The sequence below is a fragment of the Mytilus edulis genome, chromosome 1 (assembly GCF_963676685.1).
Source record: "Mytilus edulis chromosome 1, xbMytEdul2.2, whole genome shotgun sequence".
Taxonomy (NCBI): domain Eukaryota; kingdom Metazoa; phylum Mollusca; class Bivalvia; order Mytilida; family Mytilidae; genus Mytilus; species Mytilus edulis.
The window spans coordinates 113454215-113505092 of NC_092344.1; the positions used below are offsets into that span (position 1 = coordinate 113454215).

The 50878-nt window shown below is 31.0% G+C and overlaps 2 protein-coding genes across 5 annotated transcripts; one reads left to right on the forward strand and one right to left on the reverse strand.

The window, feature by feature from the left end:
- Positions 1-1273: 1273 nt before the first annotated feature.
- Positions 1274-8320, forward strand: LOC139520445 (cysteine-rich secretory protein LCCL domain-containing 2-like). The gene is made up of 6 exons (XM_071313055.1): positions 1274-1458; positions 1862-2101; positions 3329-3447; positions 4073-4173; positions 5717-5845; positions 8201-8320. The coding sequence occupies exons 1-6, from the start codon at positions 1285-1287 to the stop codon at positions 8203-8205; spliced, it is 768 nt and encodes a 255-aa protein (XP_071169156.1). The 5' UTR covers positions 1274-1284; the 3' UTR covers positions 8206-8320.
- Positions 8321-9343: 1023 nt separating this feature from the next.
- On the reverse strand, positions 9344-47247 carry LOC139500334 (uncharacterized). Of its 4 annotated transcripts, XM_071289078.1 has the most exons (32): positions 46417-47247; positions 45370-45464; positions 45023-45037; positions 42483-42599; positions 40995-41080; positions 40538-40593; positions 39531-39676; positions 38630-38641; positions 35181-35444; positions 34453-34809; positions 33872-33979; positions 32675-32704; positions 28787-28893; positions 27961-28161; positions 26993-27058; positions 26442-26550; positions 25421-25522; positions 24460-24538; positions 23732-23843; positions 23436-23491; positions 22676-22802; positions 21962-22071; positions 21658-21760; positions 19659-19809; positions 18787-18862; positions 18448-18514; positions 17790-17875; positions 16630-16756; positions 15991-16032; positions 14706-14768; positions 14107-14137; positions 9344-13120 (listed from the first exon to the last, which is right to left on the reverse strand). In XM_071289078.1, exons 1-32 carry the CDS (start codon positions 47076-47078, stop codon positions 12540-12542), a joined length of 4344 nt encoding a protein of 1447 aa, XP_071145179.1. In that variant the 5' UTR covers positions 47079-47247; the 3' UTR covers positions 9344-12539. The 4 variants fall into 4 exon arrangements, with proteins under 4 accessions (XP_071145179.1, XP_071145191.1, XP_071145184.1 ...); XM_071289090.1 differs by lacking the exon at positions 45023-45037; XM_071289083.1 differs by lacking the exon at positions 38630-38641.
- Between the last annotated feature and the right edge of the window lie 3631 nt (positions 47248-50878).

Here is a 50878-nt window from a genome sequence, read left to right on the forward strand (position 1 = left end):
TATTAAAACACATTATTTATACTGCTGGAATCAGAAATAACGAACAAAAATTTCCTTACTTTTAACTTCAGACCAAATAAAAGATTAAGCAATTTCACAAGATGAACAAAACATCAACGTCTACTCTGTGTAGTGTTTCTATTTGTATCAATCTGATGAGTCGAGCCTTTTTCAATTTATTTTTATAGTTCATTTTTATAGTTCGTTCTTATGTTGTAATGTTACACCACTGTCCCAGGTTAGGGGGAGGGTTTGGATGCCGCTAAAATGTTTAACCCCGCCACATTCTGAATGTATGTGCCTGTCGTCCCAAGTCAGGATTCCGTGGTTATCGTTTGTTGACGTGAAACATATTTGTTTTTCGTTCATTTTTTAATATAAATTAGGCTGTTAGTTTTCTCGGTTGCATCGTTTTACATTTGTCATTTTTGGGCCTTTTATAGCTGAAAATGCGGTATTGGCTTTGCTCATTGATGAAGGCCGTACGGTGACATATAGTTGTTAATTTCTGTGTAATTTGGTCTCTTGTGGAGAGTTGTCTCATTAGGAATTATACCACATCTTCTTTTTTATATTCATTATAGAATGCCTTGTATCTTGTCTTGCCTAGTATTAAAAAATATGCCTATTTATTTATATCAATAACTATATTGTTTTTGAATTGTCAAAGTTGCGCCACTGCAGGTAAGATATTTAACTTTCATTGAATAAAATCACTTTAAATATCTTATCCGACGGAAGAACAAAATGTGCAGACTTAAGTTGATGGGATAAATTTGAGACGACGTGTATAAATATATAAATGCATTTGCCACGAAAAGTCTTCGAAACGAGGTTTGCACGGTTCAATGGCAACATAAACAAAACATTCAAAGCTTTTGTTATGAATAATGCAGAAAGTGTCGGAACCTTATGTGCTCAAAACAAACAAGGAAACACAAATTTGCGGTTGGCAATGTTAATTGTGACAAGACCTTGGATAGTTTTTTCCCTGTTTACATGATTGGCTCTTGTTGTATAAATACTGACCAGGTTTTGATCCTTTCATTCATAAAGTTGAAGAAGTGAAGAAAAGGAAGCAAGTAATAAGTAATTCTTAGTAAGTAATTCTACTTGGATTTATATTGAAAATCATATGGGATATTAGAACATTTTCTAATTCTAAACAAGTTAAAATGAATCTGTAAAATACATAAAAAACAAATGTAATTGAATTTAAAACTTAACTTAAAAATCACTTTAATAAATTTTAAAATTTTATAATTTCAGGAAACCAATCAACGAATGATGTATTCGTTTTTTCTAACCACAATGTTATCACACCTATTCGTCGGCTTGTGTTTACTCTTCATTCAAGTCGCGGCTGTATTGGTGAATATAGACCGGTATAAAGGGGAAATCCAAAGGACTCATAATATGCTCAGATCATGGCAAAATGCTGCAGATATGAAATATATGGTAAGTTCTTCATTCAAATACTCATAATAATCAATTTAATCAGTTAAGATGTAAAAAGTACTGAAAATATGAATACAGTGAAGGTACATTTATTCGACTAGTAAATGTAATATGTTAATCTATAGGAATTAGTGGTATGAGACAAACTCGTCTCATGACAGAAAAAGCTACATGAATTAAATCTTCAATTTCGCAAGAAAGTGTAAACATGTTGCCTTACAATACTATAGTATTGTAAGGCAACATGTGTATCTTTTGATACTGTTTAATGTTCTTTTCAAAGCAATAAAGCAAGCGTAAAGTAAAATTACATAAATCTCATTCTAGACCTTGACCCAGTGAAGAGAATTCCGGGTAGTTAATTCATTTCTTAATTTCACATAACCTCATTATTTTATTTAAGTACTGGGATAGCGATTTGGAAGCTCGTGCCGGACAGTGGTCAGAAGGATGTAGGTTTGAACACCAGATGCGTGGTTATGGAGAAAATTTAGCTTTCATGTCTAGCACTGGTCCTGCACCTAGGCCTCGGGAAACAATTATGGACGGTATAAGGAATTGGTATAATGAGATCAGTTTGTGGCAGCGCAGAAGTCCACAACAGAGGCTACAATTTTGTGGTGCAGCTTGTCATTATACCCAGGTAATTGATAGGTTAAGGTAGCACAATAAAAAGATTTTTTTACATCCAATCACTAACCTTGAAAATGCTGTAACTTTCTTATGAATGCATACAAAATAATAAAAGAGGTATATTTAGATAGATAAAAGATTAATCTTTAAAATGAGTGAAATATTTGTATTGTGCAATCATTATGTTATCAATTATTATGTAATTAGTGGCAAAATCTCGGTCAGTTCACTTGAATGAATTTAGCTCTACCATTTCTTTAACTACAAATGTATATAGAAAATTTTAACGAAATCTTAATCAACACATCATGGGCTTCAAAAGGGTGTCTCAAATTGTCCCTATGGTATTCCATTCTCTCATAAATCTCTAATTAGTGTAAACAATCTAACCACATAAAAGAAGATAATGTTTAATTAGGTGTAAAATTTGTTCTATACATTCTATCTGAAATCTGAGACACACTCTTGTAGATGATGGTCATAGGAACAAGATATAATAAAATCAACCCTCTAGGAAAACCTATGCAGAAGCTAATTTCAATTGAAAGTGGAAATTTGGGGGAAAATATTTTAGACACAGTTAATATTATAATTGGTTACATAATTGTTGCATAATACTAACATTGCATTAACTTGAAAGAGTAATCTGTAAGCTATCCATAACTACCACTTTTATAAACTTTCAAGCATTATTAAGAAAGTAACAGCAGTTTAAAACTTGGGAGTTGGAGTTATAAAATCTTTGTATTGTGCTACCTTAAATACAATTGTAGATATGAAATCAATTCTTTCGTTTAATTTGTTGACGAGAAAACATATATTACTTGTAGTCTGCAAATGGTACATGTATAAAAAATGTTTGTCCGAAAAGACTTATATTCATGCTTATTATTATAAAGTACAATAGACGAACGTTTCGTCTATATAAGAGATTCTGACATCAAACTGGCAAAACAATAAACAAAATTATGGAAATTGATATTAGATATATCAAGCTTAAAAATAAGAACACCAAACGGGGAAACTTAGCTGTGTAGACGACTGATCGACACATAGGATATCTTGACTTAATGAGCAAATGAGTAGAAGTAGCGATTGGTTTAATCTGTGTATCGAAACTGCACTCACATGTTGTGTCATCAGAATCAAGAAGCCGTATCATCTACGAATAGTTTATATTTCATATTTGAGTGTGTAATATTACAATCATTTCATGTCATGCAACTCTTATTTTTAGTTGGTATGGTCACGAACGAGTCGACTAGGATGTACTCTGAGTTATTGTCCAGTGTTGGTGGACGATAGAGGATCGACCTATCGAAATGCCATGTACTTTGTCTGCTTTTATGACCCACAGTGAGTATAGGCTTTTCTGTTTGATTCTAACTGTGATGATATAAATTATATATAGGATAAACGTCAAGGAGACAGCAACCTATCACAATAAATATCGAAATAATCATTATGTATAAGAATTAACCATAAAGTCTTCATTGATTAATTACTCTTCGCTTAACCGAATCTAGACTAAAAAAGAAAACAACACAAAATAATTCATACTTTCGAAGAATAACGAACAAATTACATTGTGTAATTCAGATTATACAAAAATATGATTAACACAAAATTAAACATATGATAATGTGCATGTCCAATGATAGTAATCTCAATGTGTTTGTTTTAAGTCATCTATTAATGTTTTTGTGGACTTCAGTAACGATAATAGATCTTCAAGTTGTATTACAATGAGCATTGAACTAATGATAACTACTGGCGAGGCTCATTTACATGAGCTTGTGGCTATGTTAAAATGTTTTATACTATTTTCTGCTAAAATGTCGTTTTTTCTTCTTGTTTTTTCCCTCTCTTTTTCTAAAAATATGTTTTTTGTACTTTTGTTTACTGTAAGGACAGTATAGTTGACCTACAGTTGCTTTTTCTAGATCATTTAAGACATGTTGACTGTTATTCGTATTTTTAGAGGAAATATAGTGGGACAGCCTGTTTTCACTCCAGGTCCCCCATGCACCAGATGTCCGGGAGGCAGAGAACCTTGCAGAAACGGTTTATGTGCAGGACCAGGTAAATTTAAAGATAATAAATTGTGTGCAAATCAGGGTTTAAACAAAAGAAAAAATACTCAATACATTGCGTTACCCTTTGAAATTGACTGCTATATTTTCTAGATTAATTGAAGGATACTCTTTTAACTATTTTTCAATTCGTTTATATTTCCATTCTGTGAAAGTGCTTCTCAGAGATTAAGAGTATGGTATATATGCTCTAATATAGTGAAAATGTCTCTTCTAAAGTTTATCATTCTGTTTTCAACCTTCAAATGTATGTAGTAGGTCCGGTAAGGGGCGATTTTGGCCCCAAATTTCAGTTTCATCTAACGAGATATTTAGGACACTATTTAAACACTTAAGTGTCTATTTCAATTGATTCGATTAGTTTCTGTTAATGATTTTAACTGATTCAGTCATTAAAAACGCTCCGATTGAAGCTTAAATATGACAAATCTTTCAAATATGCCAAAAAACGTCACTTTTCAGATGGTTTTCGTCAAAAATGAAAGTGGCCGCATCCGTGTTCATCCTCAACCTTTATACATGTTATGTATTATCATCAAATACAATTTGCATTTCAATATTATGAATGAACACGAATGCGGCCACTTTCATTTAAGACGGAAACCGTCCAAAATTTAACTAAAATGCTATAATTGTGAAGATTTCAGTAATTTAGCATGACTTTATGATGCTAGTACACGATATATGTGCATTGTATTGTCAAAAACAGCACATATTTCTGTAGCAGAAGCATTCTACTTTCCAAAAAATAGCTAAAAGATTACATTTTCACAATTTTGCAAAACTGCTTAATTTTGGGGCCAAAAAGGGGTCTTACTGAACCTATCCTTTAAAGATGATGATATAAATTAAATGTAAAGATAAGTAGATGTGGTATGATTGCCACAATGATACAATTCCAAATAAGACCAAATGACCCGAGAATTAACAACTATATCTTACCGTTCGTCCTTCAACAATGAATAAAACCCTTACCGCATAATCAGCTATATATGCCTCAAAATGACAAACGTAAAACAATTTAAACAAAAAAAAAACTAACGAACTGATTTATGTACAAAATAGTAAACGAAGAAAAAAAATGATATACACCAACACACGACAATCACTGAGTTACACGCTTCTAACTTGGAACAGGCACTGATTGACACTCATACCACATCTTTTCATATCTACACACAGAATGTGGCGGGACTAAACTAGTTTAACGGCGCGCCAAACCTCCCTCTTTGGGACAGTGGTATAAGAGTACAATATAAGAACAAACTATAAAAACCAGTTCTTAAGACCTTAACTCATCATCATACAAGCAGAAATACATCTGACAAAACATAGAGTAGACGTTGCAGGGTACTTATATCTCTCCAGCTTTATGTATATTAAAAAAATCTTATTCTGTGTTATGTTACTTTTTCCTTTCATCTTCGGTTGATAATTATCTCATTGGCAATCACACCGCATCTTTTTAACCGGCTGTAGTATAGCGAGTCACTTCATGATTTTTTTTACAAATTCAGCATTTGTTATTACAGATATAGCGAGAAGATTTCGTAGAAGTGCTGCTATTACTGAATCTTGGATGTGCCAGTCACCAAAAGTAAAATGTTCATCGCCAAATGTTCCAGAAAAATGCCCAACAAAATGCTCATCAGAAAATGAAGGTATTTTTCAAACACATCGATACGTCACTCTACTTTTCTCGGATGACACTGACGATTGAATTAGAGAGATCTGATATGATTGATATTAATTAGTTTTGATAAGAATTTATCAAACTGAGTTTAGATCAAACTATAAGCAATTGTATGTCACTATAAAGCTTTCAACAATGAGCAAATCTCACACCGTATAGTCAACCATTAAAAAGTATTGAGATGTGAAACAGTTCGAATGATAAATCTCACGGCATGATCTATAACAACAACAACAAAAACAAAACACGACTGAAAAACAAAAATAGGTAACAGATGTAGAGATGAATCAACTGTTAAAACGTAAATAACTAGAGGCTCTCAAGAGCCTGTGTCGCTCACCTTGGTCTTTGTGCATATTAAACAATGGACACAGATAAATTCATGACAAAATTGAGTTTTGGCGATGGTGATGTGTTTGTAGATCTAACTTTACTGAACATTTTGATGCTACAACTATCTCTATCTATAATGAACTTGGCCCAGTCATTACAGTGGATATTATTTTCTAAAAATTTACAAAAATTTATGAAAATTGTTATAAAATTGACTACAAAGGGCAATAACTCCTTAAGGGGTCAGTTGACAATTTTGGTCATGTTGACTTACTTGTAGATCTTATTTTGCTGAACATTTGGCTGCTTACAGTTTGTCTCTATCTATAATAATATTCAAGATAATAACCAAAAACTGCAAAATTGTATTTAAAATTACTAATTTGGGGGCAGCAACCCAACAAGGGGTTGTCTGAATTGTCTGAAAATTTCCGGGCAGATAGATCTTGACCTGATAAACACTTTTACCCCATGTCAGATTTGCTCTAAATGCTTTGGTTTTTGAGTTATAAGCCAAACACTGAATTTTACCCCTATGTTCTATTTTAAGCTGTGGTGGCCATCTTGGTTGGTTGACCGGGTCAAGCCACACATTTTTTAAACTAAATACCCCAATGATGATTGTGGCCAAGTTTGGTTTAATTTGGCCCAGTGGTTTCAGAGTAGAAGATTTTTGTAATAGATTACTAAGATTTACGAAAAATGGTTAAAAATTGACTATAAAGGGCAATAACTCCTAAAGGGGTCAACTGACCATTTCAGTCATGTTGACTTATTTGTAAATCTTACTTTGCTGAACATTATTGCTGTTTACAGTTTATCTCTATCTATAATAATATTCAAAATAAATAACCAAAAACAGCAAAATTTCCTTAAAAATACCAATTCAGTGGCAGCAACCCACTAACAGGTTGTCCGATTCATCTGTAAATTTCAGGGCAGATAGATCTTGACCTGATAATCAATTATACTTCATGTCAGATTTGCTCTAAATGCTTTGGTTTTTGAGTTATAAGCCAAAACCTGAATTTTACCCCTATGTTCTATTTTTAGCTATGGCGGCCATCTTGGTTGGTTGGCCGGGTCACGCCACACTTTTTTTAAACTAGATACCCCAATTGTGATTATGGCCAAGTTTGGTTTAATTTGGCACAGTAGTTTCAGAGAAGAAGATTTTTGTAAAAGATTACTAAGATTTACGAAAAATGGTTAAAAATTGACTATAAAGGGCAATAACTCCTAAAGGGGTCAACTGACCTTTTCGGTCATGTTGACTTATTTGTAAATCTTACTTTACTGAACATTATTGCTGTTTACAGTTTATCTCTATCTATAATAATATTCAAGATAATAACCAAAAACAGCAAAATTTCCTTAAAATTACCAATTTAGGGGCAGTAACCCAACAACGGGTTGTCCGATTCATCTGAAAATTGCAGGGCAGATAGATCTTGACCTGATAAACAATTTTACCCCTGTCAGATTCGTCTAAATGCTTTGGTTTTTGAGTTATAAGCCAAAAACTGCATTTTACCCCTATGTTCTATTTTTAGCCATGGCGGCCATCTTGGTTGGTTGGCCGGGTCACGTCACACATTTTTTAAACTAGATAGCCCAATGATGATTGTGGCCAAGTTTGGTTTAATTTGGCCCAGTAGTTTCAGAGGAGAAGATTTTTGTAAAAGTTAACGACGACGGACGACGGACGACGACGGACGACGGACGACGACGGACGACGGACGACGACGGACGACGGACGCCGGACGACGGACGCAAAGTGATGGGAAAAGCTCACTTGGCCCTTCGGGCCAGGTGAGCTAAAAATGGAAATTGTTGGGACAGACACAGGAACATGTGAAAGGCACAACTAGCAGCAATTCATTTAAGATATCTACCTTCCAAATTGTATTCACAACCACTAAAAAAGAGCCACAATAAAAAGACTGACCTCTATATATATTGACAAATTATTTTTCACTCTTTTTTGCAGGTTGATGTAAATGAATGATACGGTTTTGTCCCAGTTTTGACGCTAATGCATAATTTATGGTTACTCTGTTATCCTTGTATATATGTACAAAATATGTATCTCTATTTATGTACAATCTAGATAATACAATAAATATGATATATATTTCGTTTTGTTTCGTGTAAGCAATGACCAAGTTCTTGATATGACAGATATATGTTTAGTTATACTCGATGTATATATAGTTTTTATATCACATGCTATCTCTGTGATTTAAAAAGAATCCCCCATCCAAGATTATATATTTATTCACAATATTTCAGGCACAAAGGTTTTTTTTTTAAAGATTTCATAGTAATTCTCTAACACACACTAGCATTGAATTTGAATTATTCCAAATACTTGCGATCGAAATGAGGGCATATTTCAATCAATCTATGCCGCTCAAGATGGCTGTTTAACTGTCAGACCGAGAACATGATAATACGAAATGAATATTAACCCTAATTTGTTTTAGATGGACAAGCTGTGCTGGATTTTAATGTGTTTAATCACAAAGATGATAGTCCGCAACAATACATGTCACCTTACCCGTACACATTAATACGCTTCCGAGGCGACCAGCCTGTTCTCTTACTCCTAAATTTCTCTTTTTTCAAAACAAGTATACTTAATATATTACCTTCTATATTCATCAACTGCTTCTTCAAACAAACATTTGGAATCACGATGGGCACCATTTGTTCGTCAAACGCTTTTAATTTTTCAAAAATTGTATGGTACTGATAAATATTTATTGAACGGTTGCAACTATAAATGAATCAAAGACTGTATTCAAATGACAGTATACATATTTTATGACCACTTTGCATCATTGTTTAACGCATTTGATTTATTATTGATATTTCCTCTCCCAGTAAAAGAGACAAGAGATGAAAGTAGTCAACACACATCTTTTTCCCCCTCTGAACAACTGAATTGATAAATTTACATAATGCTTAATAATATGTAACATTGTGTCACCATTGCTACACAGAGTTCAACACCATATACCACTCGTCCAACTAGGTTTTAAACAAGTATAGCTTTTGTAATTTGGGTAACGCCATAGAAAATTGAGTATGTATGAACACAAATATATTTGAAATAAAATAAACATCAAAATAAATAATGAAAGTAGTTTAATGGTAATAAAATTTGTAATGGTGACATGAAACAAAAGTAACAATAGTAAAATATAATTTATTATGATGATATTTCTTCATTGTACATACTGTAAAGTGTCGGAATGTTGGTTTTTCTAAAGGTAATTATAAAGTAGGAATGATAAGAAACCAAATGATTATTGATAAAGTCCGAGCTGTAAAGGTATTGTATCTATTACGTGTAAAATGGTTAGAACGCTCCATTCCGTCTCATACATTGAGTTTTTATTAATAATTTTTTTTTTAGATAAATGAATCCTACGCCTCGCGAACATATTGAGTTGAATAAGGAAGTATTGGAAACAGAATTATGTTTCAGTTACATCGTGTAATAATAACAATTAATTAGACAGGGTTTTAAACAAAATTCAGAAATTTGAATGATTTGATTTTGACAGTTTTTTTATCAGTTTATTTTATTTATTTCGAATCAATATGATTTAAGTACTGTAAACTATTTAATTTCATCTGACGAAAAACTTTCCACATTCCTATGAAATGGCTCAAACGGATTGATGAAATAATATCAAGGTATTGTTTTTATGAACCAATTCGTTTCGTGAATAAAATTTTGTAAATATTTAAGACTTTTACTTTTTTGTAGATATTGTAAAAAAAAATATCATTAAAACACAACAGTTAAATTTTATTTAAATGAGAGAAAAACTGAAATAACCATACAAAAATTGTATGTTAGAGAATAGATTCAATAAATAATGGCGTAAATATTCAGAAAAAAAAACCTCCCTCTTTTTATAGTATGGTTTCCACAAAAATCGGAACAATAACGTTTAAGCTCCCTTTTATATGCAAAATCATCATCATCATAATTCGACAACATCTGTTACGAAAATTCATATCACAACCGGGTTTACCGGCTAAAATATTAAATCATTTGTCGTTATGTTACATTAAAGATACATGTGTTTATTACAATGCATATCAACATATATACAAACAAGTAACGATACGACTTATAGATTACTTAGATAAAAAATAGAATTGCTAATATACGCTTCGACATCTTGTAGAATCTAAAGGTATTGAAAATAATCATTATGATTATCCAAAGAGCACTTAATTTGCTGAATTTTATTCAGTGCATAGTAAAATTATCTCGTTCATAAAAACTCCGCGAAGGTTTAAGAACGTTCATACCACCGGTTTGAACGGAATTCCTACCTTGTTTTATCATAGAAAAGGCACGTTAATATTTTAAATAAATTACAATTTTCTGTACAAAAAGTGCACCACATACACCGGATTTCTATTTCATCAGATCATAAAATTACCAAAAAAACGTAGATTATAAAGGCCATTGTATTGAGCAAACATATTTTATACTTCAAACTATACGACTGACCCTAAGCAGAAAATGGATTGGACGTTTTTTCTTCAAAGTGTCGATAAAGAAAGAAATAAAACAATCAGGAATTAAAGATTTTTACAATAAATTTTGAACTCTATTCTGTAAATCTCGTTTTGTCACAATTATGGATAATATATACTCGTAATTGTCTATAGATGGATTTCGTGAAAAAAGAAAACATTTGACTAGTTAAGATTATTGCATCGAACAATTTTCGAAAATGGAATGCAGTTATGATTGTCTTATTAAATTTGATCACAATTTTGACAACAAAAACTAGCAAGAAATAGTACATTTACAATACTAAATGAAATACAAAATAAATATGTCACTTTTTAATGAATACATGCTTGTATGAAAAAAACCCAACTGGAAGGCTTAAAAATCGTGCCTTAGTCTTCAACGAATTCATAAAGCTAAATTTTCAAAACAGTTTAAGACTCAATGCTTCTTAATATGTTCATCATACCTTTCTGGTGTACTACACGACCAATAAGATCTGGTTTTATATACATTACACTTCACTTTATAAGTTTGTCTTACATACATGTATAAGTATATTCTAATGAAGGCACACAACCGATCACAATTATTTCTATGATTCACCAAAAATGCTACGTCTATATCTAATTGTTAAAATATTATTCTGCATCTATCACTATTAGTTTGAAATAATTATCATACCATCACATTACCTCACATACTACCAGATATCATCACATACTAATAAAGATATAAAGATATATACCAGATTTAATCAAATACTATCAGATATCTGTTCAGGCAATCATATATTATCATATACTATTAGATATCATCACATACTATCAGATATCATCACTTACTATCAGATATCATCACATACTATCAAACACCACCATATACTATCAGATATCATTACATACTATCAGATATCATCACATACTCTCAAACACCATCACATACTATCAAACACCATCACATACAATCAGATATCATCATATACTATCAGATATAATCACATACTATCAAACACCATCACATACTATCAAACACCATCACATACTATCAAACAACATAACATACTATCAAATATCATAACATACAATCAGATATCATCACATACTATACAAATATAGCCTTTGTATGAGGTCGATACAAGGATATATTGATCCGAAAGAAGTATACTGACTGAATACGAAGTCCGAGGTCGATATACTTCTTTGGGTCGATAAATCCTGTATTGACCTCATACATGGGTTTTGTAACGACTTGCGTTAACCAACCAAAATCCTAGATATATACTCAGCCGGGGATAACATCATATACTACCAGATATTATAACATACTATCAGATATCATCACATACTATCATATATCAACACATACTATCAGATATCATCACATACTACAAGATATCATCACATACTAAAAGATATCATCACATACTATCTTTATCCTCACATACTATCATATATCATCACATACTATCAGATACCCGTTCATGCATTCCTATATCTTAACATACTATCAGATGCTAAAACATACTATCATATAACTTAACATACAATGAGATCATCAGATACTTTCAGATACCATCATATTACATAACATTCTATCATATAATACACTTCCTCGCATACTTTTAGATATCATCTAATTGCATCCCATACTATCATATAGCTTCACATTACCACATATTACACTATATTAAATACTATCAGCTTAAATCACATCCAATCATGTTACATCACATAGCATCACATACTATTAGATTACGTCATACATCACATACTATCAATATACATCACACACTATCAGATTCATTTTCTTCGCTTTTATCATCTGGTTTCTTTTCTTGAATTAACAAAGTTGTAGATTCACCAGATTCCGAAATAACTTTATTCGCTTTGGGGTCTATGTAATAACTATATTTTGGACGAACAATTCCATTAGATGGTGTCGATGATTGAATAAATACATCTTTACAAGCCCGTCGTTGAATAAGTTCTGGAAAAGGTTCCAAGCTTTCTGTCATAAAGGATCCATTTTGTAAAATAGGCGAATGAACATCTGCTACTGTAATGGCTATTTTACTAAACGATGACCTTTGACTGAATTGTTCAAGATCGCTATTTAAAAACCTTTCAGTTTCAGACCCAAAGATACCACTATCAGCAGCACCATTGTCTTGTGGCAAACTTCTGTTAGAACGTCGGTCTTGATTATAAGCAACTAAATTTACCCCAGTCTGAGAACTCCCTAAAAGGTCTGAAAGCTGTCTTTTGCGTTCATGGGTAAATTTCATACGATTTACTTGATCATAATGCATATTCGACTCATGTCTCTCAGGTATGAATTGTTCTGGGAGCTCGGGTTTCATATAACCTACAATTAAGATATATATATATATACAGTAAATTTGTTTTGCAGTAGTTTACTGATGTATCGGTTAATCGGAAAAATCATGGTAACAAAAAGTAGTTGCGGGAATTATATGTACTCCAAGAGATCGGGAATTATATGTACTCCAAGAGATCGGAAATTATATGTACTCCAAGAGATCGAAACCTGGTTCGCTAAACAGTATAAAAGTCTCGTGTAAATAAAAGTGATGTAACTGTAGAATTGTTACTTCTCTTAAATTTAATAATTATTATTGGAAGGAAATAACATACTGCTGTCGTTGTAAAGAACACTCCATTTTATTATTTGGACCATAGTAAACCTATCAAGCTATCAAGCATATAGAAGTTGATAATATTATAAACTAAACTGTATAAGAAATTATTGCATAGCAATATAATAATTCCCACAAAAAGTAACCAAAAGTTAGCGTGCAATAAATTCCAATATTGCACTAGTGCAATAAATCTTTAAAATTAATGACGTTATCAACGACAAAATCTTAGTTTAAACCAATTCTTACTTTTAAATATTATATTGCTATACAATAAAAGGGTTATTGCTTGAATATTGGGGAATATTGTCCCTCGTAAAACATATATTGCACTCGCAAGCTCGTGCAATATAAAATTCTACTCTGGACAATATTCCCCAATATTCATGCAATAACCCTATATTACTCAAATTATAGGCTACACGGAAGAGCAAAAACGTACAATAGCACATGCGAAGATACTAAAAGTATATCTTTAATATTGCATGGTTTAATACAAATAAAAAGTACATCTTTTCGAAAAATGGTAAATTTCACGTATTTTCTATTTCTATATGTTATATCGAATTATTATTGCTTTTGTCTGACTTATCGAATAATTAATTCTTTTGTCTGACTTATCGAATTATTATTGCTTTTGTCTGACTTATCGAATTATTATTTCTTTTGTCTGACCTTTCGAATTATAAATTACCTTTAAATGAGCTGCTGCTTTGGTTACGATTCTGAAAATCAAATAAAAACACTTTTGAATTTAATGTAAATACACTTATATTTCTTCAATGCTCGAGTATGTTTCTTGAGTCTGTTATATATACCATTTTATTTTTACCTTCCTCTGTTTATCGAAATTGAAATACAGACCATCCAAAATGTTTTTTTCTTATTCGGTATTAGTGTGCGTGGCGTGATCTACATCTAAAGAAGAATGCACACGGCTGACATATTAAATTGCACTCATATTGAGAGTTCGGTTCGATTTCATGGCTGTTACTTTTGAGATGAAAACTTAATTGCATACATATTTCTAACACATATATTTTTCCATCAATTCGTGACAATTACACCATTTCTTTTATAAAAATAAGGGTTACCGGAAAAGAAATTTTTTAAGTCATATTCAATATCCCACATTCAATTGATTTTTAACGCTAATATCATGAAAATCTAATATTTGAATAAAAATTGTTGTGAAACTGCCTTTTTTTCTCATTTAACCAGACAGTACCTCCCGCCTTTTGTTGTATATGGAATGTAGATCAATATCAAGTATCAGCCACACACGATACCTACCATTTGTTGCATTGGTGGTTTATTTTTAAACGGTGACAGCCTTCTCCAAAGAATTGTCATTATCTGAAGACAGATAAATATATTCGTTATTCAACTACTTAGTATATATTGCAATATTTTTCTTCTAAATTTTTGCAATAGACTACTTTTTATAAAAAAAAAAACTTTTGACAAGAAATAACAAGAAAAAACTGACAAAAACTATGCAAAGAATAACGACCACAGAAACTAGGACACACGCCTCTAATGATATAATACTTCTGGAGCACCTGAGATCACCCCTAAGTTTTGGTGGGGTTCGTGTTACTAAGTCTTTAGTTTTCTATGTTGTGTCTTGTGTACTATTATTTGTCGGTTTGATTTTTGTATTTTGTGGCCATGGCGTTGTCAGTTTATTTTCGATATATGAGTTTGACTGCCCCTCTTTTGCAACTAAAAAATATGTGTTGTCTTACCAGTGCGGTGATAATAAAATAATACGTTATGGTTTAAGGTAGATCATAAGTATATGTTTTTTGAGACAGAATTTTCTTGTAATTTGACAAAATGAAGATTTTCTTATGCTGTTTTCAAAAATATAATAAAAAGTATGGGTCACCGTGCTATTTTTCAAGCTATGAGTCATTGAAAATTGCCTAAATTTGGTTAGTTTGTTCATGAAAAAACACATAACAGTGCATAAAACAAATTCTATGAGATAGAATTTTGAAAAAAATTGTGAGAAGATAGGTTTTATAATATGTTTTAAGAAAATAAAAAGAAAACATGGTGTCTCCGAACTTGTTTTCTTGCCACAAGTAAAAATAAAAAATTTCCCTATTAGCCCAGTATAAATTTTGTGCTAAAAAAGTTATCTCCCCTTAAATGGCTCATTTGAAAAAAATGATTTTAAAAACCAAAAAGGTTGATATTTGTTAAGATATTTTGAATAATACAATAAATCAGCAAGTTTTCTTTATATAAATAAACAGTCTAACCATTAAATTGCAAATCTGTTTCCAAATTTGCTGATTTGGGCAAATAACTAGACCGATTTTGTACTGTGATTGTACAATCCAAGATGGCGGTATACCATGAATCTACCTTAAAGGACTCTATGAATCAAGTAACTGGTTACTTATGATTTATAATAAAAACTCACTAATAGTTATACATCAGGGACAAATATATTGACAATGAACTGTTTACACCGTTTCATAATTCGAGTAGATATGTACACTAGTTAAATATCGAAACATTTGTTTCATTAATATTAAATAACTTATTAAAGGTAGTAGTACCGTACCTCCTTATCAATAACGCATCGTGATATGAAAATAACCATCACCTACAAAGAAATTGAAAAAAAATGTTTTAAGAAACATCTCACTTATTTGTTTGATGTAATATATATATTTTCTATTAACATTTTACGTATACTTCCAATTCGGTTTTATATTGAATAAGTGATGTAAATAATGTGATCTCAAAAACATTATTTTCAATATATAAACTAAGACAATGCGCCATTGACACAATTTATCTGATAACGTGCAGGAATAAACAAGCATGTACCGAGAATATAAATGTTACAGCTTCCCATGTTGTTTAATTATTTCGAGATCGTCCAATAATGAATTTGCTAAAAAAAAATCAAATATAAGAGTATAATCTTTGTAACATTGGAATATTGATTTGAGAAGTAATTTCAATTATTGAATTAGAGTAAAGAAGAAATATGATGTATTTTTCAAGTTTTATTTATAGAAGCATATTAATTTTCCTCCTAAACTTGAATTTCTAGAGTAAGCTTAATTTATGTGCACAAAACAGTAAACATTCAAAATAGAACATACCAAACAACAACCAGAACTAAGTAATGAGATACCTAGATATACTTACCAATAAGATCACGAGAACTGAATATATGCCAAGATAAACTTACCAATAAGATGACGAGAATTGAATATGAGATTACGTATCCATCATGGTCACCTCTACCTATACCAGTACTGAGGTAACTCACAACATTTAGTAAAAGTAAAATTGAAATGGATTTCAGGCAAGTAACACTGAAATTCAGAAAAGGTAAAATTGAAAAAAGTGGTACATACATGTATACGCTACATGTAATGTTTCATCTCAGATTACAGAAATAAAGGAATCATAAATTCACTACAAATCTCTGTATCATTGAGAAAAAATATTTTAATGTTTCTCAAAAAACACCACTCTCCGCTCTCTTACTTACTTAGTAGTTATTAAAAGAAGATTTAATGTATCCATGATCACAGAAAGATAAAAAAAAACAAAACAAAAAAAACGACAACCCCGCAGAACGATCAAAACGGATTCGTAAAAATTGAAAGATTTATTTACAATCATTGCAATTTTGCAATAATATAGACTATAAAACATGTTTTTCTATACACGATACTACAATTGGTCACCATTATTTTAAAGATTGGCTCAACCATATTGTTCGGCATGAAGGTAATTGAAGCTACAAATTGTTTGATTTAGGTTGCGAAAAGGAAAATACAAGGCGATTCAGGTAGCAAATACATCAAGGTGAATTGACTATCGTTCAACTACATATTTGTCAACTTCTGTAAATTGATATTTCTACGAACAGTCAGTATTCTTTTTATTGTCACTGAATGTATTCCCCACAATGTGTTTGTGTTCATTTGAAGCAGAATTGACAAAAGATCTTTTTAAGGTCAAAACGAAATAACATTACTTCATAATTTTGCTCCTTTAAAATGACACAGCTGATTACTATTTTTTTTTATGTTACTTTCGGTTATATCGCTTATTACGCGTTCGGTACTTTGACGTTGATCGTTCCTAGTGAAGATGCATCTTGAAAAGCGCTTCGGACGATTTATCTTTATGAAGCGTTTTTTCTTCATTTATTTAATTTCTTTTTCACATTGGTAAACTGCTGCGGTCTCTTAATTAATATGAAATAATGAATAAAACATGAAAAATAATATTTCAAAAACACTTTTTGTTGAAGTATTCATCTAATCAAGTTTCCATCTTAAATCTTTCTGTACATATTTCAAATTGTTTTGAAAGTATGATTTAAAATTTTCTCACCAGAATGTTCGCTTTGACGTATATCTGGCTTCATCTTGGTGTCGTATGCATGAGTGCAAGGCAAATATCAGCATGAATAAAATGGCCTAAAATGAAGATAAACAGCACTGTTACACTAGATTTCATTTATTATAAACTGAACAAAATGAAGATAGTCGTTAGCGCCAAGAATATCATAGATTATGATTTTTAGTAACCCCTTATTTCTTAATATTTGTTTTTTAATTAACCTGATTGAAATACAATGTATTTTTAATGATAGAACGTCAAACATCGGTATTCAAACAAATCTCAATTACTTATAATAAAAAAGCTCGACAAATAACAAGTTTTCAAATATTGTAAGTGTTGGTAAAACACAATTACAGTGAAAACTACAATCACTGACGTAATAAAGATTAATTTATAAACAAACAGAACGAATTGAAAACAACTGACATATTCCTCATTTGGTACAGGAAATTTCCGAAGAGAATGTTGGGTTAGCTTAGTTTTATAGCTAGCATAATCTCAAATTTGTATGACAATTGCTTATATGTAGTTCCGTGATATTGAAATAATAGGTAAATACATAAGGGTTTTTTGACGATTATTTTGTTTGTACATTATTAATATCAAATGACAGACCTTACACCCACGCCAAGAACAATTTACTTACAATATCTAAGGCTACAATAGGAATGATGAATCCATAAAAATGCCACTGGTCACCTTCAATCCAGCATCTATTGAAAATATTAAACTATACAGTACATGTATAGAATAAAAGCAACATCAGTTTACGATACACTTTGTTTTTTTCTGTCTATGAATTATTATCAATATATATCTTTTTCACACTTATACTTTAAGATGGTATAAAAAATAATGTACGATTTAAAAGGTAAAAATGAAATGTTTAAAACTTTTTTTCCCAATCTAACTACCTTTAAACGTATTTTTACAGAGGAATCTTGCACTTCATAAATGCATTTTACATAATTATATGTAATCTTACACAAGTAAGCTGTTATCATTTGCTGGAAATATTTTTGATGCAACACCAAAGAAAATTGCCAGAATCACTGGTATCACTATAGAAAAAACAAAAACATATTCATTAGTTTAATATAAACCATGATTACAAATCCTTAATGTAGGACTGAACCCTGTCTTTGCTGATTTCAGTCTCTTTCATGGTGATGCTAGTAATGATTTTAATGTAAATAAATTCCGAAGATGAAGATCATCTATAAAAGCGAGTTTCTTTTGAACGTTGTCGGTTTTTCGCTGTGCATGTACTGTTTTATGTTATGGATGGATACCTTATATCCTTTGTTTCAAAATTCCATAGCTTTCGATCTTTGGATGTTAATCTGATGATCATAAGATGCTCACTTTTGTTCAAAGGATTTTACTCAATCGTGGTTAGTCTCTATCTGATTTTGAAAATGATGATAATTGCCGCATGTAGATCACCATACAATTTCCTTTTTTATTTTGTTTTAAAAATGTTTAGTCGTCGATATATTCTTATTTTTTTAGCGTATCTGCGTGAATCTATTTGGTTTTGTTTGTCCTTTTTATATTTGTTAACTTTTTTTTTGTTTTATCTTTTACTCATGGAAGCTAAATATATATTTTTTAATATCTTTTCATATAAATGATTTATTTAAAAAAAAAAGAGGTGAAAGAATCCAAAGGGACATTAAACATTAGTTGAAAATAAAATGACAACGCCATGGCTAAAATAGAAAAAAGACCAACAGAACACAAAACGCAACATAGAGTGTGTCTGATACGTTGATATCTTAATATTTGCCATTGTTGTCTAATTCAGTATATAAAATTTATGTAAATGAAAAACTACATGTAAAACAAAGAACTCACCCCAACCAATTAATAAATATTTATACCACTGCTTGCTAATCTGCTGCTTCCTTGCAGTGGAAATATAAATGTGCATAGATTCAGCAAACAAACATGAAAATGCTGCCAGAAAACAGAAATAAACAACTATTCTGCCCACAGAACACAATGCCTAAAACACAAATTGAAACTACTTTTTATGAACAATGTTTTTTTCTCATTAAACTAAAATGGTATTGTGTAAACTTACTTCAAGGTACCTTTTTAATTATTTTAAACACGGAAAAGAAATTTTGTGAAGAAATACATCAATAATTTGTTTCCAATCAGTAATTTCATAAATATTCAATATGACAATCCATTAATATGCTTTACTAACATCCAAATAATTTTGATTACTGGTAATTTTTTCTAATTTGCAATCAAAAAGTATCTTCTAATTTCATATTGAATAACCTGTAATTAACTTCAAACTAATGAATTTCATCGCGTAGTAAACAAGAATTTTGTTAACGTCTTGCATAATTTTTTTTTTTTGTAATTTATTTTTATTTCATCTGACAATACACCAAGTATATATTGTGATACATAATTATATAATTAATTCATAATACATATAATGATATTAAATTTTTCAATAACAGTCTAAAATTAAAAAGTTAGTTATGCTAATTGTTCTAAATTTTCTACTGGATCATACACATCCTTTATCACTCTGGATTAGAATATCTGAATATGCTGATAAGGTTAATGATTGCATCAGCCCTCTCCTATAGCCACATGCATCACTGCCTATACAGTGATGTAAAACATGAGAGGTACCAGGAGAGGCCACCAGAGATCATTAACAGATAACATATTGGACAATATGTTGGACAGAGTCACATAATAAATGTCAACCTAAGTCAAGGGGAGATAATTCAAATACAATCAAACAAAAACTAGTATATCAATATATATATATAACAATAGCAATAAACATAGATAGTACTTGTAAGATGCAAACAAATCACTGTCCAGTTGTGATGTGCATCAACATATTATTAATTCTACATGAACTATTATAAAGCCTTAAGTAAGTACATAAATAGAAAGATCTCTCCTCAAATGTGAACTAAGTTTTTAATTAATTCCTATTTACTATCAAATTTCTCTCTTGCTCTAGGGGATCTGTAAAAGGAGGTAGATATTTTTTCTATTTGGTAGGAATTTTTAATCATAGCTATGACACCTTTAAGAGTTGGTAATGAATTATTAAAGCGACATGTATAAATATAATATTTAACCAGAATAGTGAATAAGTTTAGGGAAATATCCCAAGACTCTGACCCAAGAACAATATTTTCCACATTAAAAATGAAAGTTAAATTATTTTCAACTAGAAAAAGTGCTGCAATTTCTAACCACAAATTTCTAACTAGCATACATTCCCATAATTTTGTTTATGAAAGCAGCTATTGCTTTCAGTTTTTATTTTAAGCACACACAATGTATCATTTGTTGAATTTATACATACATTTGTTTTCTTAAATATTCTTATTATTTCACTAAATAGCTAATGTAACTAAACATAAATACAATTAATGTTAATTTTCAGATTTTGTTAAGGTCATACTATTTCATCTACTTCATTATTCATTGCCTGTACTCAGTCAGGAATATGGCAGTTGTTGTCCATTCGTTTGACTTTTTTGTGCTTTTGATTTTGCCGGATGATTAGGGACTTTCCGTTTTGAATTTTACTTGGAGTTCAGAATTTTTGTGATTTAACTTTTTATAAATAATATGAATTCCGGGAAATCTGTTAAAACTTTTAAGTCTGTTATATGTGTAAAAAACATTAGAAAAAAATGTTCGATCTATGTGCAGGTATTTACTTGGAACACCCAAAGAAATCCTGGCGTTTTATAATTTTACAGTAAAGACTACATAGCCGTATGGGGCTACATAGTGTAAAAAGGCTACAAAGAAAAGTATCTACACATCAGCTGTCTGTATTCATACTATACATGTAACTTACTGTGTTGTGTACATTTTTAAGGCAAACCAGGAATGTTATACTTTGTAACAAAATTGACACCATAAAGCTGAAATGTATGGGATATTCATCACCAACCAACCATCTGCAAATACAAACAAAGAAGTGTGAATATTCCATTGTTTGTGAAAATTAAATTCATGTAAAACTTTTGTTCAAATCAAATAAAAAAAGTAAAATGTAGTACAGATTATGTATATTTTATGTAAAATATAAGAGGAAACAAATATATTAACAAAACGCAACATATTTTAACATTATACAATCAAAACCCCGATACACTTACTTTCTCTTCAGAATGTAAATAAAAACACCGATTCCAAGTACGACGATGTTAATTATACAGGCTATGATAATAGGTAGAGCAGGATTAGGTTCAGTGACAACTTTTGGTATCTGAAAATCAGAACAAAAAATAAGTGTAAAAAGTGAAAAAATATCTTTAAAATAGACAGGCAAATTGAAGAATAAAAACATTGTATAAGCTAAAACACAAAGTGTATTTGACGGTGAAAATATATATGAAATAAAGAAGTACTATTCTGACCTGTCAAAACTGCAGATTGATAAATATGGAAATAATTAAAAAAAAAACTGGAGTTTCAACTGCCTCACGCAATGTTGATATTCAGTTTTGTAAGAAAGCTTCTCAATTTTCAGTTTCTTTACATAGTCTTGACTTTTCTATGGGTTGGAATACGCATTCATAGTGACGGTAAACCAAGGAAAGATTTACGAACTCATGCAATTTATAAAAAGTTATTTCTTGAAACTATTGACATTTAAAAAAAAAAATGCCCATCTTAAATCTACAAAATGAAGGATAATTTGACCTTATCACATACAATTATATTGTATTAAGATATATTATTGTATATTGTATCAAGATATGTTATTTTATATTGTATTTAGATATATTATTGTATGTTGCATTAAGATCTATTATTGTACATTGTATTAAGTAATGTATTAAGGTATAAAATCAAAATAATACACTCACTTTGATATTAGTGGATATAGATACAACCATGAAATGACCTGGAAGTGAACATTTACAAACAGTCTGACTTTCATCTGTTCTTGAAACTGTACATTGATTTTTAGTCCAACGACCAAACTGGGGTTCTCTATAATTAAAAAGATAAGGATATATATATTTTTCTAACAAAGATGTTGATTATTTTTATTTTACAATCTGATTTATTATGTCTCAATGATTTCAAATGTATCACTCATGAGCAATAATTCATAAAAGAGCAGATTACCAATACAAAAGCAAGAGAAACAAAGCATGTTGTGTCGTCAATTGAAAAGCTGAACTATTAGACGCTTGTAAAAAAAACCAAATCTATATTACTAGTAGTAGAAAAAATGAAATATCATTTTCGAATCTTTTTTTTTATTATTCATTCTTATTATGTATTGACGTAATGCGCATCTGGTGTAGAAAATTGATACCGTTAATGTTATTACTACCACTGGGTTGATACCTCTGTTGGTGTACGATTAATCCACGGACGTATCCCCAACACAGTAGTCAGTACATCGGTACTAGCATGAACATACGTATATTGTGTTACTAAAATTTGTAGTATCAATTTTGGAAATAATCAGAAATTAAAGATTATGTCTTACGCCTGCACATATACTTGTTATTTTACTATTATAGTTCTGTGTTGTCGGTTCTACCAGTCTCAATGTTGGTAAAACGTTCTGGTACAAAAACAAAATAACAGCATTGCAAAGATATTAAAGCTTACCGTTGATCAAACTCCCATGAAACACAGACTGTTTGATTATATTTATTTGTGGATGACTGCAAAAAAAGAATATGGATATGTTATGAAAATAAAATGAATCACGTAAGGAAAACATCCGGAAAAATTTTTAATGTCATTTAAAGTTGACTAACGTTATATAATAGTAATAACTTGTATGCTTGAAAAATTAAGAGCATCACAATACATGCTTTTTTTAACATTAATATCTTGCTCAAAACAATAGTAACACACGAGGAAGACTTAATCTACCTGTCTATTTATCCAAGACTACTTACCTGAGTAGTATGTTTGATTGGAATGTAAGCGATGAGATTCTCTGGATGTAGACTGCTGCCTTGCATAAGGAATATCGAATGGACATCGGAGATAGGAGACAGGAACTTAATGCTGAAATATTTTAAAGTGATCACACTTTCAATGCTTTACAATTTAAACTTTATGTACTTGTCTAATTAAGATCAAAATAAACTATAAATTACAAAATACTTGGAGCTCGTTCGATTACCATTGCTTATAATAAAAAACTTTTTGTCGGTCTTATATCTGAGCATTGTACGTTAACTGAATATAAGTGTGCTACGATTTCCTATTATAACCAAAAGAACCACTAAGATATAAATATTGTTTTATAATAGCAAGTATCTGCTATTATTGATATCACATTCATCATTTGAACTGGAGCAAAGGTTTTACAAAAAGTAAGAACACAAACAAATATCTTATTTTAGTATAATATTTATGTACCTTTTGAGGCTGAATATTGTAAAAGGGTTTATTTTCGAAGCCCAATTGTAATCCAAAGCTTACAATATATATTCGGGTTCATGATTGACATGTATACTATATTTGGCACATTAATCTCATTCGGTTGGTGTCACATTTGTGTTTATATTGATATATCTATTGTGCTAAAATTTATATTGACAATAATTGAACATCCAAATGTTCTTATTCACAATAATTTTTTTTTAATCATATGTCAAGTTCAAAAGTATTCACAAACCTTGGGTTTTGTTCTTTTGCTGATAGCATAGACACAATAGCTTTGTTTTTAAATGAGAGAACCTGCAGTTTCTCCATGTCTGAAAACAAATTTTAATAAACTGATTATTTGTCTGCACTTTCTCAAACCTCTGAGTTGCAGATTGTGTTTATCACTTACAAAAACTAGTTTATAAAAGATCGAATTATTTATTGAAATACACATATTTTAGACAAATAGGTATGCACTACAAGGGTCTCGATGGTCATAGCGTAGAAAGAAAAAAAAACCTGACTATGATTATTTAGTAACAAATGCGACTTAAATAAAATAGACATTTTTTCCTATTTTGATCACAGAGACAACATGTAGAACCTATATTGAGAAACTAACATGTCTTATGCCACTACCCCCTTACATAAATTAAAATAGGTCAAAATAACCTGCTGATGAAGTTTCCTTTTTTATAACTTTCATGAATATTTTTTTTTTCTGTAATCATTTTGGAGAGGCTTGGTCTGATGAAAAGTATAAAGGGGATTTTCTGTCGAAAAGAATCAATATGTAATAGTCTCTATGCTTTCGCTCTATATTTTTTTAAAACCAATTTTCTACATAAGAAGATACCTGCACTAAGTTCATAATACGACAATTGTTATTCATTCTTTTGATGTTTTTGAGATTTTCATTTTGTCATTTGATTAGTGACTTTTCTTTTTGAATTTTCCTCTGAGTTCAGTGTTTTTGTGATTTTACTTTTTTTATTCTTATATTTGAAAAAAAACTTTGTTGGCAGAAAAAGATGTGCAGATTTCTGCCAATGTCAATTTTTACTGGTATAATATTCAAGAAGTATTGTAACAAAACTGATCAAAGATAGCAAGATTAAAAATTTTATACGCTTGACCAGTGTTTCATCGAACATTGGCTTCCAGTCAAAAAGTTACAAATTAGTAATATCAACATACAAACTACAACTTACCAGTTAAGTATTCTGGTTCTCCTGATTCTGCAGAATCAGCAATACTTGTGTTTGAATTATTTCCAGTATCGATTTGTACAGGTAATAAATCTGTTTTTACATCTGTAAATAGAACACATTTCGAACTAAACCACAAACTTATAAGAAAACATTTCTTGTTCTTAAATATCATCGAATTTCATTAACCCTCAGATCTTCTTAAAATTCGATGGCAAATTCGTAAAACTTCTATGAAAAAAATAACATCCTTCAAATAGTTTTTGGAAATCACCATTTTTATATTCTGTATGAGTGCACAGAAACATTTGCTTTGTTCTCAACATTGTAGGTATATATAAGGCATTTGCACTCGTTTACATACTGCATATATGTACAAAATATATATGTTGAAGATACACACTTGTACACACAAGTGTGAGAGGTTTAGCTAGCTATTAAACCAGGTTCTACATTTGAAAATGCCTGTACCAAGTCAGGAATATGACAGTTCTTGTCCATTCGTTTTTGATGAGTTTTGTTTTTTGATTTTGCAATGTGATTATTGACTTTCCGAATTGATTTTCCTCTGAGTTCAGTATTTTTGTGAATTTACTTTTGAATTGTTACCCGATTTAGTTTTTCCGGATAGTTTTGTTTTAGTAAACTTGTAGTTTGTGTGGTCTCAGTTCTTTATTGGTCAAAACAATACATGATGACGTCATACTTAAACATTTGTTTTGGGTATATCATAGGAATTTTAGTCCTAATTTCGTTAGAAAAACAGATTCAGTCACATGAACTCGTGCAAAATGGTATTTATCTACATATGGCAGTTGAACATGATAAACTAATAAAAGAACGACAAGCCGCGTGTTACTAATATGAGTATTTATCCATTTCAAGTGGAGAAATATCGTATCACACTTGATGTAGTGATGTACTTAATTTTACATCTCAAGCGAGTAGCATGATATAAAAAAATATCACAAAAAGAGATAAAAGGAAAAATGCACAAAATAGCGATAATCTATATATATCTTACCTATCGACTCTGAAGTATACTTGGAATCAGGTTCCATGTACAGAACACTTGAAATGCTTCTGGATATAATCTGATTTATCTTCAAGAAGTACGGTGCTGCCTTCATATCCTAATCATAACATATAATGCATATTGATCACAAAATTATAATTGAGCATAGATTCTAATAATTGTACATCTATGTATTCATTTTCAATTTTATGTTAATGTAAATTATAGTTACGTTTTTGCTTTAGAAGTATCAGTTTTGATGAAAAGATCCTGCAAAATGCAAATAAAATAAAATGAGGTTAATAAATTAATAAGTATATTACATGATTTGGTATGCCATGGAGAAGAGAATAATCAATAAGGAATATTACAATATGAATAATATTCGTTCTCATGTATTAGTCAAATTAATGCAGTAATATTTCGATTCGTTAAGGGATTTTCGAGAGCTTACAGGTTCGTACGATATGAACGTAATTTGGTTCTTTTCGGCAGTGTGATGCATTTCTTTATTTCACTAATAATGATTTCGGGAAAAGTTTTGAAATATTTAATTTCACCTGTTTTTCCTCCCATGTTGATTGGTTTGCTGCGAACAACATCACGTTCATTAGATCTATGAGTGACTGAAATAAATAATTATATAACAACATCACGTTCATTAGATCTATGAGTGACTGAAATAAATAATTATATAACAAGTTAGTGTTTTGTTTTGTAAGACGCAGTAAACAACATCACAATGAACATATTGAAATAATGACAATATAATTGCTCTAATGTCTTTAAAGATGAAAAACGTACGACAATAATTAGGGACAATAAAAAACGTATTTAGTGATCTCGCATAAAAGCATGTTTCCTCTTGACAAAAAGATAAGTTTAATGATGATATAATTTCGCCAGAAGTGTCAAATATTAGTATGGGAAACCCTCAAGTTAAGAGTCCGTCTAAGTATACAAATGATCTAAACATATCACGTACGTATTTTACTATTCATAATTTCTTGCGACTGCTGTCAAACAGTCATAAAATAGCTGAAGTATCTAATATTCAGTGACTGCCCGATGATCAGAATAACCTAACTAATAAGCAACCAATTTGCTTTTAACCTTTTTCAAATTGAGAGTCATCGATAAATCTATTGTAGACAATGTCCAACGTACAAAATTATACACCCGGTATTTTTAATGAGATTGTTTTTATGTCCGAACCAGTTCTATAATATTGGGCAACAAAACACCACCAAATAATATATATGTTTACTTAAAATTTGTTCGAAAAGTTTATCTACAGGATAAACTCCTTGCACGATAGAAAATCAAAATGTAAGATGCATATATATTGCATGGTTCTTGTTCTAGTTATTAATCTTATAACTTTAGATTTGACTATGTAAACATTTTTTTAAGAGAGATCCGATAGTTCTTACAAGTACATTGTATATGTATATGTTAATTGTCACGCTATGGCAGATATTTTTTAAGTTAAGAATATTATAATACACAGGACTAAGTAACTACTAACCTTCAAAGTAATCTTGTCATCTCGGGCTGACAATTGTGGATATTGTTCCAAATGTCTCAGTAGCTCATGAAGAATGCTAACAGCTAACTCAACATCTCCAGAATACAAGTGGTTATTATTTCTTTTAATGATAAACTCACATAAACGATCATAAACGTACTTGATGGTTGTTTGCTGATAGCCAAGCCGAAGCATCTCCAGCTGGAAGATAATACAATAATATAAGTTATAGTATATCATTATATCATTAGGATGATAATAACAATAGCAGTCTAGTGCACACTGCAAGATGTTCGTTCTTTCAGATTGTCTTGTCATGATCATAACGGATTTACAATAAATTCAAAACGCAAATTATTGCATTTTTAACATGCTGTCTTGTTAAAGCAAATATTTAGTAAAAGTTGCTATTCTGTTATATATTTAAAACAAAACTTCTTTCAGTTAAGAGAAAATAGCTAAACAATTATACCAAACTCCAATGTGAATTAAAGAAACGGGGAGTCCATCAAACCTGACAAAACAAAATACATGTCTATAATAACAAAACGAACAAATAGAAATCAGCTGTCATATTCCTGAATTGGTACATGCATCTTTCAAAAAACAATATGGTGGGTTGAACATGGTTTTATACCTAGCTTAACCTTCATCTTGTATGACTGTTGTCCATAGTTCCAGCATTTTGACAATATCATGCGAGCAACTCGAACAAGACATTATTTGTTTACGTTTCAATGATTGGGAAATTCAGGTTAAATTAACCCAATGGAAGTGGTCCCAATGGAAAGTAGAACTAACCAGGCAGAACCACATTAGTACCTACCTTATCATAAACCTCATAGACTAAGTAAACAGACTGACATTTTGCATAGTTTGGTTCAGCCCAGGTACAAGTCTCACCAGAGCACACACATTGTCTTGTAGCATATCCTACAAAGCAGATGTAATGTTCAGAAGAAAATATAAGAGAGTGAAAATCTTGTTGGAACACGCTGATATATCACAGGAACAAAATATCTTTACACATATTGTTTCGTAGTGCACTATGTTTTGGTATTAAGGCAACTTTACTGATGTACATCAATCTAATAAACTAAGCTGGGTTATCGGCCATTGTTACAAAAAAGGTGAATTATCGGTTTGTAATGATTTCATAAAGGGCGTCTTGATTTTTTTAAAACTGGAAACAATACAACTGTCATCACAGAAAAACATTTAATAAAACCAAAGGAAAACAATATAATATTAACAACAAAGACATCTTAGTTTTTGTTAAAACTGCAGTATTGAAATTAAAACTCTATTTATATAAGTTTTTTTTTTTTTAACAAAACACAGATATCGACGGTTACTTAACCAAACGTAGCATGCAAGTTTTGAGCTTAACCTCCGAATAACTCGTGTAGCAATATGTTCACACGTAATTCGAATTCGATTCGCATTAACTAATTCGAATTAGTTTAATTCGCATTCGAAACGTTTTACGTCCTAACGTCAATTCTAATTCGAATTGCAATGCGCGTCAAGTTCGCTTTACTGTCCAAACGACGTTAAATTTTAATTCGTATTAACAAAAACGTATTTCTAATGCGAATTGGCTAATTCGAATTAGCTAATTCGAATCAATTCGAATTAAAAAAAGAAGAGTGTGTGAACGCGATTAGGGAATTCGATTCGCATTCGATACGAATTCAATTCGAATTAAATGTCCGTGTGAACAAGGTATTAATTGTATATCATGTAAAACAAATGATGTTACTTCGTACGGAAAAATGGTTGTTTTTTGGGTGGAATAACCTCTTCGTGCGTGAATTTTTTTTAAGAAAAGCCAAAACTATATCAACCTTTCACACCAATTAACTTTGACTAAATAACCGTTTGATAACTAGCCTTAATTGGAGTTTACTATCAATAAATCTAGCCTGAATACATGAGCCTTTGTAAACTTTGCTGAGGAAATAGTTAACAAATCAAAAATGTATTTGTGTTATCTCTAAATTCTACACGATGAGTATTTCTTTTTTTCTTTTAGTACTGACTGCTCTTTTTTCAACCCGATCCAAATAGATGTAAATATCCGTATGTTAAATATTCGTATATTAGGTTATCCCGATTTTGAATCATTCACCTTATATACAGTGCTATGTTCCCGTTACATGGAATGTCTGGGAAATTATTTTATTAATCTTATAAAAATGAATAGACTGCCTCTGTGACTCTTATATGCTATTTGATTATACAAGCTAACATTTCGTACACATAATTTAACAAGCACATTAGTTAGCATTCTTACACTGTATATACTTTTGTAGTATAATTATTACTTTAAGCTTAATTTATTAATTTCTTTAAATATATGCTAAAGCATAATTAATTTATACGAAAATATCATACATCAGCCAATATACTAAGGAACATCACGTGACAACAAACTAACAGTCTTTCTGGTGTCAACTACACAACATGAGGTTTTTCGTACCATGATTTTTTTTCACTTTTTGAACAAAAGACGTGTGTGCAAAGCTATGACATTTGTGAGACTATATTTAAACTTTAAACTCGGCACGTAACTGTTTACTCATTCAGAACACAAAAGAGTAGAACGACGAATTGTTATGAAATAAACGAACATATTTCATGTGGAACAGGATTTGTTTACTTTTCCTGATCACCAGAGATTACAATTATAGGGTTTGGTCTTTAGTTTCCTATGTTGTGATTTGGTACTGCTGTTTGTCTTTTTGTCTTTTTCTTCTTTTTTTCCATGTGTTTGTCAATTTATTTTTGACTTTCGAGTATGAATGTCTCTTTGCTATATTTCGTCTGTCTTTTTCACTACTTGTGTTTCTAATGGACATCGAAACAAAATAATCTAACTAAAACCGAACGATCTATACAATACAATCAAACAAACAAATGTTTGTTTTGAAAAGGTTTTTCACTTGAATTGTGTATACTTATATATTCATTATCGTGACATAAAACATCGATGGTGTCTTCCAACTTTTATACAATTCATTCCATTCACAAGCAATCTACATTTCTTTTTTCTTATAAATCTTTTGTTCAGGACGCAATTTAGTTATATTGGATCAAAATAAAAACTTTACAAATATCATATATTAAATATGAGCATTTAAAAGGGTTCATTATCAGATACAAAATCGTCAAGATCTAATGAAATAACTACCACAAAACTTTTCAAAGAAAATGTCGTCATACTTTGCTACACGATGTATCTCGTAATGTTGACTCTGTTAATTCATGGGAAATATATCGAAGAAACGTTTTGTCGAATCTTACCAAAATTACCCCAAAAATGGCTGGACGGGTGTTTTATTGTTTTTCATCAAAGTACAGATAAGGATAATTTCAATTAATTATAATAGTATCACTATTTCACACAAGCCAATGATAAGTCGAATTGAACCTATCTTGAAATGAAAAGTATCTTTTTATTTTTATTTTACAAATCGATTGGTTGTTGAACAACTGAAGTTATGGTGTATTAATTGTGAGAGTCGCACCTTTACATATACATAGTCATGTTAATTTGGCTTCCACGTCACAAGACTCTACATTACATTTAATTACCAAACTGCAAGACTGTTATAATTTAAAATAATACAGGAAGAGTTTATTTTTGTACATAATTCACTTGATTTGAATTTTCTAGCAGCGCAATTATAATTAGAGACTATATGTAAATATGTGGAATTTCCTTTCTCACTCAAATACTCGATACTCTTTAATAGAACATTGCAATAATAAACATCGCATGTAAACAGTCAAATATATTTTGAGTTATTGTCAACTTTCTCTTTGAATATACCATTAGTTTCAACATTTGACCATGCATCAGTCTACAAATACATGCAACAATATAACATTAGTTGGTTAAAACGTATCAGCTCGTAGTTAACTGCGACTACAATACAAATGAGTGAAGACTATGAAAATAAGACTAAGTAACGAAGCCATTTCAACTGCATTTTTTTTTATCATCGTTATAATTACAAAATCATCAAACTTGTTACTTCAGAAAATTGACTTCGCTTTATATCAAACAATTAGTTTTAAATTGATTTCACATTGAAAAAAAAACCAGCTAGTCCAAGGCAATTTGTGAAACAGTTGTTATAGATAAGAATCATAGCTGTTTAATTGAAAAAAAAAACTAAATGAACTTTCAAATTCAAGAAAGAATTTCATAAAGAAAGGTTATATATTCATATTCTAAAATTGGAATGATTTAAAAATGAATTATCAAAATTATTTCAAATTTCACCAGGCTTATCGATGTAGACCCTTACAAATAACACCAAAGGTTTAAACTGTCGTGTTCTACATTTGAAAATGCCTGTTCCAAGTCAGGAATGTGACAGTTGTTGTCCATTCGTTTGATACGTTTTATCATTTAATTTTGCCATTTGAAAAGGGACTTTCCGTTTTGAAATTTCCTTGTGATTTTACTTTTTAAGATAAAAATACAAAATATCAAATATCAAAATTGAATTCCAGTATGATGTGTTCGTTTTATCAAATCAAGGTTAAATCGTATCAGAAATGGTTAACAATTAGCATAATTAAAACTTTTTCGCGAGCCAGTCCAAGAAAAGGAAAAGCCATTTCCATTTATCTCCACTCACCATATTACAGCCTTTGTGAACATTAAGGACGTGAACATAGTGGATTATTGTCTACCACTTACCATTATTAATTGGACCATAAACACTGAAATCTAAATTAAGCAATGCCTCTTCTATTATAACAAACACATTAAGGTTAACTAAAACCGAAACCGAAAATGTTACGGATAAAGGAATCATAATGTATTTGATAAGATATGAAAGAAGAAAAAACGATAATAAAAAAATGTGAATTTATATCACACTATTAGTGTACAAGGTATGTAATCTAAATCAATGATATATCGTTATTCATTTGTTCCGAACAATTTTGAATTTTGTGCTTCTTATGTATGGAAGATACTGTGTTATATAGTATAAAGGTGTAATTGAACTGTAAGTTGAGTGATCTCATCTATAAAACGATATAACTTAAAGAGTCACTCGATATAAGTTGCCGCATCGTAAATTTTCATCATATTTCAACGTTACAAAAAAAATCGAAATGCCAAACCAACAGCCGAATTAAGCAGAAAAAAAAGTTTGTTACATATCAGAGATACCAGGCTTATCATTTTATAAGTAAACAAATAATAAAAAAATGTCACACTTTAGAACATGGGCAACACATAATGCACATATAGCAAACACGTACTTAACTAAAAACTGAAAAAAATATATGAGTATATACCACAATTACGGGGACACGTTCTACTGCACTCAATCACATACAGTAACAAACCCCGCAGTCACTATAAAATTATACCTTACATGTTTTTAATTAAAATTCAAAGAGCATCATGGAGAAAATGAAATTCTTTATCTTATAATTTGTATTTGCGTTTGGAATCAACTATTTTATTATCAGTGGGAAGTATTATAAATCATTTGAAATATAAAAATAGTTATGTTGTATTATAAATGTATCATATTTGTTTTGTATTTGTGCAAATCGTATGGAACTTTACTGCCGTCATAATTATGTGAATGCTTATGGTATTACACTCTTAATATTGTGTTGACATGCATGTCTATTTAATTGTAAATTGAAGGTATAAACAGAAAGTGTCAGTATCTTTCGTCAGCATAGCCTGTTACATGGAGGGCTAAGGTAATGACATATAGGTATCTTTAGAATAAAGAAATTCTACTAGTATATAAAAATATATGTTTTGTGGTATTTTAGGAAGGAAGTGAACAAAGTTGAGTCGTGCAACTAGTAAGACTGTTTTAGAAATGCCAGTAAATGCAAACAACTCTTGTTGTGTATATAACTTTACCTCCAGTTTCTGATGGACAGCGTTCTTTGTCAAAATGATTTCCTGCGGTTTTTGTCCACATAACTTGTTTATGATAACTTTTTCCACATGTCATATTAGCAGCTGAAGCTAAAAGCAAATTGTATAGACATTATGTTGAGACTTCCAGTTTCAAAAACGTCGAAGTAATAATGTCATCATGTCCAAGAAGGATATTGTCTGGCATTTTGTCGATTTATCGTTAGTTGACATGATAAATATTGTTCGTCACTGTCCGACTAACAATGTTTTAGATTTTACCTTCTTTTTTTTGTGTTTTTTTTTTGTTATGCGTATCCCTTATAGTTTATATTGACAGTAGACCAATTTAAAATCAAGAATATGTACATCCCGCCTCCGTATGAGGGATATTATGTCGATATGTTAAAAACCCATTTTTAGACTTTTGATGTTTTCTGTTCTGTAGTCGGGTTGTTGTCTATTTGACACATTTCCCGTTTCAGTTTTATATGTATTTGATTTGTTCATTTAACAGTACTGTAATAATGTTCTAAATTTCAAAAATGCAAACTTGTTAAAAAACTAAGTATACACAACCTTACCTTTTTGTACGAAGACATGTGACGTTAGTGTAAATGCGCCGGCTTTATTCTCAACGGTACAGGAGAAGTTTGCAGATTTATTAATTTTCCGGACAAACAGTCTCGTTCCAGTAGGAAATAAATCTTCAACAATTTGATCTGGTTGTCCCGGTGGTATGTACGTTCTCCCACTGTGCCAAGTATAAGTAAAGTTTTTGGCAGTATCCTCAGGTGACATACATATAATACTCATACTCTCTCCCTCCACTACGGAGATAGACAAAGGGTAAAGGTCAACCAGAGGAACTGTGAGCACATTTACCGATATGGATTTGTTTTCTGCTTTTTCGCCATCTCGTGCTTCACAGGTAAAAGTTCCTGTCAGAAAATACAAAAAATATATAAAACTAAAGCCGTATTAACAAGTAGGTTTCAAAAGTCGTGAAATAAAATTTTGAAGAATCTTTATATCAAAATTATTGTTGACTAGGTAATCAGGTGGTTGAAGATGACGATGTGCAATTTCAAAGAGATTAAAAAGTTAACAACGATATCTAGACTCTTATATTATTATTTATTTTTCTTTCAATGTGCTTTTAAAGTAGGTTTAATAAAATTGAAAGCATTAAACGACATTTATAGTAGGTTTAGGTTAGGATAAAAATATTTAAGAATACTGATATGGTTTATATTTTAACATTAAGATACATTACATATCGCCGCCCCTCAGATAATTTCTTACAACTTGCCTCTATCTAATGGACTAACATGGTCAAATGTTATAACAGATCTCAGAATACCATCTCTGCTTGCTGGAATTAACGTTTCTTGTGCACGTTTACGAAATAAGCTTACGTCAAAGCGTAAGTCAAGTAAATATCCATCCTTGAACCATTTGAAGGTTATACTTGGTCGACCTCTAGCCACACAAGATAGTGTCATACTTTTGTCTTCTAATGCTGCTAATCCCGATCCTGTGTCTACTCTCATTGTAACACTCAGTAGATACAATTCTAAAGTTTAAAAAATAAATTGATCAGACAAAACGAATTTCACACTCACTTTACACCTTTAAACGACAAAGAATGAAAAATAGTATCATATCTGAATAATCAACATATACCACACATATATGCAAAAGGGCATTATACCCAAACAGATAATAAAAATATTCTTTATGAAACTTATAGAAAAAGAAGTTACATCTAACAAAATGAACAAAAAGGCAAATTATGTTTAGCAACATCGAATGGCTCATCAAAATTACTCAGACGACCGCTACTGTAATAAAAGCAAATGCGATCTTGTGAAATCATAGGTTTTTTTAATTAAACATTTCATGGTGTAATAATTTTTTATTAAAAGTAACTTTAATTTTGTACACCATTAGTTTGAAAAGTTTTCAACTGCTATTTTAAAAGGCACAGTTGTGTGCTAGCCCAGAGGATATATGATTGCCAATGAGACAACTCTCTGCAAGAGACCAAAATGACACAGAAATTAACAACTATAGGTCATCGTACGGCCTTAAACAATGAGCAAAGCCCATACCGCATAGTCCACTATAAAGGCCCCGAAATTATCATGTAAAACAATTTAAACGAGAAAACTAACAGCCTCATTTATTTACCAAAAAAATGAACGAAAAACAAAAATGTAACACATAAACAAACGACAACCACTGAATTACAGGCTCCTGACTTGTTTTGTCTGCATTAAATAGCATATCAACGGCGTGTTGCAGTTCATAAAATTGTTAAAACTATTAGAAACAGATGTTTTTATCTCCATGCATAAATTGCATTAGCAGATTTGCTAAGGCAATTTAATTTTTATTTTTTGGGGTTTTCAGTATTTCATTTTGAATATTGATTTAAACTGCCAATGTTTTTGTTTAAATTATACTGATGATTTTTTTTTTGAACACTCGGTTGTCATACATAGTTTTAAACCTTGTATCTTTGATGATCTTTTATTACAATAGAGCGGTCGCTACCACGTTACGTTCTCGTGCGTATTATTAACTCAATGTCCCATTGGTCAGCACTTATTTGCTAACATCATATACAATTGGTATGGGCAATTTCTGTACTTTTACTATTCTTAAAATGTTTAAAAGCATTGGAAACACAATGGTTTCTATACTTTCAGGCATAGATGTTCTTTTTTGTTGTATTTTTCAATTTTAAATGCTCATTTGTATCTTCATTTTTAATTTGACATTTTTTTTATTTTTATTGAACTACTTAAAGCGATCCTTTATAAGACACTATCATTCACGAACTGGTTGACCGATACGAAGTGTTGTGTCTTAACTCGCTATAGACATGTTTCAGTGATCTTATATCTGTACAGCTCTTTTTGGTATCTTGATGTGTATCTCATACTAAATTTATTGACATTTGAACATTGGTCAACAACTGTTGCCTCTAACGAATTTGAGTTTGCTGCATCTAAAGGATTCGTGTGTCACTGACGAAACGAGTGTCCGGTTTCCTAAATGATAAGACCGGCATATTTGACGTTCAATACCACTTTTGGTGGCTGTTTCGTTTTAGAAGTATCGCCAGTCAAGTTATGTATGGCATAGCATCGTTTGATCTGTCAATCAATAATATATTATAGATCAGACTTCGAAAACTATTAAGGTCTTGTATATAAACATCGACGTCGACATAAATTCTTTCTTCCATCTGTAACGGTAACATATAATAGTTTGTTTTGTACAACATATATACAATGCACAGTGAGTTAAAGGCATTCTTAATGTACTTCTGACATTTAAATATTCTGTTGTTCTCATATAGCAATTTATTGGTGTAATTGTAAACAGAGACAATAATGTTAATTTACTCCACCACAAAAACATTCAACATAACGTACAGATATTAAAACACCATTACGTAGACATATAAAATATATAATGTAAAATTGCATTGTTTGATTAAGCAAATGATAATATATTAACAAGTATGCTTTACTGTCAAAATTTATGTATATTTTCACAGATATATTGAACGATTTCCATTAATCATAATATTAATATAACTTTAGGTATTCTGAAAGCGACGATATATCTGAAGCTACTCAAATAAGATTGCTTAATCTGACTGTTCTTTTTATTTGGCGACTTTATCAATTAGGTGTAAGTAACCATAGTATGTAGCTTCAACATATTGGTATGTAAGACAATGACAAAAATGTGCACGTAATTAATCGTTTTAATTGAGAATTATCAATTTACTTCTTAAAAAGTCAGAAAAAAGGAAAAGACGAATATTTATTGATGTTAATGATAGCCCTTTAGAGTTTGAAATCAAGTAAGCCCTTTATTATAATAAAGTTTGAAATAAAGCAGTACAAGACACCAATGATTTGTTTTATTAGTATAACTTTATTTTCATAGAGCATTTGTTTTGCACTGTATGACCACACCAAAGTCTTAAAATTACTTCAATGTTGATCTAAAAGAACAGCAGATTCTCAGTACTTCTATGAATCTAAAAATAGTAGAGGCTACCTGAGGATAAGGAATTAATGTTCTCTCGGTTTTGGTTTGTAACCCAGATTTGTTTTCTCTCAATCGATTTAGGACTTTTGAATGCCGGTATACTACTGTTGCCTTTATTATTATTATAATCCTATTTATTTTAAGTTTTCTCCATGTATTTCAATGATATGCTGGTTTCAAAGTTTAATTTTGGTTACTAATGAACAATTAATACCCTTTTAGGACATTGTACCGGTTATGAAGGTAAAGTAACATGTATTCTTTTTACGTTTCCGAAAGCAAACTGAAAAGAGAATCTTCGAGGACAAACGTTCCTGTGTCAGGTTATAGGAATTTAACAAATATTGTTGGTTTCGAAATTCGTGTGTACTATGCACCATACACTTGCATGCGTCTATAAAACAACAAATTACCAGACAATCTAGTTATACATGAAAACATTTTTTCCTTTAATAATAGTTTGTTCATGCTAGTAATTAAAATTTATCAATCATTTAAAAAAAATGTGTTTAATTTATCTTAATTCAAAATTGAAAGCAATTTCTTCGTTAAGTGTTATATAAGTATTGTGGATATATTTTAATGAGTGCAATGCAATATTTCACTTTAACTCGAGTGAGATACGCAACTCATACATCTTTAAAACAACACAATTCTTGTTAGTCACATGCAAGCAAGTATACTTACTCTCTAGTCGGTCTACAATAGTTTGGTTTTAATTACATATAGTTTTTATCTGCTTATAAAACAGACAGCAACTCAATCTTGTGTCAAAGTTGCTGAATATTTACCTCAAAATGCCTTATAGTAATTCATTTAAAAGTTATTACATCTGGTAAAGGAAGTCGAATTGTAAAAACATATTGCCCAAAGTATTATAAGACACTAAATAAATGCTTAACTTCATAAACCCATCTTTCGAGAATGATCTTACATCTTCCGGACTGGAAAGCAGTGTATACATGTGTATGAAATCCTCTGTAATTAACTACAGTTCTAGGAATATGAACGTACTGTTTTAAAAATCCTCGTTGCGATTTACTTATAAACATGTTTGTAATAAAAATTCATTTGTTCTTAAATTCGAATAGTTTGGGAAATTTGGAAACTGGCTCTTTTATAAGTTGCATTTCGAAAGTTTTGTGAATCGGCATACATAAAGAAAATTAGTTCCTTCTTTAAGGAGAAAGATTTTTTTTTAATCTATAAGACATCTATTGGAAATAACTGCTGTAAGAATATCAATCGTTAGATTACAATAATTTGAGAGTGACAATATTAGGGACGCAAAACTTTGGCATGGCTTTTAGAGCTTTAAATAAACTTTGGCTCATTTTTGCCCATCTTAGAATTTATGTTATTAACGTCTATAATATAAACTGGGTTTGAAAATATCATTAGCTGAAACCAAGCCAAAGAATAAGAGACAATTATTCAGAATGTTACTGTCTTATCATGCTTCACTCAGTAATCTTATGTGTTGCACCCAGATAAATAATTTCATACAAGATGCATTGTCCATTCAAATGAATCAATAAAATTTGTTAAGTCCATTCGGCACATTCTTTATCTTTATTGAATACCTTACCTGGTACTGACGTTATTTGAAGTGTTTCCATATCCAAGTTAACTCCCTCTAATCTCCGTAACACTTCTGGTAAGTTGCTGTCTAATATTGATCTTTCAATTGATTCTATGTATAGTCTTATGTCAATGTAGTCTTCTGAATCTTGTCTGTTGATTGAAATTTAATATGAAAAACAAATAAACAAATAATTTTGGAAACTTGAATTTACGCTTTTCAAAACGGAGAGCGTGAGAAAAATGAATCTACAATCGGTCATGTCGATTTTTATTCTTGTATTGAAACCTTTTCAAGTTTTCATCTAAATGTATTCTAAAGAATCATTCTCTCAACATTCTTACGGAGAAACTAAGTTTAATTGTCATACGAATGTTAACAAGGTCATCTGCTCAATCATGAAGGGGTAGAAATAATTGTTGGTGTTTTCAGTCCTATTTACCATTGTCTTTTTGCTCAACGTTTTTGCGGCTAACTGAAGAGTTCAAATCTGATGAGAAAAAAGCTTGATCTGTGCTGTAAATCAAATTTATACAAAATTTCAGTCCTAGTATCTATGGTGAGTTTATTTACAACCACTGGATCGATGCCACTGTTGGTGGAGTTTTTATTCCCCGAGGATATCACCAGCCCAATAGTCAACACTTCTGCGTTGAAATGAGTTTTGAAAAAGATTACAACGACGGGCCACTGATGACGACGCATGTAAAAGCAATAGTTCATATGACTCATTAGGCAAAGTGAGCTTAAAAAAGTTCAATCTGTAAATTCCCCTTTCCCTTTAACAAATAACCAATGAACCGGAACCGATTCATCAGCATATTTTAAGAGTAGTAACCTGGATGGTGTCACAACTATAGCAGGAATCCTGACCCTTCTAAAGTATGTGAGTTCACGCCTGAATAAAACAACACGTTAAAAGATGAGATAATTCTATCCAGTTTATATACATAAAGTTATGCAATACTATCTGTCAATTGTAAATTGTATGTGGCAATGGTTTCATTACTTACCTTATGGTTACGTTTTCTACTGAAAATACTCCTCTCTGTTGTAACATGATGTTTATCTACAACAACAAAATCAAAAATTATTGTAAAAGGATATTACTGTTTAATAATAACAATTGATTTAAAAATCAAAAAGAAAAAATCACAAAATATATCAAAACTCCGATGAAAATTCAAAACGAAAAGTCCCTAATCAAAGGGCAAAATCAAAAGCTCAAACACATCAAACGAATTGATAACAACTGTTACATCCCTATTTTGGTACAGACATTAAGAACATGTTCACTTTGATTGTTATGTCCTGTTGGATGACTGTCTTATATTGAATATGATAATCCACTTACTTGTTCCTTTTCTGATTTCACGCAGTGAACTTCTTTTTATTGTACAAATGTCTCTCAAAGCAATTTCAATACAAAAATGTCAATAATTTTCAGGGTCAATAAAAGAATAGACTTACTTTCTGTTGAATAGCATTACGTTCTCCTGAAGTCAGCAATGTTGAACTGTTTTGCAAATCACATCTGATGTCATATTTGTGACGATCTGAAAACGCACGAATATAAATATGATAAATTTAATAAACTCGGGCAATATCTCGGTTGATGTTTTTTTTTCATGTTCCGTTTTTTGCGTTTTTGTAAATCAGTTTGTGACATTTAAGGTTGATCCAGAAATGTGCATTACACAATACACTTTACTTTAAAATACTGAGATGCTTTACCTTTAATATGAACACACGTTCTTTTATCTATGTTAAGTCTGAAATCATGGTTACAGCTACTTACCAATATGAACACATGTTCTTTTATCTCTGTTAAGTCTTAATCCATGGTTATAGCTACTTACCAATATGAACACACGTCCTTTTATCTCTGTTAAGTCTAAATCCATGGTTACAGCTACTTACCAATATGAACACACGTTCTTTTATCTCTGTTAAGTCTAAATCCATTGGTTACAGCTACTTACCAATATGAACACATGTTCTTTTATTTCTGTTAAGTCTAAATCCATGGTTACAGCTACTTACCAATATGAACACATGTTCTTTTATCTCTGTTAAGTCTGAATCCATGGCTACAGCTACTCATCAATATGAACACATGTTCTTTTATTTCTGTTATGTCTAAATCCATGGTTACAGCTACTTACCAATATGAACACACGTTCTTTTATCTCTGTTAAGTCTGAATCCATGGTTACAGCTACTCATCAATATGAACACATGTTCTTTTATTTCTGTTAAGTCTAAATCCATGGTTACAGCTACTTACCAATATGAACACATGTTCTTTTATTTCTGTTATGTATAAATCCATGGTTACAGCTACTTACCAATATGAACACACGTTCTTTTATCTCTGTTAAGTCTAAATCCATGGCTACAGCTACTTACCAATATGAACACACGTTCTTTTATTTCTGTTAAGTCTGAATCCATGGTTACAGCTACTCACCAATATGAACACATGTTCTTTTATTTCTGTTAAGTCTAAATCCATGGTTACAGCTACTTACCAATATGAACACATGTTCTTTTATCTCTGTTAAGTCTGAATCCATGGCTACAGCTACTCATCAATATGAACACATGTTCTTTTATTTCTGTTATGTCTAAATCCATGGTTACAGCTACTTACCAATATGAACACACGTTCTTTTATCTCTGTTAAGTCTGAATCCATGGTTACAGCTACTCATCAATATGAACACATGTTCTTTTATTTCTGTTAAGTCTAAATCCATGGTTACAGCTACTTACCAATATGAACACATGTTCTTTTATTTCTGGTATGTATAAATCCATGGTTACAGCTACTTACCAATATGAACACACGTTCTTTTATCTCTGTTAAGTCTAAATCCATGGCTACAGCTACTTACCAATATGAACACACGTTCTTTTATTTCTGTTAAGTCTGAATCCATGGTTACAGCTACTCACCAATATGAACACACGTTCTTTTATCTCTGTTAAGTCTAAATCCATGGTTACAGCCACAAGAAGCAGTAGAAATCTTGCTTGTTATACAGGTCTGTTCACAGTCTAATACTGCGCATGCTATAAATAAAATATTATGATTAGATACGACCATAAAACAAAAGGAGATAAGTGGCAAGGTTAGACAAGGCACCCACCAAAACAGCAAATGTTTGCAAATTGCGGCATGAAACTATTCAAAACTTTGAATGAAAGTTTAATAGGTTTCACAGTTTCATTGACAAATAATATTTTGAGTATTACAGCATATTTTTTCTTCAAACACATCCTGAAATAGGCAAACAGCCTTTTAAAAGTCTGAATATTATACACATCTAAAAAATTTATATCATTAACATTATAAACAATTCATAGTTGTTTAACCAATAAATATTGAGAGCAATATTTTAATATCTGATAAAAACACTTGTACTATTACATTTTAGTGGTATCTAAAAAAATGTCCATGAACTCGCAAGTATCTAAAGATGAGTTTTCGTTTCAAAGTTCAGCTTAATGTAGCAGTGAAAATTACAGTATTTTTATTAATTACTTTTTCAACTCAATAAACATGATCAAAATTATCTCAGTAATTTCTTAGAAACCGCATCATAGCTTTGCATTCCGTGGTTACTGCGACTCTAGATAGAGGTTAACAATGGGGTTTCTCTAGAAATCAATACATATTTATCTATATATGCCTTTTGTTGACAATCGTTTAAACTGTTTAACATTTTGTGGTGAATTGTATGATAAATATAGAACTATAAGAACCATCATTTGTTTTCTTTATGAACACTGTCATTCTTACTTAAAAACTCTTCATTTTGTTACCAGCTGCACTAAAATGATGATGTTTTGAAGCAGTTTTATAATATTTAAATTATTATGCGTTGGATGAATGTTAGAAAAATTTCAGTAAACATGTACTACATTTATGTATATGTATTTCCTAAGCCAGTTAATTTATATTGCAAACGTACCCAACAGATCTCAAAGAGAAGATTAAATTGAGTTAATGAGTACCGCATGTACAATGATGTATGATGAAAAGTCAAATATTGTACAAGTTAATAGCATTTATTCACCTAGTATTTTGAAAGTAGTGTATCTAGTTTACAAATAGTGCACAGCCATTAGACTGCTTATGAAACTTCTCAATAGTCAGGTATTCATTTGTCTACATAAAGATTCTTCGTCAAATAATTACATTAAAACATGAATTTTAAAAGAATAAGAAGGACCAAAGTACGTTCAACAACAGGCCAACAAACAAACACTCCCTATTTCAAAATAAAACGAAAAGACAAACAGATACAAAATATACGGACACATGTTCTAAGTTAATATAAAACCTCATTCAAATATCTCTTCCTTTTGTTTTTTTCTTGCTAAAATAGGTTCCAATAGTGAATTCTATAAAATCAAAGCCTTGGTATTCATTCATTGTCCCCGTGTCATCTTCAAAAACATTTTAACCAATGAAATGATAAAAAATCAGATATTGGCGTCTCTGTTTCGCCCTATCGAAAGTCACAATTTCGAAGCACCTGCCTACTATAGTGTTGTTTCCGTTTAATCTTAACTTCATAGACATGATTTTTTAACAACAAGAAAGAACACACCCGCGATATCGCGGGTCCGTGACTGAAGTTAAAATGTATTGTCAACCCTGTGGTTATGACCCGTGTATACAACAAATCCCAAATACACCGTTTGCGGTACATACAGATAAGGTAATACATGTAGGTAACATGTGGCATATGAATACAAGGAAATCGCATCAGATAGTTCTGGAACTTATTAATTTGTCTTATTGCTTATCGTTTGAAATAGTAATCGATATAAAAGGGTAAAATTTTCAGTATACCCTATCAAGTATAGATATCCTTATATAAGTTTGACTTGAAGCTTTCTTCGGTTATACGTTTATCAGGTGAAAAAAAAAACGCTCTTTAGATTAAGCAGTACAGATTTATACCAATACAACAGTTTAAGCCTGGATACATATTCATGGCCAGAACGAAATAGTATTTAGCTAACCGCCAACTCACATCCATACAATACCAATAAACCAATTGAAGTGACTATCAGAATGATTAAACGACAAAAAATAAACCTTATACAGATCAAAAAGTAAAACAATGCAGCATAATACTGATCAATATAATCGCTCGATGTGGCTGATAGAGAAAAGGATAAATTGCCTTTTATACAAGATGCAATTAATGAATAATTAAACTTTAATTCTACAATGTAATACCAATCAGTAAAAATGACTTATTTTGCATATAAAACGCTGATAGTGAAACTTTAACGTTTGTGATCATTAGTAAACAGTGATGACAGACGTTTTTACACTGAAAGTGACATGAATCTTTATTATAATCACCAAATGCATACGTAGTGTTCTGAGATGTTAGAAGTGAGGCAGTTGATTAGCTATAATTATATTGTTAAAATAGTGGCAGTCGACTTTAATTGCATTATTAACTTGTACTTACCGTAGTAATCTAATTCTATCAAATACAAAACATATAGTGAGGATAGAATTAAAGAAGTCCATTGAACTGGGTTTTTTTGGGGGGCTGTGCTTTGTATATAATATTTCAAATATTTTTGCCAGCTTTATTAACTGCAATTAATCTAATTAAGAGATGGGTATATACACTGAAATATTTTAAATCATAAAGTGGAAGCATGGTGGAAATATAAACCTTACATTCTCCTGATCATGACGCTATAGACGTAAATATAATCATTAAATGGTGACGCTTCTACCTGTATATGTAGATGTTTCTTAATAGAGTTTCATATGCAATTTTGAATGACAGATAAATCTAGAATTTACCACTTGGATGAATCCCGTTTATCTTCTGTTCGCACATTGAACCAAGGTAGCCAGGAACACACTGGCATATATTCACGTAGTCACCATACAGGTATCTAGAAGAAAACAGGTTGATTCGTATGTTAAAAAGTATCAATACAAAGTTAAATGGCAATTGAAAGATTTCTTTTCTGATTTCTTGCATGTGTAAGTCATTTATTGCTAAGTACAATAATATTTAACGCCGATCGATTTCCCAAGATTTTTCTTGTAATCTTGAAATACAGATAAAAGCCAAACAGGCTGATGTTGAATTCAATTTTCTTGAAAAAAAATGTGGGCTAATATCGATTTTAAAGTGTGAATTGTGTGATCAATAGGAGATACTTGGTATAAATTGGAATGTAAAACTTTCCTAATAAGATCGTTTATCAGGAAGAGAAAGCTATTAGATTTGGAATATAACAAAATGCAGTTATTTGCCTTCTTCTCGAATACGTCAAAAATAATAACCATTCTTGAGAAAAATGAGAAGTTGTGGTATGATTGAAAATGAGAAAACTCTCCACCAGAGTTCCAATGACGTAGAAAGTTATCAAATATAGGTAACCGTGCCTCCTTTAACAATGAGAAAATTCCATACTGCACGACAAACTTTGAATGGTACCGACACGACGAATGTAAAACAATTCAAAGCGAAAACTAACGGCTTGATTTAATTACTTCTACATATATTATCATATGCAATCTGTAAATTGAACCAATTGCTAACACAATGGTGGTCTACAAAACGGAATATTGGTTGAAAGAAGTAAGAGCCAAACATTAGGAATAACACTATATGTATAGTATGATGAATAAATAAAGACAGGGTTTTGAAAAGGATGTGTATGTCTCCTAGTATACAATTGCATTTAACAATTATATAATATACATTACATCTTTTCAGTTATGAATTACAATTACTTGTGAATACCCGATTAAGATTTATGGTTTTTAAAACTTGTCAGATGTGTAACTTGAATATAACATTTATGTGATTTGTACACGACTTGTTACATGACTTACCTACAGCTGCCATTGTTTTGACACATATTCTTCTCAATCATAGGGTTACAATGTGGACCATACTGACACTCCTCCCCAGAGAAGTTCGGAAAGCAATGACATTTATATTCGGAGTAGTCCGCACTAGCATAACAGTTACCAAGGTATGAACAATCAAAAGCCGAGCAAGTCCATTTACTGTCCACTTCATGTTTACTGACCATTTCATAGGTAATGTTAAATCCATAAACATCAATTAAATGGTCCAACACACGAAGGTGAATATTGCCCATCTCTTGAACGGCGAATCGTAATACCATGAACGGTTTGTGGGCGACGATTGACCAGATTTCATCTTCACAGTTGACCGTGGCTAGTTTGCGTTCTCCTATCCACTCATCTTTGTTAGTATAGTGATCGAATTCATAAACATGGAAAAATCCTTTAAGGTAATACTGTGTCAAATATAAAACAATTTTGAGTTTTGGTGGAGCTTGTATAACCCATTCACAAAACACGGGTGTCTCGAAAGGTCCAGGATAATTAGGTGACTGTATTACTCCTTGTTTCTGTGTTAACCGACCACCACATCGATTATATTGACCACTACACACCGATATCAAAACATATATCATCAATATCAACGTCACTAGCTTAACGATGGTCATGGTACACGATGTCATGTCGTCCTGGTCGCTCAGACATTTCTATATAGTGTCATTTTGAATGTTCATGGTTGGATGGGAAGCGATCAGCTGTCGTTAGTTCTTGTTGTCTGTCTAAATATTCTGTAACAGATGAAACAATAAGATTCATGATATCTAACGTTATCAAGCATATAATCAACTTCATATTTCCGTTTGTGAGGTGCAATACTATTAATAATAAATTGTTTTGACAATTAGTTAAGTGTTAACATTCACTGTTCATAACAATATTGTTAATTTCCTATAAGTTATAAGCTACATATGCATAAAACACAGAGATCGTACATCTACTATTAAAAAAAAAAGAGGATATAACCACATTCACCCGAATTCAGGCATTCTGATTCCAATTCTAACGACTAATTTAAAAATCCATTGCATGTATCCTAACATTTAAAACAGAGTAGAAAAAGGCTAATCCTAGTAGAATGAATTGTTTCTCTATACGACCATCTTTGATATGGCAACGTCAGCTGTGAACTTTTAATTTTTCCAAATGTATTTCAATTACTTAATTAGAAGAAATGTAATGACTATATATATCGAATTTCTTTTCACTATAATGAAGTTTAGTAGCTGTAAAATACACAATTTAAAATTGACTGTAAATGTGCCAATAAATATTTTCTGTTTATTTCAATGATTCGATTTAAGCAGTAGACATGTGTCTATATACTATGTCAACAGACATGTGTCTATGCAATATGTCAACAGACATGTGTCGATACAATATTTCATTAGACATGTGTCTATTTACTATGTCAACATACATGTGTCTAATTACTATGTCAACAGTAATGTGTCAATACAGTATGTCAACAGACATGTGTCGATATAATATGTGAACAGACATGTGTCTATATATTTTCTCAACAGACAGGTGTCTATATACTATTTCAACAGACATGTGCCGATAAAATATTTCAACAGACATGTGTCTATATATTATGTCAACAGACATGTGTCGATACAATATTTCAACAGACATGTGTCTATATACTATGTCAACAGACACGTGTCTATGCAATATGTCAATAGACATGTGTCGATACAATATTTCAACAGACATGTGTCTATATATTATGTCAACAGACATATGTAGATACAATATTTCAACAGACATGTGTCTATATACTATGTCAACATACATGTGTTTATGCAATATGTCAACAGACATGTGTCTATATAATGTCACCAGACAGGTGTCGATACAATATTTCAACAGACATGTGTCTATATACTATGTCAACAGACATGTGTCTTTGGAATATTTTGACAGACATGTGTTGATATATACTATATACTATGTCAACAGACATGTGTCGATACAATATGTCAACATACATGTGTCTATGCAATATTTGAACAGACATGTGTCTATATATACTATATCAACAGACTTGTGTCTATGTAATATGTCAACAGACATGTGTCGATACAATACTTCAACAGACATGTGTCTATATACTATGTCAACAGACATGTGTCTATGCAATATTTGAACAGCCATGTGTCGATATATATTATGTCAACAGACATATGTGTTTATGCAATGACAAAAGACAGGTTATTATACAAGATGTCAACTTGAAACTTTTAATATAACGAGACTATAATATTTTCGAGTAAATCAAACAGCTCATAAAAGATATCGAGAATAGTTCTGTTATTTGCAAATTGCTCAGATATTCATTGAAAAGGAATCTATTTAAATAAACTGGCACATGGTGAAACAGGCGAGAATACATTGTCATGTGAAATCCCGTCAACGGTTATGTAATTGAAAAATGTCTTGCTATGAACAAATATTTCGGCCACTTAGACAAAATATCCTAGTAGTGGTACATTTCGGCCACTTAGACAAACATATTTTGCTAAAGATACATATTTCGGTCATTGAGATAAAAACAATTTATTTTCAGTAAATGCATTCATAAAGCTTAGAATATTCAACTATTGATATATCTTATCGAATGGATGTGCTGAAATTGCAATAAAAAACGTATTATCGGGTTAATTATGCAATATTAACCTCATTGTGACCAGAGTTAGGTAACATGAAATATAGGCTTGGCATGTCAATTATACAACTGCCTACAATTCATAAAAAATATGTCATTGTAGTCACTGTCATGTCATGTACATTAGACAATCTGAAAATCTGCCAATACACACGCACTCATACTATGATACTGTGTATTCATTCCCTTCCTCGTCATAGAATGTGAGGGTGACCATATGCCTAACCTATGTCAACTCTTTTGGTTAATTGTTATTTATACTACACATTGTATATTTCAATATGTTTCCTGTAACACGTCAGATCGACTATAACAGCTTACCTATCTATATACAGTTTCTCGACGTTTTAATGAAAGCACTATCAACTTTTTGCACTCGAGACGAGTACAAGCGTATAATTAGTATATAAGAATAAGAATGCATTGATAAATCAAAATATGTTTAACTAGTTGATTTACTGTGTAAATCACCATAATATATGCATGGTTTAATGTAGTAAATTATTATTTTCTACACAAAGGCGTTAAGATTTAAAACATGGTTCACGAAATACATCACATACATAGCATCAATGAGCATGCGAATGCAAATGTAAATACATGTATATATCAACTTTGCATCGGAACTTTGCATCTTTGCATCGGAACTAAACACATTAATTCAAAAACCAGTTATTGGCATGACACGGGTTATGTTCTTCTCATATATGTTATGATGGTATGATACTAAACCCCTGACGGGATTAAGGATTGTGCCTGATATTCATATGATGAAATCATAATCTTTCAATCAGTTTAATGGCATGTCAGTTAACTGCTAGTAGTCTGTTGTTAAAATTTATGTATTATTGCCATTTTGTTTATTTTCTTTGGTTACATCTTCTGAAATCAGACTCGGACTTCTCTTGAATTGAATTTTAAATGTGCTTATTGTTATGCGTTTACTTTTCTACATTGGCTAGATGTATAGGGGAGGGTTGAGATTTCATAATAAAATTGAGAATAGAATTTTTAAACATGTTTAACCCCGCCGCATTTTTGCGCCTGTCCCAAGTCAGGAGCCTCTGGCCTTTGTTTGTCTTGTATTATTTCAATTTTAGTTTCTTGTGTACAATTTGGAAATTAGTATGGCGTTCATTATCACTGAACTTGTATATATTTGTTATGGGGCCAGCTGAGGGACGCCTCCGAGTTCGGGAATTTCTCGCTACATTGAAGACCTGTTGGTGACCTTCTGCTGTTGTTTTTTCTATGGTCGGGTTGTTGTCTCTTTGACACATTCCCCATTTCCATTCTCAATTTTATTCTAATTCAAATTATAATTTTTATCAACTTTGTCAAAAAAAAAAAATATTCTGACATAATTGACATATAAATGTTTTATAAAAGTCCTATTCAATAGACCACTTTCGAGTTCATCCGTCACCGGAAAAAACTCGTCAATTATACGCGCTTTTATCACCGTCATTTGTGCGTTTAGGGGCGTCACCACTTCCCTCCCAATGTTGAGCGAGTGGTTGGAAAACTATAATTCTATATTATACGAATTATTCGGCAAATTGAATTCTCAAAATTGACAATCAACACTGCTGTCATTAGGGAATTGTCAGTAAGTACCTACAGAGCAACCATTATTTCTAGTTTATCCTGCACAAAGACGATCACTAAGACGCTTGATGAACGTAAATAGTGCAGGGATACAGGCGACCCCCTCTATCTGGTAAATGACGTCATAAAGGCGTTCATAATTGACGA

Excerpts from the sequence above, each read along its gene's own strand:
- LOC139520445 (XM_071313055.1), top strand. The coding sequence starts at position 1,285 with ATGATGTATTCGTTTTTTCTAACCACAATGTTATCACACCTATTCGTC. Across the intron at positions 1,459-1,861 it reads CTGCAGATATGAAATATATG|TACTGGGATAGCGATTTGGA; the intron begins GTAAGTTCTTCA and ends ATTTTATTTAAG. Across the intron at positions 2,102-3,328 it reads CAGCTTGTCATTATACCCAG|TTGGTATGGTCACGAACGAG; the intron begins GTAATTGATAGG and ends TCTTATTTTTAG.
- LOC139500334 (XM_071289078.1), bottom strand. The coding sequence starts at position 47,078 with ATGACATCGTGTACCATGACCATCGTTAAGCTAGTGACGTTGATATTG. Across the intron at positions 32,705-33,871 it reads CTGTCCATCAGAAACTGGAG|ATTTCAGTGTTTATGGTCCA; the intron begins GTAAAGTTATAT and ends TGCTTAATTTAG. Across the intron at positions 23,844-24,459 it reads GCAAAAGAACAAAACCCAAG|CATTAAGTTCCTGTCTCCTA; the intron begins GTTTGTGAATAC and ends AAAATATTTCAG.